The sequence below is a fragment of the Manihot esculenta genome, chromosome 4, assembly GCF_001659605.2.
Source record: "Manihot esculenta cultivar AM560-2 chromosome 4, M.esculenta_v8, whole genome shotgun sequence".
NCBI lineage: Eukaryota > Viridiplantae > Streptophyta > Magnoliopsida > Malpighiales > Euphorbiaceae > Manihot > Manihot esculenta.
In genome coordinates this window covers 10,723,735-10,795,823 of record NC_035164.2, presented here as the reverse complement: position 1 = coordinate 10,795,823, position 72,089 = coordinate 10,723,735, and the positions used below count along the sequence as shown (strand labels likewise).

At 42.7% G+C, this 72,089-nt stretch overlaps 1 protein-coding gene and 1 long non-coding RNA gene across 2 annotated transcripts; one reads left to right on the top strand and one right to left on the bottom strand.

Moving 5' to 3' along the window:
• Positions 1-46,492: 46,492 nt before the first annotated feature.
• On the bottom strand, positions 46,493-49,624 carry LOC110612860. Its single transcript, XM_021753694.2, has 4 exons — positions 49,419-49,624; positions 49,141-49,327; positions 47,867-48,194; positions 46,493-46,853 (listed from the first exon to the last, which is right to left on the bottom strand). Exons 2-4 carry the CDS (start codon positions 49,289-49,291, stop codon positions 46,631-46,633), a joined length of 702 nt encoding a protein of 233 aa, XP_021609386.1. The 5' UTR covers positions 49,292-49,327; positions 49,419-49,624; the 3' UTR covers positions 46,493-46,630.
• A 16,532-nt stretch (positions 49,625-66,156) lies between these two features.
• Positions 66,157-67,515, top strand: LOC110613227. The gene is made up of 2 exons (XR_006350408.1): positions 66,157-66,628; positions 67,155-67,515. It is a non-coding gene; the product is annotated as an uncharacterized LOC110613227 (long non-coding RNA).
• The last annotated feature ends 4,574 nt before the right edge of the window (positions 67,516-72,089 follow it).

Genomic DNA, 72,089 nt, shown 5'->3' with positions numbered 1-72,089 from the left:
GAGGTTTTGGGAGGCAAGGAGTTCATGTGAACCAAGTTTCTGCCCTTCTGGCAGAAACCAGGTTCGGCCGCCGAAGGGAGTTTCGGCCGCCGAACCCCCTTGTGGAGGCAGCATTCGGCTGCCGAAACTTGCCCCCGAAAGAAGACTTTAGGATCTGTCTGGGAGGTTCGGCCGCCGAAGGTGCCGCCGAACCTGCCTGACTTTCGGCTCTGGAGGGACTTTCGGCCGCCGAACCTGCCGCCGAAAGTACTCTGTTCAGCCATTTCTTGCATGTTTTTATGTGATGTTTTCATGATGTTTTAGGGGGTTTTTGGGGAGTATTTTAGAGTTATGTTCAATTATGTTTGGTCCCTCATTTGAGTCCACCTGTGTAGGTTCGGACCCGAAGAACCGAGGACCCCAGCAGTGAGGTCAGCTGCTTCGGTGTTGTCAGAGTTAGCCAGAGGTGAGTGGAACTAAACTTAATCTTTTAAATTAAATGTTTTATCATGTTTCATGCATCATGATCATGCAATAGGGTGATTGCATTAGTTTCACGAATATGCCGCCTTGCATCATGTGTTGTTGATGTGGGTGAATGTTGGATGACCCAATTAGTCCATGACAGGAAGACCAGGACCCCATTCTACGGCCTGGCACGGAAATGAAAGACCAGGACCCCATTCTACGGCCTGGCACGATTGTGGACTCGAAGACCAGGAGCCCAGAGGAGGCCCTGGAATAATGGTAAGTAATGTATGTATGACAGGAAGACCAGGACCCCATGCTACGGCCTGGCACCATGTTAGCTTGGACTAATTGGTGACAAGTTCACCCAACCCTTATGTGAATTGTCTGTGTTATGATGCATTTCATTAAAGCATAGTGTTAAAATGTTTTATAGTTCAGCTCACTGGGCTTTTAGCTCACCCCTCTCCCTTTACCCCCAAGCTTGCAGGTACAGTATAGTGCGGGAGTCCGGATAGAGTAAAGAAGTTATGCTTATGTAATAGCTAGCAATGGACATGATCAAATTGTAATGTAAAAGTACAGTATAGTTATGTAATGAGGTTTATGGATGTTAGTGTGTGCTTGACCATAGATTGTGCTATCCCTTTAACACATGATCTTAGAGATTTTTACGATGTTTATGTAAACCAACTCAACGTATGTTATGTCACCCCTTGGGGGCACTGATGAGATCCCACAGAGGGATCAATGCTATGTTAATGTTTATGCACAGGTTGAGTTTGGTTGATGTTCATGTAAAGAAAAGTTTTAATTTTTATGTATGTTGTGGATCATGTATGGGATTATACAGGTTTACAGGTTATATGCCAGGCTTGCTACGGGTCCCGGCGGCCTTAAGCCGATCTGGATCCTAGCGCCGGTAGCGGTCATATTTTCGGGTCGTTACATGATCGGGCTCCCCAAGCGCCCTCGGAACCACAAAATCAGCTGCGACGATGAAGCGACAGTAAGGCCAAAGTGCCTGAATCTAGCGCAAGACCTCAGTGAGATAGGTGATCGGGCTCTCCAAATGCCCCCGGCACCACAATCCCGAGCTGAGATACACAGATTGGAGCTCGGAAGAATCAAGCGAGAGAATAATCAAGGCTCGGGGAAGGCAAATGGCAGAGTAGGGGTTACAAATCCTCTCTGACCCAGGCAAAATAAATTGAAGGCACAAAGCAGCGAGTAAAACCATAGCCTCAGTTCCACTCAACGTAGGACGAAGAACAAAACATGGGAGTTGGGCTCAACATGCTAAGAAGGTACATGATTTGACTTGCTTTAATTGCATGTAAGTTATACACACGTGCTCACAATTATTCACAAGATTGTCTTAATCGGATTGAAGAAATTCACGAAACAGAAGTATAGTCGGCCACTAAAATTCCAGCCCAGATGGGTCCACGGGGAGAAAGGATAGTGATAGAGTTGACCAGTCCAGTATAACTTAACCCTTTAAAAGGTTATTGAATAAGCATATTATTGGAAGGTTTCTTGAGGATAAGCCAGCTCGGATAATATTTACAAATAGAGAAAATAGATTAAGTCTTGGATGGATTAGATGGCTCAATTTAATAAAAAAGATAAAGAAAAGCGAAAATAATTCAAAGCATAAACACAAATGAAAGTTATATTTCATTAATTGAAAAGAAAGGAAGTTACAATTTCACCTAATCATCTAATACTATGGGGGGAAAAATTGTCCGTAAAGGACTTACATTCCTAGGAGCTTCATTATTTACATCATCATCTACACTACTAGTCTTAAGAGGGCCAGTATTCTGCTGTTCTGACCCCCCATCACCCACAAAGGGCATGATTTCTCTCCCGGAGGGTCCGGCGTCCTCAGGAGATTTGGCACCTTCTTCTTGAGGCCTGGCATCACTCTTTTCCTGCTCATCCCCCTCCTCAAGCTCGGTGCCCTCTCCAAGAGACCCAGTTGCAGTGTGAGGAACTCCTTTGGGCAAGGGTCTATCATCCTCCCCGTAATGCACCTCCTCGCCATCAGAGTTTACCTCGAGAGCTCGGAGTTCAGCAAGCGGGATGGAAGGGGCATGCCTGGCTTTCCTCAAGCCCCGATTGAAACTGGAGACGAACATGCGGAAGCCCTTGTTCCATATTGCATTCTTCATCTCGTTAGAGGCTTTGTATTCCGCAAGTCGCGCCTCGCAGGCCTCGGCTATCGTTGCCTTTAACTCAGAAGAGTCCTTGTAACTTTGAAGACGAGCTTCACAGGCCTGCTCGATCTCTTTTTTCAGCTATGCTGACTCCTTGTACTCCCTCAGGCGCTCCTCACACTCCAACTGGACCTTATCTTCCGCGAGCTTAGAGTCCTCAAGTAGGGCTGAGCATCTCTTCTCCAAAGCGCTAACTTCTTGGCAGAGTTGTTGATTCTGAAATTTAGATTCCTCTGCCGCCAAGGTCAGGTCTTTGATATTATCAGCACGCTTGCTCAGCTCTTGCTCAAGAACCACTACCCGAGCCAAGGCTTCCTCCCTTTGGGTCATCACAGCGTCATAATGAGTCTGGGCTGCCTCAGATTCTACCTTTAAGGCCTCGTATTGGTGCCAGGCCTCGTTCTTTTGGCTCACAGCCTCGTCCCTCTCCCACCGGACCTCTTCCAGGGAAGACAGTTGTTTCAAAGCTTCGTCACAATGAATTTCTGCCGCAGCTGCCTTCTCATCAGCTCTATTGAGAGCGTCCAGGGTATACGGCAGCTCTACCTGTAAGGACTTCGAATGCTCGTGGGCCGCCGCAAGATTGCCCCTGGCATCACTGGTGGCAGACAAGTTCTCCTTTAGGCATGCCTCCTCAATCCGGCGATCTACAGACTCTCGGAGAGAGTGGTCACGAGCATCCACCTTCATGAAGAGGCCCATCACCTAGTACAAAGAAAAAACCGTTAAGACGGAGAAACAAAGAGAACCAAAATAAAAGCAAAAATTAGAAGGGACGACTTACCATCAGAAGCATCTCCCTGATTGTATCTCCAAGCTCCCCCCGAGTTCGAGACCGGAACGCTACTTGCTCTCGAGTAGAGCTGGCCAAAAGGCTAGTGAGAGCAAGTAAGTAAGGGTTTGAAGCCTCGGTCACCCCGCCAAACATTCGCTCCCGGAGAATTTCCACGACCACGCTCGCCGGAGACTGATGGGTGATGTCCTCTGCATTCAGGATGTCGTTATCAGGGGCAGAAAGCAGAGGCACCACCGGAGTTTTTTCCTTCTCGAGCGAAGGCAAAGCGGGGGCCGAACGCTTGGAGGCCCGGGACCTCTTGGGAGCTGGGACAAGATAGATCTGAGATTCGGGTACCACCTGTTGAAGGTTAGAGAAAGGATCAGAGTAGCGCAGTGGAAGCGTGTTGAGTTTCAGGAGGAGGTTGGAGTATTGCTAAGGTGTCTCCTATGTAGGGAGTGATTCGTTATGGGAGAAGGGTAAAATAGCTCCAAGATACATCGAACCCTTCGAAGTCCTGCAAAGGATTGGGGATATATCTTATAAGCTAGATTTACCTGCTTCGATGGAGAAAATCCATTCGGATTTTCATGTTTCTGTGTTATAGAAGTTTGTGTCAGATCCAAGTAAGGTTCTTAAAGAACCGGAGGTAGAGATTTCAGGAAGTCTCACCTATGTTGTGCAGCCAGTGCGGATCATAGACACACAAGTCAGGAAGCTAAGGAACAAGAAATTCTGATGGTGATAGTTCTTTGGAATCACCACGATATGGGCAAGTGCACCTGAGAGACCCGGGAGTCCATACTCCAGCAGTACCCGTATCTCTTATAAGAGAGGTTTTTAGGCTTTGCTTACTTGCTTGCTTGTTTGTTTGTTGTTTGAACATTTGGGGACGAATGTTCTTAAGGGAGGGAGATTGTAATACCCAGCTAGATCCCGGCATCGGAATCCCTACCTTCCTGCGGAATCTCCGTTGGAATTTGGAATTCCAAGATACCGGAGCCTTCTAGAGTGGTAAAAGTATGTTTTTTCAAAAATGTTTTCACATGATTTCATGGTTCTAATAAGAAAGAAATTTGAGTTTTGAAAGAAAAGGCCTTGGAGGAGGAACCTAGGTTCGGCTGCCGAACACGAGGGTGTTTCGGGAGCTAGTTTGGCTTCCGAAGGTGTTCTGCTCAGCCACCTATAAAAGGCCTTCAGACCGAAAATGGGCAAGTTTTCTCCCCATTCTCGAGCTAAGGTGAGTTCATGCCCTCCTTTGGTTGATTTCATGTTTTTCCTTCAACCTCCCAAGGTTTTTATGAGTTTTATCATCGTTTTGAAGAGTTTTAAGCTTAGATTAAGGTTTTGGAACTTGGAGACCTTCGGAGCTCTTGTCCTCCACATCTCCACGTTCGGGTCGCACCAACCCTCGATCTTCAAGAGATAAGTGTAGATTCTTGCCTTCCTTTATGTTTTAATGAAGTTTTAAGAAGTTTTGATGCTTGTGTGTGGATAGATGTGCATGTTAGGGTTTATATGGGTTTTATGCCCAATGTATGTTTATGTGATGTTTGTGTTGGGGTTTAAGCTAGTTTATGCCCCTATATGCATGTGGGAGTGTGTATGCATGTTTGGGAGAGAGCATGCGAGGTTTTGGGTTGTTTTGGGGTTGGTTTTGCTTGTGACAGATTCGGACCTGCCGTTCGGAAGGAACCAGGTTCGGCCGCCGAAGGCATGTTCGGCCGCCGAACCTGCACGGGAGGCAGCCTTTGGCCGCCTAACGTGCCCCCAAAGGCCAGGACTTTCGGATCTGTGAGAGGCTTCGGCCGCCGAACCTGCCACCGAAGGTGCCTGACTTTCGGCTCTGGAAGGACTTTCGGCCGCCGAAAGTGCCCTCGAAGATGCATGGCTTTCGGGTCTGGAAGGGACTTTCGGTCGCCGAAGGTGCCGCCGAAAGTACCCTGTCCAGCGCTTTCTTGATTGTTTCTTATGCATACTTTGGTGATATTTTAGGGGGTTTTTGGGGAGTTGTTTAGAGTCTTGTTAGAGTGTGTTTGGTCCCTCATTTGAGTCCACCTGTGTAGGATCGGACTCGAGGAACCGAGGAGGCCAGCAGTGTTAACCGTTGCAGAGTCAGTCCAGCGTCTGTCTGAGGTGAGTAGAACTAACTCAAATGTTTTAAGCATGTTCACGCATCATGAATACCATGTATATGTAATAGGTTGTTGCATTAGACTTCACGAAGATGTTGCATTGCATAATTTGCTGTTAATGTGGATGGACCGAGGCGACCCACTAGCTCTAGTTATGATATGTTACAGAAGTCCTGAGGAGCTCCTTCAAGGGCCGGGCACAGAGCAGAGGGAGTTTTGGGTCATGTCCATCGGTGATGTGAATTGTTTGTCCTGTGACGCATTCCATAAAAGCATATTTTATTATAATATTTATTATTCTGCTCACTGGGTTTTTTAGCTCACCTCTCTCTGTAACCCCCCAGGTTTGCAGGTCTGAGGTAGTGCGGGAAGTCGGCAAGGGTTAATGTTATGTTTTGTAATAGATTAGCATGTTAGCGTGAACATGTAATGTAAATTGATATAATGTATTTTAAGATAATATAATTGTAACAGCCCGGAAATCGGACCGCTACCGGCGCTAGGATCCAGATCGGCTTAAGGCCGCCGGGACCCGTAGCAAGCCTAATATACATCCTGTGAACCTGTTTAATCCCATACATGATCAACAACATACATAAAAATTAAAACTTTTCTTTTCATTCATGCACCAAACTCATCCTGTGCATGCATTAACATAGACATTAACATTAACCCCACCATGGAGTCCTCATCAATGCTCCAATGGGGTGCCATAACCATGCATTAAGTTTGGTAAAACATATACATCAATAAAAGATCATGCATTCATAAAGGGATTACACAGCTAGGGTCAAGCATACTTCTAAACCTCAATACCGTCATTACATTACATAACCCATCATTACATTACAACATCCATCATGTCCACTACTAGCTATTACATAACCAAAACTTTACTATATCCGATCTCCTGCTCTATCCTGTACCTGCAGACCTGGGGGTTAAGGGAACGGGGTGAGCTAAAAAGCCCAGTGAGCAGAACCATAAAATATTTTAATTATTCATGCTTTCATGGAATGCATCATAGCACAAACATTTCACATCAAGGATGGACTAGTCACCAATAACTCTCATTTCCTTAAACAATCATGCATTTTCCCGGACGCGTGGCATGGGCAGCCCGGGACTTCATAACATGGTGTCAGGACGCGTGGCATGGGCAGCCCTGGACTTTATATGTTACATACTGAGAGCTAGTGGGTCATCCAACATCCATCCACATCAACAATAAAAATGCAATGCATCATATTCGTGATTACTAATGCAATACAACCTACGTAAACATAACATTTATGATGCATGGATCATGCTAAACATTTTATTAAAATTTAAAGCATAGTTCTGTTCCACTCACCTCTAGCTGATGCTCTAAGGACTCTGAAGCAGCTAGCACTACTGACCTCCTCAGTTCCTCGGGTCCGAACCTACACAGGTGGACTCAGATGAGGGACCAAACATACATAAACATTACTCTAAAACATCCCCCAAAAACCCCCTAAAACACCTCAAAACGATCATAGAAAACATGCAAGAAATGGCTGGACAGGGCACTTTCGGGGGCAGGTTCGGCGGCCGAAAGTCCCTCCAGAGCCGAAAGTCAGGCAGGTTCGGCGGCACCTTCGGCGGCCGAAACTCCCAGACAGAGACGAAACTCATGCATGTTCGGCGGCAGTTTCGGCGGCCGAAACTGCCCTCCAGAGACGAAAGTCCTCTTTCGGGGACAGGCTTCGGCAGCCGAAGGTTGCCTCCACAAGCGGGTTCGGCGGCCGAAAGTCCATTCAGCTGCCGAACCTGAGTTTCTCCAAAGTGGCAGAAACTCAACTCCAACATGCACAAACGCCTCCCAAACCTTTCAAACATGCATAAACGTGATCTACAACATGCATACTCAAGCAAACAAGCTCCTAGTGTAACGACCCGAAAATTGGACCGTTACCGACGCTAGGATCCAGGTCGGCTTAAGGCCGCCGGGACCCGTAGCAAGCCTTACATGCAACCTGTAAACCTGTTTAATCCCATACATGATCAACAACATACATAAAAATTAAAACTTTTCTTTCATTCAAACACCAAACTCAACCTGTGCATGCACTGAACATAAACATAACCATAACCTTGACCCCTCTGTGGGATCTCATCAATGCCCCGAATGGGTGGCATAACATGTGTTGAGTTGGTTTACATCTACATCATCAAACATCTAAGATCATGTAATAAAAGGGATAACAACATCCATAGGGTCAAGCACAACTTCTAATCCTCAATATCATTATACATAACATGACTATTCAAACTTTACATCATTTTACAATTTATCATGTCCACTTTCTATCTATTACAAGCATGACTTTACTCTTCTTGACTTCTCTGTCTAGCCCGTACCTGCAATCCTGGGGGGATTAGGGAAAAGGGGTGAGCTACAAGAACCCAGTGAGCAGAATAAAAAAACATTTAAACATATGATAACATGAAATGCATCACATCACAACTAATCATATCAAGGATGAACTTGTCACCATTTAGCCCTCTACATATTCCAATCATGCCAGGGGCGTAGTGCAGGCCACACCTGGTCTTTCTCTTATACATAACATAACATACATAATCCATGGTGCCGGGGGCGTAGTGCAGGCCACGTCCGGTCTTTCTCTTACATAATGCCAGGGGCGTAGTGCAGGCCACACCTGGACTTCCATATCATATCATCATGTCATAACATATGAGGGCTAATGGATCATTCAACATTCACCCGCATCAACAACATTTTATGCAATGCAACATATTCGTGTAACTAATGCAATCAACCTATTACATATAAACATGATGCATGAATATGCTTTAAGCATTTGATTTCGTAAGATAAAAAGTTTAATTTAGTTCTACTCACCTCTGGCTAGCTCTGACACTGACAGAAGCAGCTGACTCACTGCTGAGGTCCTCGGTTCCTTGGGTTTGAACCTACACAGGTGGACTCAAATGAGGGACCAACGTACTATAACATGACTCTGAAAACATCCCCCAAAAACCCCCTAAAACACCTTAAAATAATCATACAAAACATGCAAAGGAAGGCTGAACAGGGCAGGTTCGGCGGCACCTTCGGCGGCCGAAAGTCCCAGATAGAGACGAAAGTCTCTTTTCGGGGGCAACTTGGGCAGCCGAAAGGCCTGCCTCCCAGGCAGGTTCGGCGGCCGAAAGTCCTTCGGCTGCCGAACCTGGTTTCTGCCAAAGGGCAGAAACTTGGTTCCCTTTGCACAAAACCTCTCCTTCCCCTTCCAACATGCATATAACTCATTCAACTCATGCAAATATACATACATTGGCTCCTAGGGGCTTCAAACTAACTTAAACCCCAACTACAACACACAACAACAACACATTGCTCAAAAACACAACATAAGCTCATAAACCTAACCATAAGCTAAACATGCATTCTACCTCATAGATCTTACATAAAACTTACTTTAAACATGCAATGAGTTTAAGATCGGCTCTTACCTCTTGAAGATCGAGAGAGAGACATCCTAAACTCGGAGATGGGAGAGATTTGAGTTCTTGAACCTCAAAACTCCAAAACTTGCTCAAAACTTGAAACTCTTCAAACCAAGATGAAAACTTGTGAAAATCGTGAAAGATTTGAAGGAAAAGCTCAAAGATTGGTGAGGAATGGCGGAGAGCTCACCTTGGCCGAAAATGGGGAGAAAAGCTCGCCCATTTCGGCTAAGGGACCCTTTTATAGTGGCTGGCCAGGCCACGTTCGGGGGCCGAACGTGCCTCCGCATGCATGCCATGTTCGGCGGCCGAACTTGAGGTTCGGCGACCGAACCTGGACTTTCCTCACTTATGCCTTCGGGGGCCTAAAGCACACCCGAAATGCATGTATGTTCGGCGGCCAAACTTGAGATTCGGCGGCCGAACCTGGGTTTTCCTCCAAGGTTGTTTTCATGCAAAAACTCATTTCCTTTTTACTTAAAACCATGGAATACATTAAAACATTTTATGAAAACATGTTTCTACCCTACTAGAGGCTTCTGACATCCGAGATTCCACCGGACGGTAGGAATTCCGATACCGGAGTCTAGCCGGGTATTACATTCTCTCCCCCTTAAGAACATTCGTCCCCGAATGTTCCTCAACTAGCACATGCAAGGCATACAACATATAATACACATAAAACACATGAAACATATAAGGAACTAACCTTAGAAAAGATAAGGGTATTGCTGGAGCATGGACTCCCGTGTCTCCCAAGTGCATTCTTCCAAATTGTGGTGGTTCCACAGGACTTTCACCATCGGGATTTCCTTGCGGACCTCCTGGTCTACACTGTACCTGCATACCTGGGGTTAAGGGGAAAGGGGTGAGCTACAAGAGCCCAGTGAGCAGAATAGTAAAGCATTTAAAACACATGCTATCATGAAATGCATCACATCACAACTAATCATATCAAGGATGAACTTTTCACCATTTAGCCCTCTACATAATCCAATCATGCCAGGGGCGTAGTGCAGGCCACACCTGGTCTTTCCCTTATACATAACATAACATACATAATCCATGGTGCCGGGGGCGTAGTGCAGGCCACGTCCGGTCTTTCCCCCTTACATAGTGCCAGGGGCGTAGTGCAGGCCACACCTGGACTTCCATATCATATCATCATGTCATAACATATGAGGGCTAATGGATCATTCAACATTCATCCACATCAACAACATATTATGCAATGCAACATATTCGTGATTTCTAATGCAAACAACCTAAAATATCACATGGCATCTGTGATGCATGAACATGCTCAAAACTGGTTTATTTACTTGAAACATAAAGAGTTATTCTACTCACCTCTGGCTAGCTCTGACACTGACAGAAGCAGCTGACTCACTGCTGAGGTCCTCGGTTCCTCGGGTCCGAACCTACACAGGTGGACTCAAATGAGGGACCAAACAACTAGAACATAACTCTAAAAACATCCCCCAAAAACCCCCCTAAAACATCATGAAACAACCATAGAAGAACATGCAAAGGAGGCCTGGACAGGGCATTTTCGGCGGCAGGTTCGGCGGCCGAAAGTCCCTCCAGAGCCGAAAGTCAGGCAGGTTCGGCAGCACCTTCGGCGGCCGAAACTCCCAAACAGAGACGAAACTCATGCATGTTCGGCGGCACTTTCGGCGGTCGAAACTCCCAGACAGAGACGAAAGTCTCCTTTCGGGGGCAAGCTTCGGCAGCCGAAGGCTGCCTCCACAAGAGGGTTCGGCGGGCGAAAGTCCCTTGGGCTGCCGAACCTGGTTTCTCCCAAAGGGCAGAAACTTGGTTCAAACATGCACAAATGCCTCCAAACTCAAACCATCAAGCATTTAGCTCAACCAAAACATGCATAGAAGCTCCTAGGGGTCTCAAACTACCTTAAACCCCAACTACAACAATCAAACATACATTTACCAGCCACATTGCTCAAAAACTCATCAAAAACCCATAAACTCAACATAAGCTTACTCATGCATTTTCTACCCCATGAACTTGCATAAAACTTGTTTAAAACATAATGTAAGCTAGAGATCGACTCTTACCTCTTGAAGATCGAGAGTAGAGGCGATCTAACTTGGAGTTGGGAGAGATTTAGCTCCTTGGGTCTCCAAGTTCAAAACTTGCTCAAAACTTGAAAATCTTCAAAAGAAAGTAGAAACTTATGAAAATCGTGAAAGATTTGAAGGAAAAGCTCAAAGATTGGTGAGGAACGGCGGAGAGCTCACCTCGGCCGACAATGGGGAGAAAAACTCGCCCGTTTTCGACTAAAGGACCCTTTTATAGTGGCTGGCCAGGCCACATTCGGGGGCCTAAGGCACACCCGAAATGCCTGCATGTTCGGCGGCCGAACTTGAGGTTCGGCGGCCGAACCTGGATTTTCCTCCAAAGTTGTTTTCATGCACCAACTCATTTCCTCTTTACTTAAAATCATGAAAAACATTAAAACATTTCATGAAAACATGTTTCTACCCTACTAGAGGCTTCTGACATCCGAGATTCCACCGGACGGTAGGAATTCCGATACTGGAGTCTAGCCGGGTATTACATTCTCCCCCCCTTAAGAACATTCGTCCCCGAATGTTCCGCAACTAGCACATAGCATGGCATACAACATAGCATACACATAAAACACATGAAACATATAAGGAACTAACCTTAGAAAAGATAAGGGTATTGCTGGAGCATGGACTCCCGTGTCTCCCAAGTGCATTCTTCCATATTGTGGTGGTTCCAAAGGACTTTCACCATCGGGATTTCCTTGTTTCTCAGCTTCCTGATCTGGGTGTCTATGATCCGTACTGGCTGTTCAACATAGGTAAGATCTTCTTGGATCTCCACATCAGGCTCACTAAGAACCTTGCTCGGATCTGACACGAACTTCCTCAACATTGAAACATGGAAAACCGGATGGATTCTTTTCATTGAAGCAGGTAAATCCAGCTTGTACGACACATTCCTAATCTTTTGCAAGACTTCAAAGGGTCCGATGTATCGTGGAGCTAGTTTACCTTTCTTTCCGAACCGAACCACTCCTTTCATTGGAGACACCTTGAGCAATACCAGATCCCCCTCCTGAAACTCTACCTGCCTTCTGTGGATGTCTACATAACTCTTCTGTCTGCTTGCAGCAGTCTTGATTCTCTCTCTGATTATGGGTACTACCCTGCTGGTAATCTCTACTAGCTCAGGCCCTGCCAAGGCCTTTTCTCCAACTTTTTCCCAGCAAACAGGTGATCTGCACTTCCTCCCATACAAAACTTCATATGGAGCCATCCCGATGCTAGCATGATGGCTGTTATTGTAGGCAAACTCCACCAAAGGTAGATGCTGCCTCCAAGAACCGCCAAAGTCCAGCACACACATTCTAAGCATATCCTCTATGGTCTGGATGGTCCTTTCTGATTGTCCGTCCGTCTGTGGATGGAAAACAGTGCTAAAATCCAACCTGGTACCCATGGCATTCTGCAGACTCCGCCAAAACCTGGAGGTGAACTGGGGCCCTCTATCCTACACTATCAAAACAGGAACCCCATGCAGCCTGACGATCTCATCAACATAGACCTGCGCCAACTTGTCCACAGAATAGCCACTCCTGATAGGGATGAAGTGAGCAGATTTGGTGAGTCTGTCCACAATCACCCATATGGAGTCCAATCTGTTGGACGTCGCCGGTAACCCCACTATGAAGTCCATAGCTATATTTTCCCATTTCCACTCTGGAATAGGTAGCGGGTTAAGCATTCCAGCCGACTTCTGATGTTCCAGCTTCACCCTCTGACACACTTCACAGGCTGACACAAACTGTGCCACTTCTTTCTTCATCGCTGGCCACCAATAAACTTTCTTCAAATCTTGATACATCTTGGTGGCTCCGGGGTGAACGCTGTATCTTGCGTTATGAGCCTCCCTCATAATGTCTCCTTTTAGCCCTATGTCATCTGGTACACATAGTCTGCTCCCATAACGGAGGATCCCTTTGCTGTCAAATCTGAACTCACTGTCTTTGCCTGACTGAACAGTCCTGGCAATCTTCACTAACTCTGGGTCCTCATGCTGTTTCTGAGCCACTTGCTCCAGAAATACAGGTGTCACTCTCATCTGGGCCACTAAAGCACCGGTACCAGAAAACTCCAACTGTAGACCTTCATCAATGAGCTTGTAGAACTCCTTCACCACTGGTCTCCTCTTTGTCGTGATGTGGGATAGACTGCCTAGTGACTTCCGGCTTAGGGCGTCTGCCACGACATTCGCCTTACCCGGATGATACTGAATCTTGCAATCATAGTCACTCAGCAACTCTACCCATCTCCTCTGTCTCAAATTCAAATCTCTTTGACTCAGGATGTACTGCAGGCTCTTATGATCTGTAAAGATCTCACATTTTACCCCATAGAGGTAGTGCCTCCACATCTTGAGTGCAAAGATTACTGCTGCCATCTCTAGGTCATGCGTGGGGTAATTTAACTCGTGCTTCTTCAGCTGTCTAGAAGCATAAGCAATCACCCTCTCATTCTGCAGTAGTACACAACCCAGTCCCACACGGGACGCATCACAAAAGACTGTAAAGTCTTCATCACTAGATGGCAGAGCTAACACTGGTGCTGAAGTCAACCTCTTCTTAAGCTCTTCAAAACTCTCTTCGCACTGGTCAGTCCACACAAACTTTTGATTCTTCCTGGTTAGTCTGGTCAGAGGGGCTGCAATCTTTGAGAAGTCCTGAACGAACCTCCTATAGTAACCTGCCAAACCCAAGAAACTTCTAATCTCTGTCACTGAAGTGGGTCTAGGCCAGTTAGCCACAGTTTCTGTCTTTTTGGGGTCCACCTCTATTCCATTTTCTGACACGACATGCCCCAAGAATGAAATGCTCCTCAGCCAGAACTCACACTTAGAGAACTTGGCATACAAGCCATGTTCCCTCAGGGTCTGCAGAACCAACCTCAGATGATGGGTATGCTCCTCTGCATTCCTGGAATACACAAAGATATCATCTATGAAGACAATAACGAAGTGATCCAGGTACTGGCTAAACACTCTGTTCATAAGATCCATGAATGCTGCAGGGGCGTTGGTTAACCCGAACGGCATTACAAGGAACTCAAAATGCCCATATCTGGTCCTGAAAGCCGTCTTTGGCACATCCTCATCTCTGATCCTCAGCTGATGGTACCCCGATCTCATATCTATTTTGGAGAAACAACCCGCTCCTGCTAGCTGGTCAAATAGATCGTCGATCCACGACAATGGGTACTTATTTTTGGTAGTGACTTTGTTCAACTGCCTGTAGTCGATACAAAGTCTAAGGGATCCATCCTTCTTTCTGACAAACAAGACTGGTGCACCCCTAGGTGAGGTGCTCGGTCGGATGAAGCCCTTTTCTACCACCTCTTGCAACTGTTCTTTCAACTCTTTCAACTCAGCTGGAGCCATCCTGTAGGGAGGGATAGAGATCGGTCGGGTTCCAGGCATCAGTTCTATCTCGAACTCTATCTCCCTAGCAGGCGGTAAACCTGGTAGCTCGTCTGGGAAGACGTCTAGAAACTCTCTAACCACTGGCACCGAGGCGAGTTCTCTAACCTGACTGCTAAGCTCTCTCACATGAGCCAAATACCCCTGACATCCCTTCCTAAACAACCTACGAGCCTGAAGAGCTGATATCAGACCTCTAGGTGTACCCCTCCTGTCTCCCCTGAAGACAACCTCTGACCCATCCTGACCTCTGAACCTGACTACCTTGTCCCTGCAGTCCAAGGTAGCACCATGGGTAGATAACCAGTCCATCCCTAGAATGACGACAAAATCTGTCAAGTCTAGAACCACAAGGTCGGCGGACAAGAATCTTCCCTCAACAAACACAAGACTACACTGGCAGACTGACTCTGCCACTGATGGATCACACTTGGGTCCAATGACCCAGAGAGGACACTCTAACTCAGAGATCATCAACCCTAACCTCTGGACGGCTCTCGGTGCAATAAAAGAATGAGATGCACCAGGGTCCATCAAGGCATACACATCTGAACAACCAATGACTAAGTTACCTGCCACCACGGTGTTCGATGCATCTGCCTCCTGCTGTGACATTGTGAAGATCCGAGCTGGAGCTGATGGACCTTCACCTCTGAAACCCGCTGAAGAAGAGGCTGCCCCTCTCCCTCTACCTCTGCCACTGGCCTGAGTCGTGGCTGGAGCTGCTGGCTGCGCTACACTACCTGAAGCTGTTTGCTGGGACTGTGCCATTGGGGCTGCTCTTGGACATTCTCGAGACATATGCCCCTCCTAACCACATCTGTAACAGGCTGCCGTCCCAAACCGACATACTCCCCTGTGTGGCTTACCACACCTTGCACAAACTGCATTATCCGCACCAGAGCTTGAGCCACTCCCTAGTCCCAGACTGGACTTAACCTTGTTCCAGAACTTGTTCTTCTTAGACTTCCTGGGACCTCTGTCCCACTTCTTGCTACCTGAAGTTGCTGCACTCATTGAGGAAGAGCCTGGGTCTTAGAACCAGAAGGCTGTGCCACTGACTGTTTAACTGTCCCCTGAACGATGGCACTAGCCTCTATTTTCCGGGCCATATCCACTATGGCATGGAAGCTCTCCCTATCTGCTGACTGTATCAAGGAGGAATATCTGGAGTGGAGTTTCATGATATACCTCCTTGACCTTTTCTGGTCTGAGTCAAGGTTTTGCCCTGCAAATGGCAACAGCTCCAAGAATCTGTCTGTGAACTCCTCTACACCCATCTCATCAGTCTGCCTCAACTGCTTAAACTCTATCATCTTCAGCTCCCTTGAACTATATGGGAAAGCCCATCCTGCAAACTCGTTTGCAAACTCCTCCCAAGACATGCTATCCACTTTCGGGATCACATAATTCTTGAACCACTCTCGTGCCTTCTTGCACTTAAGTGTGAACCCAGCCATCTGAATGGCTCTACTATCATCAGCCCCAATCTCATCTGTGATTACCTTAACCCTTTCAAGATACACAAACGGGTCATCCCCTTTTTCATACTGGGGAGCACCCAACTTCATGTAGTCGGTCATCTTGACCTTGCTCCCACTGGCTGAGCTAGGTCTAGAAGGTTGAGCAACTGGGGCTGCTGGTTCTGTAGGTGGTGGAGGTGGTGCAACATTTTCTGAGGTAGGGTTTGCTGGATTTGGATACTAAGGTGGGGGTGGATACATTGGATACTGTGGGTATGGTGGATAATAAGGTGGGTATGGCATCTGTGTGGGATAAGGGCTAAAGCTATGGTAATCCGATGTGCCTCCCATCGAATACCCAGGGTTTTGTGAGAAGGGTGGGTAGTAAGGTGGCTGAACAAATCCCGAGGCCTGAGTGCCTCCTTGGGATTCTCCCATTCCTTCTTCTGACATGCTAACTCCCAGACTGCCATCCCTCCTCTGCTCTACATCCATATTGTAATACCCGGCTAGAGTCCGGCACCGGAATTCTTGTCGTCCGGTGGACTCCGGGATGTCGGAATCCGCTAGAGGGTAGGAGATATGCGTTTCTCACGAATGTTGTGTGGTTTCGTGTGTTACAGGTAAATGGAACCACGTTTTGAGTTGAAATGAACCAAGGCAGAGGAGCCAAGTTCGGCCGCCGAAGATAAGTTCGGCCGCCGAAAGTGCCCAATATTCGGCTTCCGAATTCAGGTTCGGCCCCCGAATGTTGCATGGTTTTGCATGCGATTCGGCAGCCGAAGCTGAGTTGCGTAGCCAGCAGGTTTGTATCCCTTAGTCAGCATTTGGACAGGTGTTGGTTCCAACCCCTGTCCAGAAGATTGGCCACGTCTCCCATGACTTATCTGCACCTCTTTACCAGCTCATGCAACGTTTTGGTGTGTGGTTAAGGTGTTTGAAGGTTTTGAAGTTCCAAAGTTCAAGTTTGTGAAAGTTTGAGAGTTTGAGGAGAGTTGGTCCATTTTCCTTAGTTCAGAGTGTTCAGCTTCTTGTTACAGGAGGTAAGTAATGCTCTTGAACCTGTTTATGTGTTTTCTGAAGGTTTTATGGAAGTTAAGGGAGAGAGATGCATGTTTAAGGGAAAAGTAGTGGTTTTGATGATTTATGCCTGTATACATGTTTCAGTGTTATGTTTGATTTGTTGTTTGGGGTTATTAGATAGTTTTGGACCCCTGTGATCATATACTTGAGTATATGTATGTTGAGGAGTTGGCGTATATATGTTTTGAGTGGTTGAAGGGAAGGAGAAGATGGTTTGCCGTTGAAGCTGAGTTCTGGATGAACTCAGGTTCGGCAGCCGAAGGTTCATTCGGCCGCCGAACCTCCTGCATGGTGGCTTGGTTGCCACAGCTTGCCCCTGAGTGTTTTTGTATGTTCGGCTCTGTTTGGGGGATTCGGCCGCCGAAGGTGCCGCCGAAGGTGCTTGAGTTTCGTCTCTAGAGAGGACTTTCGGCCGCCGAACCTGCCGCCGAAAGTGTCCTGTCCAGCTTTCTTTTGCATGCTTTGCATGGATAGTTGAGTGAGTTTAGGGGGATTCTTGGGAACGTGTAAGAGAGTTATTTCTACGCTTGTTTGGTCCCTCATTGAGTCCATCTGTATAGGTACAGACCAGAGGAACCAGAGAGAGCAGCCGTGAGTACTGCTCCAGAGGTTCAGAGCCTGCAGAGTCAGTCAGTCCAGATAGCCAGAGGTGAGTGGAACTAAACATATGACTTTGTAATTGAACCATAAACTGCTTTTAGCATATCTCATGCATCATGTTTATGCCATAGGTTGATTGCATTAGTATTCACGAATATGTTGCATTGCATCGTTATTTGGTGATGTGAGTGAATGCTGAATGATCCAATAGTCTCAGACAGGAAGTCCAGGAGCCTTTGACTACGCCCTGGCAAGTATAGCAAAGTCCAGGAGCCTTTGACTACGCCCTGGCAGGTATAGCAAAGTCCAGGAGCCTTTGACTACGCCCTGGCAATGGTAAGTACAGAGGTATTATATACACATAGACATATATGACAGGAAGACCAGGTGCTCGATTCTACGCCCTGGCACAGAGTTACTGGGACTATGTGGTGACAGGTTTACTCTTGATGTGGCTTGTCTGTGATATGGTGCATTCCATGAGATCATATTTTACTGAGATGTTTTACTGTCTACTCACTGGGCTATAGAGCTCATCCCACTCCCTTAACCCCAGTTTTGCAGGTTCAGTGTACAGTGTACAGGGACAGTCAGCAGAGTACAGGAAAAGTAAAGAGATCTGTAATAGCTTAGAGTGGACATGTAATATGAAAGAGATGTAATAGTTGTTGCTTAACCTAGTGATGTATGTGTTGTACATGATCTGTATATGTATATATGTTTTCTTGTATGTGAAAACCAGGCTTAACAGGTATGAGTTAACCCATCTAGAGCAAGCTCTAGTCAGGGATACAGAGTACAGAGTACATGAGTACAGAGTACAGAGATAGTGCATGCACAGGTTAAGCCTTGGTTCAGAAAAGAGTTTTATTTTCACAGAAAATGTATGATCATGTATGAGGTTTACAGGTACACAGAGAGTATAGCAGGCTTGCTACGGGTTCTGGCGGCCTTAAGCCGACCTGAATCCTAGCGCCGGTAACGGTCCATTTTGGGGTCGTTACAGATTGGTATCAGAGCCCTAGGTTCACATGATCGGACCTATAGAGACAGTGTTGGGCTCAGACAGGTTAGAAGTGGTCAAGCACAATAGGAAATCATGTCCACTAGGATAGGGTCTTGAGTCCTATCTGCTATGCTATGCCATGAGTGTTGCATGTGTATGCTTGATATGTGATGTTTATGTGGTAACGTAGTTATATGTTGTGTTTCCAGAACGTAAAGATGCGAGGAACTCGTCGATCAGCTCGATTGACTGGAGTCCCACCAGAGAATGAGAGACCAGCTGCTCGTCCTCCTGCATTGCCAAGGGCAAGGTCTCAGAGATCTAGCAGGGAAGGTACGTCAATAGACCCTAGAAGGTCTGTCGACGAGAGCAGAAGAGGAACAGCTAGGGGAGGAAGATCAGAGGAAAGGAGGGAAGCTATGGAGATTGATCAGTCTAGAGATGACAGCATGGGTATAGGCAGTTTTGAGGAAGGTATGGGAGAGTCGCAGGGAGGTGCTCAGACCTCAGGTTTTGGCTATCCAGCGTATCCGATGGGAGGTATGTCGGAGTACTCGAGTTTTGTGCCATATCCTCCTTATATGCCTTATATGCCTTATCCTTACTATCCACCATATCCTATGTATCCCTCTTCCCCTACCCATCCAAGTGCAGCACACCTAGAGCCAAATGAACCAGTACTACCACCAGAACCAGTAGCCCCTGTTGTTGACAGACATGAACCTAGCTCATCTGGAGGTAAAGTCCAAATGACGGAGTACTTGAAATTGGATGCTCCTAAATACAACACGGGAGATGATCCATTTGATTACCTCAGAGCAGTTAGGATGATAACCAGTGAATTGGGAGCAGATGATAGGAGAGCCATTGAGATGGCAGGTTTCACATTAAAATGCAAGAAAGCCAGAGAATGGTTTAAGAATTATGTGGAGCCTAGAATGGACAGCATGTCATGGGGAGAGTTCGCCAATGAGTTTGCAGGGTGGGCTTTTCCTGACAGTTCGAGGGAGATGAAAGTAATTGAATTTGAACAGTTGAGACAGACAGATGAGATGAGTGTTGAGGAATTCACAGATAAGTTCCTGGATCTGCTTCAGTACGTGGGTCAAGCCTATGATACTGATCAGAAGAAAGCAAGGAGATATACTATGAGATTGCATCCCAGGTATGCTTCCTTGATTCTTCCAGCAGAAAAGGAGAGTTTCCATACCATAGTAGACGCAGCCAGGAAAATGGAAGCTAGTGCCAATATTCAGAAACAGTCAAAGGCATAGGCTTCGGGTTCTAAAGCCCCCACACCAAGCAGTAAAAGGTGGGATAGAGCAAAAGGAACAAAGAGTAAGTTCTGGAGTAAAGTCAAGTCAGGTCTGGGAATAGGTAGTGGCTCAAGCTCTGGCACAGCTCCAGTCTGCAGACGATGCGGAAAACCACATGGAGGAGTTTGTCGGTTGGGATCTACAGCTTGTTTTCGATGTGGAAAGGAAGGGCATATTGCTCGGGATTGTCCGCAGATGACTTTTGCACCATCCCAGCAGATGAGTTCAGGCAGTGTGGTACAGCCAGTTGTACGGCCAGCAGCTCCAGTCATGCCTCAGACTAGTGGCAGAGGTAGAGGGAGAGGGGCAGCCTCTACTTCAGCAGCAGGTTCCCGAGGTGGAAATTCGGTAGCCCCAGCACGGATTTTCACAGTGACACAGGAGGAGGCTAACACGTCGAACACAGTGGTGTCAGGTAATCTCATCATTGGGTGTTCAGATGTGTATGCTTTGATGGACCCCGGTGCTTCTCATTCCTTTATTGCTTCGAGAGCCATAGAGAGATTGGGTTTGATCAGTTCTGAGTTAGAGTATCCTCTCTGGGTCAGTGGACCTAGATGTGACCCATCAGTGGCAGTGTCAGTCTGTCGTTTCAGTCCAGTGTTTATCGAGGGTAGATACCTTCCAGCTGACCTTGTGGTTCTAGATTTGACAGATTTTGATGTCATTCTAGGGATGGATTGGTTATCTACATATAGTGCTACGTTGGACTGTCGAGAGAAGCTAGTGAGTCTCAGAGACCAGGATGGGTCAGAGTGTGTCTTCAGAGGAGACAGGACAGGTACACCCAGAGGTATGATTTCAGCCCTTCAGGCTCGTCGTTTGCTTAGGAGGGGTTGTCAGGGGTTTCTAGCTCATGTGAGAGAGCTAGACAGTCAGGTGAGGGAACCAGCCACAGTACCAGTAGTCTGAGAGTTTCTCGATGTGTTCCCAGACGATTTGCCAGGACTACCACCTGATAGGGAGATAGGGTTTGAAATTGAATTACTGCCAGGTACTAGACCTATCTCTATTCCTCCCTACAGGATGGCGCCAGCTGAGTTAACAGAGTTGAAAGAACAGTTGCAGGACTTGGTAGATAAGGGTTTCATCCGCCCTAGTACCTCACCTTGGGGTGCTCCAGTGCTCTTTGTCAGAAAGAAGGATGGATCCCTCAGACTTTGTATCGACTACAGACAGTTGAACAAGGTCACTATCAAGAATAGGTATCCCTTACCTCGGATTGATGATCTATTTGACCAGCTAGCTGGAGCAGGTTGTTTCACGAAAATAGATCTGAGATCTGGGTATCATCAGCTGAGAGTCAGAGAGGCAGATGTGCCTAAGACAGCTTTCCGGACCAGATATGGGCATTATGAGTTCTTAGTGATGCCGTTCGGGTTGACTAACGCCCCTGCAGCATTTATGGATCTCATGAATAGGGTATTCAGTGAGTTTCTGGATCACTTTGTCATTGTGTTTATCGATGATATCTTAGTGTATTCCAGAGATGCAGAGGAGCATGCCCAGCATCTGAGGATCGTTTTGCAGACACTGAGAGAGCATGGTTTGTATGCCAAGTTCTCGAAGTGTGAGTTTTGGTTACGGAGCATTGCCTTCTTGGGACATGTGGTATCAGCAGAGGGTATTGAGGTAGACCCCAAGAAGATAGAGGCTGTAGCTAACTGGCCCAGACCCACGACAGTGACTGAGATTAAAAGCTTTCTGGGACTGGCAGGTTACTACAGGAGGTTCGTTCAGAACTTCTCAAAGATAGCAGCTCCTATGACCAAATTGACTCAGAAGAACCAGAAGTTTATCTGGTCAGACCAGTGTGAAGCGAGCTTTGAAGAGCTCAAGAGGAGATTGACCACAGCACCGGTGTTAGCTCTGCCTGTGAGTCATGAGGATTTCACAGTGTTCTGTGATGCATCTCGGGTGGGATTGGGTTGTGTATTGATGCAGAGTGATAGAGTAATAGCTTATGCTTCTAGACAGTTGAAGAAGCACGAGTTGAATTACCCTACCCATGACCTAGAGATGGCAGCAGTTATCTTTGCACTTAAGATGTGGCGGCATTACCTCTACGGGGTTAAATGCGAGATCTTCACCGATCACAAGAGTTTACAGTACATCTTAAGTCAGAGAGAGCTGAATTTGCGGCAGAGAAGGTGGGTCGAATTGCTCAGTGATTATGATTGTAAAATCCAGTATCATCCGGGTAAGGCGAATGTTGTCGCAGACGCCCTAAGCTGGAAGTCACTAGGCAGTTTATCCCATATAGCAGCAGAGCGGAGACCAGTTGTGATGGAGCTTTATACGCTCTTTGACGAGGGATTACAGCTAGAGTTGTCTGGTACAGGTGCGTTGATAGCACAGATGAGAGTGACACCTGTGTTTCTGGAGCAGATAGCTCAGAGACAGCATGAGGATCCTGAGTTGATGAAAATTGCCAGGACTGTTCAGTCAGGCAATAGTGTAGAGTTCAGATTTGACAGCAAAGGGATCCTTCGCTATGGGAGTCGACTTTGTGTACCAGATAGGGGCAATGTGAAGGAAGACATTATGAGGGAAGCTCATAATGCGAGGTATAGTGTTCACCCAGGAGCCACCAAGATGTATCAGGATCTGAAAAGGGTCTATTGGTGGCCAGCCATGAAGAAAGAAGTGGCGCAGTTCGTGACAGCCTGTGAGGTTTGTCAGAGGGTGAAATTAGAGCATCAGAAACCAGCCGGAATGCTTAACCCATTACCGATTCCAGAGTGGAAATGGGAGAACATAGCCATGGATTTTGTAGTAGGTTTACCAGTAGCGTCCAACAGGATAGACTCAATATGGGTGATTGTGGACAGACTCACGAAATCTGCTCATTTTCTTCCAGTACGGAGTAACTATTCTGTGGATAAGTTGGCACAGGTCTATCTGGATGAGATAGTGAGATTACATGGAGTTCCAGTGTCTATAATTTCAGACAGAGGACCTCAGTTTACCTCCCGCTTTTGGCGGAGTCTGCAAAGTGCGATGGGCACGAGATTAGATTTTAGTACTGCTTTCCACCCACAGACTGATGGACAGTCAGAAAGGACCATCCAGACCATAGAGGATATGCTTCGACTATGTGTGTTAGACTTTGGCGGTTCTTGGAGGCAGCATCTACCTTTGGTGGAGTTTGCCTACAATAACAGCCATCATGCGAGCATCGGGATGGCTCCTTATGAAGCTTTGTATGGGAGGAAGTGCAGATCCCCTGTTTGCTGGGAAGAGGTAGGAGAGAAGGCTCTTGCAGGGCCAGAATTAGTAGAACTTACCAGTAGAATGGTGCCCATGATCAGAGAGAGAATCAGAACAGCTCAGAGTAGACAGAAAAGTTATGCAGACGTTCGCAGAAAGCAGTTAGAGTTTCAAGAGGGTAATTGGGTATTGCTGAAAGTGTCTCCAATGAAAGGAGTGGTTCGTTTTGGAAAGAAAGGTAAATTGGCTCCACGGTACATTGGACCCTTTGAGGTGTTGCAGAGGATCGGAAATGTGTCGTATAAGCTGGATTTACCTGCTTCTATGGAGAGAATTCACCCGGTCTTTCATGTTTCTATGCTACGACAGTTTGTGTCAGATCCGAATCAGGGTCTGAGTGAGCCTGAGGTGGAGATTCATACAGATCTCACCTATATAGAGCAGCCAGTGCGGATTTTGGACACGCAGATCAGACAGCTAAGGAACAAGGAGATTTCGATGGTGAAAGTTCTATGGAACCACCATAATCTAGAAGAGTGCACCTGGGAGACGCGGGAGTCTATGCTCCAGCAGTATCCATATTTGTTTTGAGGTTAGTTTTCTCCGTTTCATGTGTTCATTGTGTGTTTTTGGAACCTTCGAGGACGAATGTTCTTAAGGGGGGAAGAATGTAATACCCGGCTAGAGTCCGGCACCGGAATTCTTGTCGTCCGGTGGACTCCGGGATGTCGGAATCCGCTAGAGGGTAGGAGATATGCGTTTCTCACGAATGTTGTGTGGTTTCGTGTGTTACAGGTAAATGGAACCACGTTTTGAGTTGAAATGAACCAAGGCAGAGGAGCCAAGTTCGGCCGCCGAAGATAAGTTCGGCCGCCGAAAGTGCCCAATATTCGGCTTCCGAATTCAGGTTCGGCCCCCGAATGTTGCATGGTTTTGCATGCGATTCGGCAGCCGAAGCTGAGTTGCGTAGCCAGCAGGTTTGTATCCCTTAGTCAGCATTTGGACAGGTGTTGGTTCCAACCCCTGTCCAGAAGATTGGCCACGTCTCCCATGACTTATCTGCACCTCTTTACCAGCTCATGCAACGTTTTGGTGTGTGGTTAAGGTGTTTGAAGGTTTTGAAGTTCCAAAGTTCAAGTTTGTGAAAGTTTGAGAGTTTGAGGAGAGTTGGTCCGTTTTCCTTAGTTCAGAGTGTTCAGCTTCTTGTTACAGGAGGTAAGTAATGCTCTTGAACCTGTTTATGTGTTTTCTGAAGGTTTTATGGAAGTTAAGGGAGAGAGATGCATGTTTAAGGGAAAAGTAGTGGTTTTGATGATTTATGCCTGTATACATGTTTCAGTGTTATGTTTGATTTGTTGTTTGGGGTTATTAGATAGTTTTGGACCCCTGTGATCATATACTTGAGTATATGTATGTTGAGGAGTTGGCGTATATATGTTTTGAGTGGTTGAAGGGAAGGAGAAGATGGTTTGCCGTTGAAGCTGAGTTCTGGATGAACTCAGGTTCGGCAGCCGAAGGTTCATTCGGCCGCCGAACCTCCTGCATGGTGGCTTGGTTGCCACAGCTTGCCCCTGAGTGTTTTTGTATGTTCGGCTCTGTTTGGGGGATTCGGCCGCCGAAGGTGCCGCCGAAGGTGCTTGAGTTTCGTCTCTGGAGAGGACTTTCGGCCGCCGAACCTGCCGCCGAAAGTGTCCTGTCCAGCTTTCTTTTGCATGCTTTGCATGGATAGTTGAGTGAGTTTAGGGGGATTCTTGGGAACGTGTAAGAGAGTTATTTCTACGCTTGTTTGGTCCCTCATTGAGTCCATCTGTATAGGTACAGACCAGAGGAACCAGAAAGAGCAGCCGTGAGTACTGCTCCAGAGGTTCAGAGCCTGCAGAGTCAGTCAGTCCAGATAGCCAGAGGTGAGTGGAACTAAACATATGACTTTGTAATTGAACCATAAACTGCTTTTAGCATATCTCATGCATCATGTTTATGCCATAGGTTGATTGCATTAGTATTCACAAATATGTTGCATTGCATCGTTATTTGGTGATGTGAGTGAATGCTGAATGATCCAATAGTCTCAGACAGGAAGTCCAGGAGCCTTTGACTACGCCCTGGCAAGTATAGCAAAGTCCAGGAGCCTTTGACTACGCCCTGGCAGGTATAGCAAAGTCCAGGAGCCTTTGACTACGCCCTGGAAATGGTAAGTACAGAGGTATTATATACACATAGACATATATGACAGGAAGACCAGGTGCTCGATTCTACGCCCTGGCACAGAGTTACTGGGACTATGTGGTGACAGGTTTACTCTTGATGTGGCTTGTCTGTGATATGGTGCATTCCATGAGATCATATTTTACTGAGATGTTTTACTGTCTACTCACTGGGCTATAGAGCTCATCCCACTCCCTTAACCCCAGTTTTGCAGGTTCAGTGTACAGTGTACAGGGACAGTCAGCAGAGTACAGGAAAAGTAAAGAGATCTGTAATAGCTTAGAGTGGACATGTAATATGAAAGAGATGTAATAGTTGTTGCTTAACCTAGTGATGTATGTGTTGTACATGATCTGTATATGTATATATGTTTTCTTGTATGTGAAAACCAGGCTTAACAGGTATGAGTTAACCCATCTAGAGCAAGCTCTAGTCAGGGATACAGAGTACAGAGTACATGAGTACAGAGTACAGAGATAGTGCATGCACAGGTTAAGCCTTGGTTCAGAAAAGAGTTTTATTTTCACAGAAAATGTATGATCATGTATGAGGTTTACAGGTACACAGAGAGTATAGCAGGCTTGCTACGGGTTCTGACGGCCTTAAGCCGACCTGAATCCTAGCGCCGGTAACGGTCCATTTTGGGGTCGTTACACATATCATCCCCCATGTCCTCTGACGCTCCTCCCTGAACTATTCCTCTGACTGATCTGCTTCTACCCAGATCCAAAGACCTTCTATGGTCTCTTACTGCTCTTTCCCTGTTAGACCTACTAGACATTGCCCTAGGCAATGCTGGAGGACGGGCGCTCGTGCCCTCATCCTCAGGTGGTACTCCAGTCAATCTTGCCGATCGACGAGTTCCTCTCATCCTGTTTTCTGAAAAACAGTACACATCACATAAACATTAGCATCCTATGGTTCATGTGGGCACACATGAACCCGCATCACATACATATCATTCATATCATAGCATTAATGCACATGTATATAATCATGGCATTTCACATCATCATACAAGACAGGACTCTACATCCTATCCTAGTGGACATGACCTTCCTATTGTGCTTGACCTTCTATAACATCTATGAGCCCGACACTCTAGGTTCGACCATATGAACCTAGGGCTCTGATACCATTCTGTAACGACCCGAAAATCGGACCGCTACCGGCGCTAGGATCCAGATCGGCTTAAGGCCGCCGAGACCCGTAGCAAGCTTGACATGTAACCTGTAAACCTGTTTAATCCCATACATGATCAACAACATACATAAAAATTAAAACTTTTCTTTCATTCAAACACCAAACTCAACCTGTGCATGCAACATCGACCCCTCTGTGGGATCTCAACAATGCCCCAATTGGGCAAATACAACATGTGTTGAGTTGGTTTACATAAACATCATAAAAGATCTAGGATCATGCATTAAAAGGGATACAATACACATAGGTCAAGCACAACCTCTAATCCTCATTATCATTACATTACATAACTATTCATCACTTTACATTTTATCATGTCCACATTCTATCTATTACATAAAAACGACTTCAATACTCTTGCGGACCTCCTGGTCTACCCTGTACCTGCATACCTGGGGTTAAGGGGAAAGGGGTGAGCTACAAGAGCCCAGTGAGCAGAATAGTAAAGCATTTAAAACACATGCTATCATGAAATGCATCACATCACAACTAATCATATCAAGGATGAACTTGTCACCATTTAGCCCTCTACATAATCCAATCATGCCAGGGGCGTAGTGCAGGCCACACCTGGTCTTTCCCTTATACATAACATAACATACATAATCCATAGTGCCGGGGGCGTAGTGCAGGCCACGTCCGGTCTTTCCCTTACATAGTGCCAGGGGCGTAGTGCAGGCTACACCTGGACTTCCATATCATATCATCATGTCATAACATATGAGGGCTAATGGATCATTCAACATTCATCCACATCAACAACATATTATGCAATGCAACATATTCGTGATTTCTAATGTAAACAACCTAAAATATCACATGGCATCCGTGATGCATGAACATGCTCAAAACTGGTTTATTTACTTGAAACATAAAGAGTTATTCTACTCACCTCTGGCTAGCTCTGACACTGACAGAAGTAGCTGACTCACTGCTGAGGTCCTCGGTTCCTCGGGTCCGAACCTACACAGGTGGACTCAAATGAGGGACCAAACAACTAGAACATAACTCTAAAAACATCCCCCAAAAACCCCCCTAAAACATCATGAAACAAGCATAGAAGAACATGCAAAGGAGGCCTGGACAGGGCACTTTCGGCGGCAGGTTCGACGGCCGAAAGTCCCTCCAGAGCCAAAAGTCAGGCAGGTTCGGCAGCACCTTCGGCGGCCGAAACTCCCAGACAGAGACGAAACTCATGCATGTTCGGCGGCACTTTCGGCGGCCGAAACTCCCAGACAGAGACGAAAGTCTCCTTTCGGGGGCAAGTTTCGGCAGCCGAAGGCTGCCTCCACAAGAGGGTTCGGCGGCCGAAAGTCCCTTCGGCTGCCGAACCTGGTTTCTCCCAAAGGGCAGAAACTTGGTTCAAACATGCACAAATGCCTCCAAACTCAAACCATCAAGCATTTAGCTCAACCAAAACATGCATACAAGCTCCTAGGGGTCTCAAACTACCTTAAACCCCAACTACAACAATCAAACATACATTTACCAGCCACATTGCTCAAAAACTCATCAAAAACCCATAAACTCAACATAAGCTTACTCATGCATTTTCTACCCCATGAACTTGCATAAAACTTGTTTCAAACATAATGTAAGCTAGAGATCGACTCTTACCTCTTGAAGATCGAGAGTAGAGGCGATCTAACTTGGAGTTGGGAGAGATTTAGCTCCTTGGGTCTCCAAGTTCAAAACTTGCTCAAAACTTGAAAATCTTCAAAAGAAAGTAGAAACTTGTGAAAATCGTGAAAGATTTGAAGGAAAAGCTCAAAGATTGGTGAGGAACGGCAGAGAGCTCACCTCGTCCGACAATAGGGAGAAAAACTCGCCCATTTTCGGCTAAGGGACCCTTTTATAGTGGCTGGCCAGGCCACGTTCGGGGGACGAACGTGCCTCTGCATGCATGCCATGTTCGGCGGCCGAACTTGAGATTCGGCGGCCGAACCTGGACTTTCCTCACTTATGCCTTTGGGGGCCTAAGGCACACCCGAAATGCCTGCATGTTCGGCGGCCGAACTTGAGGTTCGGCGGCCGAACCTGGGTTTTCCTCCAAAGTTGTTTTCATGCACAAACTCATTTCCTCTTTACTTAAAATCATGAAAAACATTAAAACATTTTATGAAAACATGTTTCTACCCTACTAGAGGCTTCCAACATCCGAGATTCCACCGGACGGTAGGAATTCCGATACCGGAGTCTAGCCGGGTATTACACCACCTCTATTCCATTTTCTGACACTACATGCCCCAAGAATGAAATGCTCCTCAGCCAGATCTCACACTTAGAGAACTTGGCATACAAGCCATGTTCCCTCAAGGTCTACAGAACCAACCTCAGATGATGGGCATGCTCCTCTGCATTCCTGGAATACACCAAGATATCATCTATGAAGACAATAACAAAGTGATCCAGGTATTGACTAAACACTCTGTTAATGAGATCCATGAATGCTGCAGGGGCGTTGGTTAACCCGAACGGCATTACAAGAAACTCAAAATGCCCATATCTGGTCCTGAAATCTGTCTTTGGCACATCTTCTTCTCTGATCCTCGGCGGACAAGCATCTTCCCTCAACAAACACAGGACTACACTGGCAGACTGACTCTGCCACTGATGGATCACACTTGGGTCCACTGACCCAGAGAGGACACTCTAACCCAGAGATCATCAACCCCAACCTCTCAACGGCTCTCGGAGCAATAAAAGAATGAGATGCACTAGGGTCCATCAAGGCATACACATCTGAACAACCAATGACTAAGTTACCTGCCACCACGGTGTTAGATGCATCTACCTCCTGCTGTGTCATCGTGAAGATCCGTGCTGGAGCTGATGGACCTTCACCTCTGAAACCCGCTGAAGAAGAGGTTGCCCCTCTCCCTCTACCTCTGCCACTGGCCTGAGTCGTGGCTGGAGTTGCTGGCTGCGCTACACTACCTGAAGCTGTCTGCTGGGACTGTGCCATCGGGGCTGCTCTTGGACATTCTCGAGACATATGCCCCTCCTGACCACATCTATAACAGGCTGTCGTCCCAAACCGACATACTCCCCTGTGTGGCTTACCACACCTTGCACAAACTGCATTATCCTCACCAGAGCTTGAGTCACCTCCAAATCCCAGATTGGACTTAATCTTGTTCTAGAACTTGTTCTTCTTCGACTTCCTAGGGCCTCTGTCCCACTTTTTACTACCTAAAGCTGCTGCACTTAGAGAAGAAGAGCCTGGGGTCTTAGAACCAGAAGGCTATGCCACCGATTGCTTGACTTTCCCCTCGATGATAGCACTAGCCTCCATCCTCCTAGCCATATCCACAATGGCATGGAAGCTCTCCCTATCTGCGGATTGGATCAAGGAGGAATACCTGGAGTGAAGTTTCATGATATACCTCCTTGACTTCTTCTGGTCTGTGTCAAGAGTTTGCCCTGCAAACGGCAACAGCTCCAAGAATCTGTCGGTGTACTCCTCTACACTCATTTCCTCTGTCTGCCTTAACTGTTCAAACTCAATCATCTTCAATTCTCTTGAACTGTCAGGAAAAGCCCATCCTGCAAATTCATTTGCAAACTCCTCCCACGATAGGCTGTCCAACCTCGGGCTCACATAGTTCTTAAACCACTCACGGGCCTTTTTGCATTTAAGTGTGAACCCAGCCATCTGAATGGCTCTACTGTCATCCGCCCCTATCTCATCTGTAATTGTTTTGACCCTTTCAAGGTACACAAACGGGTCATCACCGGTTTCAAACTGGGGAGCACCCAGCTTCATGTAGTCGGTCATCTTGACCTTGCTCCCACCAGATGAGCTAGGCTTAGGCATATGGGTTGCTGGTACTGTGGGTTCTGCTGATGGTGGAGGAGGTGCAACATTTTCTGAGGTAGGGTTTGCTAGATTTGGATAGTAAGGTGGGGGTGGATACATTGGGTATTGTGAATATGGTGGGTAGTAGGGTGGGTATGGCATCTGTGTGGGATAAGGGGTGAAGCTAGGGTAATCCGACGTACCTCCCATCGAATACCCGGGATTTTGTGAGAAGTGTGGGTAGTGGGGTGGCTGAACAAATCCCGAGGCCTGAGTGCCTCCTTGGGACTCTCCCATTCCCTCTTCTGACATGCTAACTCCCAGACTGCCATCCCTCCTCTGCTCTACATCCATATCATCCCCCATGTCCTCTGACATTCCTCCCTAAACTGTTCCCCTCACTGATCTGCTTCTACCCAGATCCAGAGACCTTCTAGGGTCTCTTACTGCTCTTTCTCTGTTAGACCTACTAGACATTGCCCTAGGCAATGTAGGAGGACGGGCGCTCATGCCCTCATCCTCAGGTGGCACTCCAGTCAATCGTGCAGATCGACGAGTTCTTCTCATCCTGTTTTCTTAAAAACAGCACAAAGCACATAAACATCAGCATCAAATGGTTCATGTGTCAACACATGAACCCGCATCACATACATCACATAACAATCATAACATTAATGCACATGCATATTATCATGGCATTTCACATCATTATACAAGACAGGACTCCACATCCTATCCTAGTGGACATGATCTTTCCTATTGTGCTTGACCTTCTATAACATCTATGAGCCCGACACTCTAGGTCCGACCATATGAACCTAGGGCTCTGATACCATTTTGTAACGACCCGAAAATCGGACCGTTACCGGCGCTAGGATCCAGGTCGGCTTAAGGTCGCCGGGACCCATAGCAAGCCTGACATGCAACCTGTAAACCTGTTTAATCCCATACATGATCAACAACATACATAAAAATTAAAACTTTTCTTTCATTCAAACACCAAACTCAACCTGTGCATGCACTGAACATAAACATAACCATAACCTTGACCCCTCTGTGGGATCTCATCAATGCCCCCAATGGGTGGCATAACATGTGTTGAGTTGGTTTACATCTACATCATCAAACATCTAAGATCATGTAATAAAAGGGATAACAACATCCATAGGGTCAAGCACAACTTCTAATCCTCAATATCATTATACATAACATGACTATTCAAACTTTACATCATTTTACAATTTATCATGTCCACTTTTTATCTATTACAAGCATGACTTTACTCTTCTTGACTTCTCTGTCTAGCCCGTACCTGCAATCCTGGGGGATTAGGGAAAAGGGGTGAGCTACAAGAGTCCAGTGAGCAGAATAATAAAACATTTAAACATATGATAACATGAAATGCATCACATCACAACTAATCATATCAAGGATGAACTTGTCACCATTTAGCCCTCTACATATTCCAATCATGCCAGGGGCGTAGTGCAGGCCACACCTGGTCTTTCTCTTATACATAACATAACATACATAATCCATGGTGTCGGGGGCGTAGTGCAGGCCACGCCCGGTCTTTCTCTTACATAATGCCAGGGGCGTAGTGCAGGCCACACCTGGACTTCCATATCATATCATCATGTCATAACATATGAGGGCTAACGGATCATTCAACATTCATCCGCATCAACAACATTTTATGCAATGCAACATATTCGTGTAACTAATGCAATCAACCTATTACATATAAACATGATGCATGAATATGCTTTAATCATTTGATTTCGTAAGATAAAAAGTTTAATTTAGTTCTACTCACCTCTAGCTAGCTCTGACACTGACAGAAGCAGCTGACTCACTGCTGAGGTCCTCGGTTCCTCGGGTCCAAACCTACACAGGTGGACTCAAATGAGGGACCAACATACTATAACATGACTCTGAAAACATCCCCCAAAAACCCCCTAAAACACCTTAAAATAATCATGCAAAACATGCAAAGGAAGGCTGAACAGGGCAGGTTCGACGGCACCTTCAGCGGCCGAAAGTCCCTCCAGAGCCGAAACCCAGGCAGGTTCGGCGGCACCTTCGGCGGCCGAAAGTCCCAGACAGAGACAAAAGTCTCTTTTCGGGGGCAACTTCGGTAGCCGAAAGGCCTGCCTCCCAGGCAGGTTCGGCGGCCGAAAGTCCTTCGGCTGCCGAACCTGGTTTTTGCCAAAGGGCAGAAACTTGGTTCCCTTTGCACAAAACCTCTCCTTCCCCTTCCAACATGCATATAACTCATTCAACTCATGCAAATATACATACATTGGCTCCTAGGGGCTTCAAACTAACTTAAACCCCAACTACAACACACAACAACAACACATTGCTCAAAAACACAACATAAGCTCATAAACCTAACCATAAGCTAAACATGCATTCTACCTCATAGATCTTACATAAAACTTACTTTAAACATGCAATGAGTTTAAGATCGGCTCTTACCTCTTGAAGATCGAGAGAGGGACGACCTAAACTCGGAGATGGGAGAGATTTGAGTTCTTGAACCTCAAAGCTCCAAAACTTGCTCAAAACTTGAAAATCTTCAAAACAAGATGAAAACTTGTGAAAATCGTGAAAGATTTGGAGGAAAAGCTCAAAGATTGGTGAGGAACGGTGGAGAGCTCACCTTGGCCGAAAATGGGGAGAAAAGCTCGCCAATTTCGGCTAAGGGACCCTTTTATAGTGGCTGGCCAGGCCACGTTCGGGGGCCGAACGTGCCTCCGCATGCATGCCATGTTCGGCGGCCGAACCTAGACTTTCCTCAATTATGCCTTCGGGGGCCTAAAGCACACCCGAAATGCATGCATGTTCGGTGGCCGAACTTGAGATTCGGCGGCCGAACCTGGGTTTTCCTCCAAGGTTGTTTTCATGCAAAAACTCATTTCCTTTTTACTTAAAACCATGGAATACATTAAAACATTTTATGAAAACATGTTTCTACCCTACTAGAAGCTTCCGACATCCGAGATTCCACCGGACGGTAGGAATTCCGATACCGGAGTCTAGCCGGGTATTACACCTAGGGGCTTCAAACTATCTTAAACCCCAACTACAACACATCAAGCAACCACAAACATCATACATTGCTCAAAACTTAACATAACCCATAAAATCAACCAAAACCTAAACATGCATTTCTACCCCATAGATCAACTTAAAACTTGTTTAAAACATACAGTGAGCTCAAGATCGGCCCTTACCTCTTGAAGATCGAGAGGAAAACGACCCAAGCTCGGAGATGGGAGAGATTGAGTTTCTTGAACTTCAAAAGCTCCAAAACTTGCTTTATACTCGAAAATCTTCAAAACAAAGTGAAAACTTGTGAAAATCGTGAAAGGTTTGAAGGAAGAAACTCAAGATCGGTGAGGGATGGCGGAGAGCTCACCTTGGCCGAAAAATGGAGAGAAAAGCTCGCCCGTTTTCGGCTAAGGGACCCCTTTATAGGTGGCTGGCCAGGCCACATTCGGGAGCCGAACGTGCCCCCGCATGCATGCCATGTTCGGCTGCCGATCATAAGGTTCAGCGGCCGAACCTGGACTTCCCTCACTCATGGTTTCGGGGGCCTAAGGCACACCCGAAGCGCATGCATGTTCGGCGGCCGAACCTGGGTCTTCCTCCAAGATTATTTTCATGCAAAAACTCATTTCTTACTTGATTAAAACCATAAAATACATTAAAACATTTTATGAAAATATGACTTTACCCTTCTAGAGGTTTCCGACATCCGAGATCCCACCGGACGGTAGGGATTCCGATACCGGAGTCTAGCCGGGTATTACATTCTCCCCCCCTTAAGAATATTCGTCCCCGAATGTTCACCAATAAACATGGCATGGCATAAAACATAAACATACATAGCATACAACATACACATTAACATAAAACACATAACACTTACTTCAAAAGAGATGAGGATATTGCTGGAGCATGGACTCCCGTGTCTCCCAGGTACACTCCTCAATGTTGTGGTGATTCCAAAGGACTTTCACCAACGGGATTTCCTTGTTTCTCAACTTTCTGATCTGGGTGTCTAAGATCCGTACTGGCTGTTCAACATAGGTGAGATCTTCTTGGATCTCCACATCAGGCTCACTAAGAACCTTGCTCGGATCTGACACGAACTTTCTCAACATCGAAACATGGAAAACCGGATGGATTCTCTCCATTGAAGCAGGCAAGTCCAGCTTGTACGATACATTCCCAATCTTTTGCAAGACTTCAAAGGGTCCAATGTACCGTGGAGCCAGCTTACCTTTCTTCCCGAACCGAATCACCCCTTTCATTGGAGATACCTTAAGCAATACCAAATCCCCCTCCTGAAACTCTACTTGTCTTCTGCGGACATCTGCATAACTCTTCTGTCTGCTCGAAGCAGTCTTGATCCTTTCTCTGATTATGGGTACCACCCTGCTGGTGATCTCTACTAGCTTAGGCCCTGCCAAGGCTTTTTCCCCAACTTCTTTCCAGCATACAGGTGACCTGCACTTCCTTCCATACAAAGCTTCATATGGGGCCATCCCTATGCTAGCATGATGGCTGTTATTGTAGGCAAACTCCACCAAGGGTAGATGCTACCTCCAAGAACCGCCAAAGTCTAGCACACACATTCTGAGCATATCCTCTATTGTCTGGATGGTCCTCTCTGACTGTCCGTCCGTTTGTGGATGGAAAGCAGTGCTAAAATCCAACCTGGTACCCATAGCGTTCTGCAGACTCCGCCAAAACCTGGAGGTGAACTGGGGCCCTCTATCAGATACTATAGAAACAGGGAACCCATGCAGCCTGACGATCTCATCAACATACACCTGCGCCAACTTGTCCACAGAATAGCCACTCCTGACAGGGATGAAGTGAGCAGATTTGGTGAGTCTGTCCACAATCACCCATATGGAGTCCAATCTATTGGACGTCGCCGGTAACCCCACTACGAAGTCCATAGCTATATTCTCCTATTTCCACTCTGGAATAGGTAGCGGGTTAAGCATTCCAGCCGGCTTCTGATGTTCCAGCTTCACCCTTTGACACACTTCGCAGGCTGACACGAACTGTGCCACTTCTCTCTTCATAGCTGGCCACCAATAGACCTTCTTCAGATCTTGATACATCTTGGTGGCTCCAGGGTGAACGTTGTATCTGGCATTATGAGCTTCTCTCATAATGTCTCCTTTTAGCCCTACGTCATCTGGTACACATAGTCGGCTCCCATAGCGGAGGATCCCCATGCTGTCGAATCTGTACTCACTATCTTTGCCTGACTGAACAGTCCTGGCAATCTTCACTAACTTTAGTTCCTCATGCTATTTCTGAGCCACCTGCTCCAGAAACACGGGTGCCACTCTCATCTGAGCAATCAAAGCACCTGTACCAGACAACTCCAACTGCAAACCTTCATTCATGAGCTCGAAGAACTCCCTCACTACTGGCCTCCTCTCTGCTGAAATATGGGACAAACTGCCAAGTGATTTCCGTCTTAAGGCGTCCGCCACAACATTCGCCTTACCCGGATGGTACTGAATCTTGCAATCGTAATCACTGAGCAGTTCTACCCATCTTCTCTGCCTCAAATTCAAATCTCTCTAACTCAGGATGTACTGCAGGCTCTTATGATCTGTAAAGATCTCGCATTTAACCCCATAGAGGTAGTGCTTCCACATCTTGAGTGCAAAGATTACTGCTGCCATCTCTAGGTCATGCGTAGGGTAATTCAACTCGTGCTTCTTTAGCTGCCTAGAAGCATAAGCGATCACCCTTTCATTCTGCATTAGCACACAACCCAGTCCCACGCGAGACGCATCACAGTAAACCGAGAAGTCTTCATTACTAGATGGCAGAGCTAACACTGGTGCTGAAGTCAACCTCTTCTTGAGCTCCTCAAAGCTCTCTTCGCACTGGTCGGTCCACACAAACCTCTGGTTCTTCTTAGTTAGTCTGGTCATGGGAGCTGCAATTTTAGAGAAGTCTTGAACGAACCTCCTGTAGTAACCTGCTAAACCCAAGAAGCTCTTGATCTCTGTCACTGTAGTGGGTCTAGGCCAGTTTGCTACAGCTTCCACTTTCTTGGGGTCTATCTCGATTCCATTTTCTGACACCACATGCCCCAAGAATGAAATGCTCCTCAGCCAGAACTCACATTTGGAGAACTTGTCATACAAGCCATGTTCCCTCAAGGTCTGCAAAACCAACCTCAGATGATGGGCATGCTCTTCTACATTCCTGGAATACACTAAGATATCATCTATGAAGACAATAACAAAGTGATCCAGGTACTGGCTAAACACTCTGTTCATGAGATCCATGAATGCTGCAGGGGCGTTGGTCAACCCGAACGGCATTACAAGGAACTCATAATGCCCATATATGGTCCTGAAGGCTGTCTTCGGCACATCCTCTTCCCTTATCCTCAACTGATGGTACCCTGATCTCATATCTATCTTGGAGAAACAACCCGCTCCTGCTAGCTGGTCGAATAGATCGTCGATCCTTGGCAATGGGTACTTATTCTTGGTAGTGACCTTGTTCAACTGCCTGTAGTCGATACAAAGTCTGAGGGATCCATCCTTCTTTTTCACAAATAGCACTGGAGCACCCTAAGGTGAGGTACTCGGTCGGATGAAGCCTCTATCTACCAACTCTTGCAACTGCTCCTTAAGCTCTTTCAATTCCGCTGGTGCCATCCTGTAGGGAGGGATAGAGATCGGTCTAGTTCCAGGCATCAACTTAATTTCAAACTCTATCTCCCTAGCAGGTGGTAAACCTGGCAGCTCGTCTGGGAAGACATCTAAGAATTCTCTGACTACTGGCACTGAGGCGGGCTCCCTGACCTGACTATCGATCTCTCTCACATGTGCTAGAAAACCCTGACAACCCCTCCTGAGTAGCCTACGAGCCTGTAGGGCTGATATCAAACCTCTAGGTGTACTCCCCCTGTCTCCTCTGAAGACAACCTCTGACCCATCCTGACATCTGAACTTGACTACCTTGTCTCTGCAGTCCAAGGTAGCACCATGGGTAGATAGCCAATCCATCCCTAGAATGACGTCAAAATCTGTCAAATCTAGAACCACAAGGTCGGCTGAAAGGCATCTTCCCTCTATGAAAACTAGACTAAACTGGCAGACTGACTCTGCCACTGACGGGTCACACTTGGGTCCACTGACCCAGAGGGGACACTCTAACCCAGAGACCATCAAATCCAACCTCTCTACTGCTCTCGGAGCCACAAAAGAATGAGATGCTCCAGGGTCCATTAATGCATACACATCAGAACAGCCAATGATGAGATTACCTGCCACCACGGTGTTAGATGTGTTCGCCTCCTGCTGTGTCATGGTGAAGATCCGTGCTGGAGCTGATGGACCTTCACCCCGGGAACCTGAAGAAGATGTTGCTCCTCTCCCTCTGCCTCTGCCACTTGCCTGAGTCATGGCTGGAGCTACTGGTTGGGCTGCACTACCAAAACCCGTCTGCTGAGACTGTACCCCTGAAACTGCTCTAGGACACTCCCGAGCCATGTGTCCCTCTTGTCCACATCTGAAACATGTGTTCGTCCTAGCCCGGCAGATTCCTTTGTGTGGTCTACCACACTTCATACAGACATGACCGCCCGAACCAGAACTTGAGCCACCTCCCATTCCCAGACTAGATTTTATCTTGTTCCAGAACTTGCTCTTTTTGGACTTGGATCTGTCCCACTTTGCACTGCTCGGTGTCTTAGAAGCTGAAGACTGATCCACTGACTGTTTAACCCTTCCCTCTATGATTGCGCTAGCCTCCATTTTCTGGGCCATATCCACTATGGCATGGAAGCTCTCCCTTTCTGCTGACTGAATTAAGGAGGAATACCTGGAGTCAAGCTTCATGATATACCTCCTTGCCTTCTTCTGATCTATGTCTAAGGTTTGCCCTGCAAACGGAAGCAGCTCCAAAAACTTGTCTGTGAGTTCCTCCACACTCATCCCATTGGTTTGCCTCAACTGTTCAAACTCAATCATTTTCAATTTCCTGGAGCTATCAAGGAAAGCCCATCCAGCAAACTCGTTTGCAAACTCCTCCCAGGTCATGCTGTCCACCCTCGGGTTCACATAATTTTTGAACCACTCACGAGCCTTCTTGCATTTGAGTGTGAACCCAGCCATCTGAATGGCTCTGCTATCGTCCGTTCCTATCTCATCTGTAATCATTTTGACCCTTCCAAGGCACTCAAACGGGTCATCCCCTTTGTCATACTGAGGAGCACCAAGCTTCATGTAGTCGGTCATCTTCACCTTGCTCCCTCCAGATGAGCTAGGTTTAGGTATGTGGGTTTCTGGAACTGTGGGCTCTGCTGGGGGTGGAGGAGGTACAGCATTCCCTGAGGTAGGGTCTGCTGGATTTGGATGGTAGGGAGGGGGTGGATACATAGGGTACTGTGAGTATGGTGGGTAGTAAGGTGGGTATGGCATCTGAGAGTGATAAGGGTTATAGCTGGGGTAATCCAATGTACCTCCCATCGAATACCCGGGGTTTTGAGAAAAGGGTGGGTAGTAAGGTGGCTGAACAAATCCCGAGGCCTGAGTGCCTCCTTGGGACTCTCCCATTCCCTCTTCCGACATACTTACTCAGAGACTGCCATCCCTCCTCTGGTCCACATCCATCTGATCCTCCATATCCTTTGACATCCCACCTTAAACTGATCCCCTCACTGATCTACTTCTGCTCATATCCAAAGACCTTCTAGGGTCTCTTACTGCTCTTTCCCTGCTAGACCTGCTAGACATTGCCCTTGGCAATGCAGGGGGACGGGCACTCATGCCCTCATCCTCAGGTGGTACTCCAGTCAATCGTTCAGATCGACGAGTTCCCCTCATCCTGTTTTCTGAAAAACAGTACACATCACATAAACATTAGCATCATATAGTTCATGTGAGAACACATGAACCCGCATCACATACATAGCATACATAACATATCATTAATGCTCATGCATATAATCATGGCATTTCACATCATCATCAAAAGACAGGACTACTCATCCTATCCTAGTGGACATGATCTTTCCTATTGTGCTTGACCTTCTATAACCTCTATGAGCCTGACACTCTAGGTCTGACCATATGAACCTAGGGCTCTGATACCAATCTGTAACAGCCCGGAAATCGGACCGCTACCGGCGCTAGGATCCAGATCGGCTTAAGGCCGCCGGGACCCGTAGCAAGCCTAACATACATCCTGTGAACTTGTTTAATCTCATACATGATCAACAACATACATAAAAATTAAAACTTTTCTTTTCATTCATGAACCAAACTCAACCTGTGCATGCATTAACATAGACATTAACATTAACCCCACCATGGAGTCCTCATCAATGCTCCAATGGGGTGCCATAACCATGCATTAAGTTTGGTAAAACATATACATCAATAAAAGATCATGCATTCATAAAGGGATTACACAGCTAGGGTCAAGCATACTTCTAAACCTCAATACCGTCATTACATTACATAACTCATCATTACATTACAACATCCATCATGTCCACTACTAGCTATTACATAACCAAAACTTTACTCTATCTGATCTCCTGCTCTATCCTGTACCTGCAGACCTGGGGGTTAAGGGAACGGGGTGAGCTAAAAAGCCCAGTGAGCAGAACCATAAAACATTTTAATTATTCATGCTTTCATGGAATGCATCATAGCACAGACATTTCACATCAAGGACAGACTAGTCACCAATAACTCTCATTTCCTTAAATAATCATGCATTTGCCCGGACGCGTGGCATGGGCAGCCCGGGACTTCATAACATGGTGCCAGGACGCGTGGCATGGCAGCCCTGGACTTTATATGTTACATACTGAGAGCTAGTGGGTCATCCAACATCCATCCACATCAACAATAAAAATGCAATGCATCATATTCGTGATTACTAATGCAATACAACCTACGTAAACATAGCATTTATGATGCATGGATCATGCTAAACATTTTATTAAAATTTAAAGCATAGTTCTGTTCCACTCACCTCTGGCTGATGCTCTAAGGACTCTGAAGCAGCTAGCACTGCTGACCTCCTCGGTTCCTCAGGTCTGAACCTACACAGGTGGACTCAGATGAGGGACCAAACATACATAAACATAACTCTAAAACATCCCCCAAAAACCCCCTAAAACACCTCAAAACAATCATAGAAAACATGCAAGAAATGGCTGGACAGGGCACTTTCGGCGGCAGGTTCGGCGGTCGAAAGTCCCTCCAGAGCCGAAAGTCAGGCAGGTTCAGCGGCATCTTCGGCGGCCGAAACTCCCAGACAGAGACGAAACTCATGCACGTTCGGCGGCACTTTCGGCGGCCGAAACTGCCCTCCAGAGACGAAAGTCCTCTTTCGGGGACAGGCTTCGGCAGCCGAAGGTTGCCTCCACAAGCGGGTTCGGCGGCCGAAAGTCCATTCGGCGGCCGAACCTGAGTTTCTCCAAAGTGGCAGAAACTCAACTCCAACATGCACAAACGCCTCCCAAACCTTTCAAACATGCATAAACGTGATCTACAACATGCATACTCAAGCAAACAAGCTCCTAGGGGCTTCAAACTATCTTAAACCCCAACTACAACACATCAAGCAACCACAAACATCATACATTGCTCAAAACTTAACATAACCCATAAAATCAACCAAAACCTAAACATGTATTTCTACCCCATAGATCAACTTAAAACTTGTTTAAAACATATAGTGAGCTCAAAATCGGCCCTTACCTCTTGAAGATCGAGAGGAAAATGACCCAAGCTCGGAGATGGGAGAGATTGAGTTTCTTGAACTTCAAAAGCTCCAAAACTTGCTTTATACTCGAAAATCTTCAAAACAAAGTGAAAACTTGTGAAAATCGTGAAAGGTTTGAAGGAAGAAACTCAAGATCGGTGAGGGACGGCGGAGAGCTCACCTTGGCCGAAAAATGGGGAGAAAAGCTCGCCCGTTTTCAGCTAAGGGACCCCTTTATAGGTGGCTGGCCAGGCCACATTCGGGAGATGAACGTGCCTCCGCATGCATTCCATGTTCGGCAGCCGATCATAAGGTTCGGCGGCCGAACCTGGACTTCCCTCACTCATGGTTTCGGGGGCCTAAGGCACACCCGAAGCGCATGCACGTTCGGTGGCCGAACCTGGGTCTTCCTCCAAGATTATTTTCATGCAAAAACTCATTTCTTACTTGATTAAAACCATAAAATACATTAAAACATTTTATGAAAACATGACTTTACCCTTCTAGAGGTTTCTGACATCCGAGATCCCACCGAACGGTAGGGATTCTGATACCGGAGTCTAGCCGGGTATTACAGTAATGTAATGTAGCGTAAAGTAGAGTTATGTTTATGGATTAGTATTGTACTTGGCCCTAAGGTCTGGTTAATCCCTTTTTGTACATGATGTATGTATTGTTTTTACTGTTGATTTGTGAACCAAGCTTGATGTATGTAATGTTGACCCAGCTAGAGCATTTGATGAGGGCTCTAGCATGGGGTTTGTATGTTTAATGTTATGTGGCATGCAGGTCAAGCTTGGTATATGGAAAGTTTTTTAAAATTATTTATGATATTGTTTGATCATGTATGGAATTTTACCAGGTGATAGGATATATGTTAGGCTTGCTACGGGTCCCGGCGACCTTATGTCGATCTGGATCCTAGCGCCGGTAGCAGTCCGGTTTCCGGGTCGTTACAGTTGCGAAATTGGGTGGGGGAGAATTATCAAGTCCCACATTTTCCATTTATGAAAAAATGAAATTGTATATGATAGCTAGCACGAAACTACTAAATAACTTGGGTTAACCATTTTGGACTAAGTAGAAAGTAGGTCCAAAAGTTATTTGGGTCAGTTTAGGTCGGGTTGTTACAATAGAAATACTGCAAAACTTTCCAGTAAAGGATGACCAACCCGATAAAACATTTAGCATAAAAGTTGACCTAAGTCTGGAGCAAAAGGAGACGATCATGGCATTAATTTGCAACCACTATAGTAGCTTTGCATGAAAGCCTGCAAATATGCTTGGAGTCAGCCTCACAAGCTAAATGTATTCCCAAATGCTAGCCAATCAAATAGAAGAAGCGGGTATTTGGATTGGAGGAATAAGAGGCGATGAGGTTTGAAGTAGACAAGCTGGTAGAGGTTAGGTTTGTTAGGGAAGTAGATTATCCTATGTGGTTAGCAAACCCAATGCTTGTAAAGAAATCAACTGTAAATACCGTATGTATATATATTTTATCAACCTCAATCAAGATTGTCCCAAAGATTGTTATCTCTTTTCTAATATTAATAAATTAGTCAAAGTTATGGTTGGCTTTGAGTATTTATCATCTTTGGATACAATGTCTGGTTATCACCAAATTCCAATGGATAGGGATAACAAAGAAAAAATCTCTTTCATTATAGAATACGTAACATACTACTATCAAGCCATGCCCTTTGGGTTGAAAAATGTCTGGGCAACTTACCAACAAATAATGAACAAAATATTTAAGGACTAAATAGGCATAAATGTAAAATTTTATGTGGATGGTATGATTGTGAAAAGTAAGTCCTTTAAACAGCATGTAAGTGACCTACGAGAGATTTTCTCTATGCTTGACCACTATCAAATGAAGCTCAATCTAGCCAAGCGTGCTTTCTTCATCAAGGAAGGAAAGTTCCTAAGGTATATGATTAGTAGTAGGGGAATAAGGCCAAATCCCAAGAAGGTACAAGCCATCCTTGATATGCTATAGCCGACTTGCATTTGAGATGTGCAAAGATTGACCAAAAGGGTGATAGTCCTGAATCAATTTATGTCTAAGTTTACAAAGAAGTGCCAACCATTTGTCAAAAAGCTAAGGAAGGCACTAAATTTTGAATAGACGGAGGAATGCTAGAAGGCCTCTGAAGAATTGAAAGAGAATGTTGATTCCCTAAGATTCTCAGTAGATCAATGCTCGAGAAAGATCTATTTATTTACTTGGCAATTTTTTATCAAAAGGTTAGTGTAGTGTTAGTATGGGAGGAAGAAGGTGTCCAAAAATTGATATTCTATGTAAGTAAGGTGTTGAAAGGGGCAAAATTGAGATATATAGACATAGAGAAGGCAGCCCTAGTGCTTTTCTTGGTCTTCCGAAAGTTTGAGGTGCACCTGAAAAATTACCAAAGGATTATGGTAACAAATCAGCCTCTGAGGCATATATTGTAGTGACCAAAGATGTCCAGGCAAATGTTAGCATGATCGGTGAAAATGAGACCGTATTGTTTGCAGTATCGACTACGGATAGCGATCAAAGCTCAAGCTCTAACATAATTCGTAGTTGAATACTCATTTAAAAAAGAAAAGAAATTAGGCACTACACCTTGGAGAAGTGAGAGAGCAAAAAGCAGTCAAGAAGGGGCATTCCAACACAATCACCAATGTAAATGGAGCTAATATGTAGACTCGATAGTTGGCCTAGGATGAAGTAGGGTCAAGGCAATTCTCAAATGACTTGACAATTTAGTAATATATTATGCATTTGAGTTTTAACTTCCCTATTTCCAATAACATGACGGAGTACGAAGTTGACACGTCCCACATCGTCCGTTTACGAAAAAATGGAATTGTATATAATAGCTAGCACGAAATTATTAAATAACTTGGATTAACCATTTTAGACCAAGTGAAAAATAGGTCCAAAAGTTATTTGGGTCAGTTTGGGCCGAACTGTTACAATTGGTGTCAGAGTCACCTTGGGTCAAAAAAATTGTGCGAAGCTAGTGGGCCTGCGAGGAAAGGGATACCCGTTCGAGACGAGGTGGAGCCGCCCAAGACACTAGCAAACCACAATACCTGAGAGTTTGGTCCTGCCTTAGCAATTGTATCCGATTAAGCTGCGATGAGGATGTCGCAAAAATTTAGCGGGGGAAAGTGAAACGTCCCACATCATCCCTTTACAGAAAAATGAAATTTTATATAATAGCTAGCACGAAACTACTAAATAACTTGGGTTAACCATTTTGGGTTAAGTGAAAAATGGGTCCAAAAATTTTTTGGATCAGTTCAGGCCAAATTGTTACAAAAGCTCTAGTCAATAGGATGTAACTAGCATTAGAGATAGGAGTAGACAACCTCAAGATACTTTGTGACTCACAACTAGTGGTCAACCAAGTCAGGGGAATTTAGGAGGCTCGAGATGAAATCATGAAACAATATTTGTCTCAAGTTACTGCAATTCAAGAAGAGTTCATATGGGCATTTTACTTTAGATAGATCTCATTTCTTGGACCCAAAATGAAGAAGCAGACATGATGAGCAATCTCACGAATGAATAATTAAAACAATTGCCTCAGGAAGTGCTAATAGAGACCATCTCATAGCCCAGCTTTGAGAAACTTGCACCTGATTATGCAACTACATACCGACCCCTACTAGATGGATCCATACATCAAATACCTAGACCAGGGAGAACTTCTAGAGGATAAAAATGAAGCCAAGAACATAGCTTTCCGGGCCGAGAATTACCATTATAAAAATGGAGTGCTCTTCAAAAAAGGCAAGTCAACTCCATGGCTTTGATGTATGGGACCAAAAATGTTAAGGAGTTAGAGTTCCATCAATTTTTTCTCATCTATTAAGATTTTAACATTTTGATATTTCATTTTTCATTTAAAAGAACACTTAAGTTCCCATTAACTTTTATACAGTTTATCTTATTCAACTAATTTTTAACATCTTTTATTTTAAAATTTCCATCCATTAAAATATTTTAATACTTGATAACTTCAAAACTTTATAACTTCAGTCAGGTAACTTTAAGTAGGTTGTAAGCTTTTACAAAAAGTATTTAGGAATAACTAGTACTTTCAGAAGTTTGACCACCCATTAGTTTTGGACTAATTTCTATAATAGATGGAAAAACTGTAATTTTAGACGGATTGAAAATGGAGAGATTTAAAAATTCAGTTTAAAAATATAAAACGTGATCCTTTAATTATATTAAAATTCAGAGATTAAAATATAGTTCACGCAATATAAAATGTTTCACCTATATTGATAAGGGTTTAACTGTTCTTGAGAATATTTTAAATATTTAAAATATTTATTCTCCGGTTAACCGATTAACTAACAGAATTTTAAATGAAAAGATATTCAATTTAGATATTTTAATTATAGAGAAATTTAAGTGTTTGATTTCAAAAATACAAAAATTAATCTATTAATTATGTTAGGACACAAAAATTAAAATATAAATTTATCTTAAAATTAAATTAAATTAAATTAATTATTACAAGAACATTTAAATAATTTTGGGTATTTCCCTATCCCTTCACACATTTATATATAGATTATAGATTGATTACCTTAAAATTATATGAAAATTGAAATTCTACCTATTAGTATTACTCGCATTATTTTGTTTGTTCATCCAACCCAAAAGTAAAATCCAACCTCCAATACTTTATACAAAGATATTAACAAGAATGCAGATAAACTGCATCAAATTGAAGAGTTCAAATTTTATTTATCAAAACTTTTTCAGAGTTTGAATTAGACTTGAATTAGACTTTTTCTGAAATTAAATCGAATAAAAATAAATTTAAATTTAATTCATCAGACTAGCACTTCTATTGAGCCGAATATCAGGTTAAAAGCAACGCAACTCCTAGTGAATTTAAGTTTACAAGCTTTATCGAATTGAATATCAACAACCTGGAGTTTGGCTCATTTATTAAAAGTAGGCTCATGTTTAGTTGGTTTAGAAATAAATTGAACCAAACTTGACTATTACCAGGCTGATCCTCCAATAATTCACAAACAGCTTGAAATATTTATAGCCCTACTTTTGAAATATGGCAAAAATTGGAAACTAACAACTGTACAATAAAAGCATGAGGCGATAAAGAAACCCAGGAAGCTCAGAGTGCAGAGGATAATATTTCCATAGCCCCCTAAAACCATTTGGAAGGGAACACCATGCACTGGCATCTGAAACAAATTAAAGGACTATCTGGAAAGAAAGAAGATCAACAAAACATAACTAATACTCATTTAGGAGCAATCAACATTCAACAGTCACTTGCAGCCAATGCCTTTTTGAGCCAGTAAGAGGTATTCTACAGACTTATATACCAAAATTACACACTAGAAGATAATAAGAGCACTCAAGGAATGACGAGTTTTCTGTGCAAATGTTGTCCTAAGAGACCTCCATCTCCATTGTGATTGTGGTCATGATCATGATCATGAAAAATTAGGGTCAAGATTCCTACCAAGCATAAAACTGTACCCACGAGAAGTTTGTCATACCGCTCCACCCAGTGAAACTTGAGCTGGCTGGCACCGTAGAATGATAGAGCCACCAGTGAGGTCATCACAGTAATAGTACTGCAAATCAAGTAAAACTTCATGTCAAAAAAATAAATTGGTAAAATTACATCTTGACATCTGTTTAAGATTAGAGAGGAGTAAATTTCAGAAAAAGGAATTAATAAATCTATGCAGCATATGTTGTTGCTTAAGATGACAAATTTCATGCACTGAACAGACAATTTTAGTAACCATAGAAGCAATCAAGCATAGAACTGTCAAAATGGGGAGCCCCACAACTTTTCAAGTAATGAGTGTAACCAGCATCTTCTAACCAGCGACAAGAGAAAATCACCAACTGAAATCTAGAATAACTGGTTTTAGGAAGGGATGACATTGACAAGCCACTTTGATATCATAATAAAGGTACTGGGCTGATTTTTATGTTACCCTCAAAATCAAGAAAAAGAAAAGCTGCAACTTGAAAAATCCTGAACAAGACTAACACTAAAATACCCAAAGCTGCTTTTACGAGAGAGATGTAATCATGAGGAGCCACTTGGAAACAGGCTGGAAAAATTTTAGATTTGAAGTTCAACCAAGAAAAGTGAAAGTAGCAAAGTGGAGAACAGTGACTTCGTACATGTAGATTCTTCATGCCTTGCTCTAGAGAGGGTCAGATGCATGCCTTCCATTTTATTACAAAAGGTAATTTCCATATTAAAAAATAATAACAAAAAAAACAAAGATAGAACATTTTGTTTTGCACTAAGGCCCACCATCAAAAAGTAACAAATTGGACAAAAAGCTTAAATAATAACAATAAAAGAGAACTAATGGTCTGTCTACATTAAAACATTTAAGGACAATTCTACAGTGGTTAATCAGACATATTTCAACCAGCAAAACTACCTGATAGCATGCAAACATAAATAACAGGTCAATAGTTAATGATAGATTTTCAATGGCCTACAAGATGGGCCATGTAGGAGGCTGAGGCATCCACAATTAAATGAAGAGTGGCTCTGCTTCCAAATGCAAAGTTTGAAAAAACAAGAACAAATGAATATGATAAAAGGCTTTATTGATACCTAAATAGCAGCACTATGATAGCAAGCACCATCATGGAGGATGAATTCCCAACAGCAAGAAAAACTGGAAGCGTAGTTGCACAAGGGGATAATGCAGGTACAAGCACGAGTCCTGCAACAGCCATTTTCTCCATGGGTTGGTTGTGAGAATGACTATGTCCACCTTTTCCAGAGAGAAACAGTAACACATAACTACCACCTAGAATTACAAGCAAAAGTGAAGCAAGTTTGTGCACAGTTTCTTCTCCAGCAATTGTGTTTGCCATGGTTATTGCCGTTATACCAAGAAGTGAAGTGGATATTACATGCAAAACTGCCCCAAATGCCGCTGCATAAAGGAAAGAAAGAAAGGCAGATGGATATGCTCATTACCCTTTAAGTACAAATATTTGAGAGATAAAAATGCAAATTGAATTCATCTTCCTGTTCTAGTTCACCTGTGTGAACTAATCCATCAACAAGCATGAACATAAGGTGTGACTTCAACACACTATTAGGTCAAATTAGTGTCAATTCAATCAGAACAGAATGAACTCAAAGCATACAGCATCTGCCTATTGGCACATCTCAAAGCATGATTTGAATTTAGATATTAGGAATCACGCCATTCAATAAACAAAGCAAAATTAAACATGACTCATTAACTCCATTCTCATAAATGAGTTCATATTCCATGCACCAGCTACATATATACAATACATCCGCCTAGAGCCACGTTGATCAAATACTCTATCATGCCAGATTGTGTAAGAAAACTAGACTATACATATCCCAGATTCGGAGTAGGGATGTTCTCTTTCAAGAATAAGAAATGAAGAAAATGCTATGAATTTACACATTAAATTAAGTTTCTTGACCATTAACAATCCATCACTGAGATATCCAAATCTAAACCATAATCTAAGACCACTATTCAGATACAGATAACATAAACTCGCCAAAATCCACGCATATCAAATTCTCTTCCCATGGTTACATCTGAATTCTAAGCTGTAATACTGATAGTACTCCACTTGCCACAAGTAATCCCTAAAATGAAAGCTTTAGTACCCATCGAATTCAAAACCTAGCAAAGCAAGTGAAGATAAATTTCCCACTGTTACGTGCAAACTACTACAATCTTTAAGCACAAACATACTAAAGAAAAGAAGCTTTAAATTCCTCTTAACTATTAAATTCTACAAAACCCAGAACCGATGCTCTTTGAAGCCAGATCTGCAGTGGCATGTATACAATTACAAACACAAAAACAGAAAGAGAATGTGGGAACATACTGACGAGGAGGGTTCTGGAGAGATTCCATTTCTGGGCGCGGCCAACAATGGAGAAGGGAAGCCAATGCGTTGGAATGAATGAATGAAGAAGTGAAACGGTAGCGATGCCTCCGATAGTAGACAGATCTTCGGCGCTGAAACCCTTGTCCATTATGCTTTCAACACTCAATACATCTAACTATATAGCCTACAGTAAACCAAAAAGAAAGCAGAAAATTTCAGATCGATTTTGCAGAGTTCATTGATAGCAAAAGCAAAACTGGGGTTGAGAGTCTTACATCAAAAACGAAGTTACAGCATTCGCACAGATGGGTGGAGAAATTGCCAAATTTGAATTGCTTAGGTAGTCTGGAAAATCAGAAATATTGGATGAATCAAGTGTTGGGCTTTGTGATTGAAGCTTTTACCAGATGCGGATGCGCAATGAGTTGCCGGTTGGTGCTGTGTTTATTTCCTTTCTTCTTCTTTTTTTTTTTTAAATTTTTAATTTACTATTTAATGTTTTGATATAAAAGAAACTTAGTTGATGGTAAAAAAATTTTAAATCCTCTTCGTTGAATTAATCAATAAATATTATTATAAATTTAATAAACTAACTAATCAACACTTCAATACTTAGTCTGTTGGAAAGTACATCCTATAACCTTGAAAGGTCTAAGGTTCGACTCTCCAACTCCTATTTCAAAAAATATAAATTAACTAATCAGTTATTTTATATAAAAAAAATTAATTAATAATTTTTTAAAATATCAAGAAAACTATAATATATTTTTTAAAATTAATAAGTTAATTAATAAATTTTTTCACATTTAAAAAAAAAATTGTTTTTTTTCAACCGTCTCCATGAGCTCTTAGGAGGGCAAATCCTCAAAAGGAGAGGGGCGAGGATCAATCTCGGAAACTGATGATCGAAACTATGCCTCTTCGCTGTTAAGTTAGAGGGCCTAAGCATGCTCTGAATCGTGCGTTAAATAACTAGCATTCGTGCTACCCAATTTACACAATTTAATTTTCCTTCCTTAAATTTGGTGAATTACTGTTAAGTTCTTAAATTTTAAAAAATTAACGAGTTTATTTTTATTATTTTAAAAAATTAAGTTTATTTGAAAATCACTCAAATAATTATTTTTATTTTATAAACTTAAACTATTTAGTTATTCTATAAAAAAGTCGTTAATAAATTTATTTTAACTTTGTTAAAAAAGCTAAATAATATGAATATTTAAAATTACAAACTTAAATAGTATATATATTTAAAATTAAATAGATTAAATAGCATAAATATTTAAAATTATTAAATTAAATAATATATTTATTATAAAATTTTAGAGATTAAACAATATAAATAATAGAGACTCCTAACAATTTCATAAAAATTAAAGGATTTGATTGATTTTATAAAATATAAGAATATTTTAATTAAATAATTATGAAATAAGAATAAATTAGTAAATTTTTTAAAAATTTAAGGATTTAACGATAATATTTTTCAAAAAAAAATTTTTTAAAAAAATCTCACATTTACCCTTAAACTTTCACCAAAAGCTCAATTTTGGTCAAAATCAAGTTTTCAGCTCAATTAATACCCAGTCTTTGACATGTGTTATACATGAGATGTATTAGTCTAATTTTTTATGCATTAATAAATCAAGTGGTGAGAGCGGTAAGTTTAATCCTTAACTCAATGTCAAATACATACATCTATTTAGAAAAGGGTTGACATTGATATTGTTTTTTTAAGTTTTTATTTTTGGGTTTAGTTAAGATGTAATTGGGTTTGAGTTATGATATGTTTGAAAAATAGTTGGGAAGTTCAGTTTTTTACATCTGATTCTTAATGTTGAGTTATGAGTTAATTTTTTATTGATTTCATGTTATTTTGATATGAATTTTTATTTATTTGTTGAATTCATTGTGAAATGTAATAATATACTTTCAATTTTTGTTCACAATTCCTGTGAATATTCTAAAGGGATGTTTGTTAAGGACCGTAAATTGAAAAATATTAACAGAAAGCTTGATGATTTGAACGTAAGTAACTTGGATAAGCTCAATTAAGAGAATTAGGAGAATGATGTCATAATGAACCAACCCTCTAATACGCAAAACCAGCTTATGCTTTAGAGAATGAACTGAGAATTATCTATTATTGACAATAGTAAGTGATTGGGGAAGGGTGTACTGAAGTGCATTTATGAATGGTATAGAATAATGAGAACAATATAGGATGCAGTTTTTTCTATGCACTCAAGTAAGGCTCCTGATCCTCTTGGTATGAATTCTGCCTTCTTTAACACTTTTCGCACATAATTGGTATGAATGCTTTTCTTTTCCTTTTTTTTTTTTTTTTTCTTGCTTATTTGCGTATTTTGAATTCTGGCTTGTTGCATAAAGATTTGCATTGTATTAATATAGTTTTGATACCTAAGATGGTAGATATTCAGCCCATTTGACATTCCCAAGTACTATATAAGATGGCCTCTAAGATTTTAGTTAATTGACTAAAAAATTTCTTATTTTTATTATTTCTACAAAATAGAATGTTTTTCTTTCAGAAAAACTAATTACTTACAATATTATTATATTGTTTGATGATTTTCATTTTTTAATGGATAAAAAGTAGGATAAAAGGATGATTTTGTGGCATCGAAAATTGATATGAGTAAGGTTTATGATAGGGTTAAAAAGGAGTTTTTTAAAAGCATGAAATTTTGCATATCTTCTAATTAATTTTTGGTTGATCATATTATGATGTGTATTTCTTTTATAAAATATTGTTTTTTACATTTAGAGTGTTTATATGGACTCTCTTATACTTAATATAGAATTAAGACAGGACAATCCGATATTATCGTATTTATATCTTATTTATGTTGAAAATTTTTTTATACTATTTAAAAATCGTGAATGGTAGAAATTAATTTATAGATATTCTCTATCATAGCTTTTGATAGAAATATTTATTTTATAACTAGTAGCATCGTAGTTCTCTACTCGTTGCCAACTCTAATTGATAAGAATAAAAAATAAGAGGTATTTAGATATGTTTGTAATAAAATGTAGAGAAAGCTACACCGTTAGAAGAGATGTATATCATCCAAAGCTGTTAAGGGAGTTCCATTGAAGTTGTTAGTTCAAGTTATCCCAACTTATGTTATGATTATTTTTCTATTGCCTCTTGATCTTTGTGCTGAATTGGAACAAACTATGAATTCATTTTAGTGGGATTGGGGGTAATGTTGGTAGTTCTGTAATTCAATGGAAAAGGTAGGCTAAAATGTCATAGCAAGACGATTGGAGGTCTTTAATATCTGTCCCATTTAGGAGTTTAATTTAATGATCTTATAATACTTTATAATATTATCTATAATATCTAATAAAGATAACTCAAATATATGAAACTAATTATAAAGAAACTACCAATCTGCTTTCAAAAAAAAAAAAAAAGAAACTACCAATCAAATTTTATAATATTATATATAATATCTATAATCTATACTATATATATATATATATATATATATATATATATATATATATATAATAGTAGAATCCCTGATAATATTCTTAAGTCTTTTACAATAGATTTTGATATTTTGTAGTTATTAATTTTATTATTTAAAATAGATAATAATTTTATTATTTAAATTATTTTTAGAATTATTTAAAAAACCTTAAAAGATAAAAAAATACAATAAAATTATAATGTTTAAAATAGAGATATATTTAAACTAAATAAAAACCTAAAATTAAATTACAAAATAAATATTATGTTATAATAATTGATGTTCTGAAATATCAATAAGAAGAGATAGATACAAAGTCTATTTTGGTAAATTTGATTTTGTTTACTTCCCTTATTTCTTTTATTCATTTTTTTTTTATTCTTTAGTAACATGTAACTGTCGTTCTGCGTCTATACTTTTTGTTATAGTCACGCTTGCCCATGCATATGGACGTACTGCATCCTTTTCCATCATCAGACAGCTATTTAATTACATCCGGCGCCATGCGAATATGATTCCGAATATTAAGGGGTCTGTTGTCCCACGAGTCCAATAGGTTAATTGAGTTAGGCCTCCCCAATGTAGGTCTGAGCTCTATCCGGTCCGTCCGAGCGAATCCTGGACGTATATGTGAAGCAAACCTATGTATTGGGTCTTAATAGGATTGAGGCCTGACCTTTCTAGTATGGACTCAACCACAGTCGAGGTATGCAAGATCCGGTTATCATCAAGTGCCCCTTTACTAGCTCATTAATTATTGCATGATTAATGAGGGGATAAATCCCGAACCTCCAATCATTACTGCATGGCTCTAGGAGAGTTCTCGTCAAAACATCTCCTCTTCGCCTTTACCCATTTCAAACTTGCGCTTTTGATTTCACTTGCTACTTTGCCTTTTACGCTGCTTCTGCTATCTTGCCCTTTTTCTTCTCTGTAACTCCTGCCTTTCTAATCTGAGGTACGTCCTACTCTTCTTATGGCTTCTGCTAGAATTTTCAATATAGTGGGTCTGGTATCCTCTATCATCCCTTCCTCTCTTTCTCATTACTTTTCTAGCGATTATTCTGACACCATCATCTATAGGATTAGGGCACCCCTACCTAATGAGAGGATTGTTCTCCCCTACCTACTTCCAACGGATCTAATAGACGCCCAGCAAGGGCGCAACCTGGTCTTTTTTGTGAAACAGCGCGATTTTGGGCAGACCTTCCCTTTTACCCCTTCATTGAGGTCTTCCGTCATTTTAGGGTGACTCCTTCGATGTTGTCCCCTAATTCTATCTTATTCATGTGTTGCTTCGAGTCTGTTTGCTTGTTATAGGGTTTTGCCCCTTCTATTGAGTTATTTTGCACCTTTTTCCGTCTTGTTTGGTCTACTCATGAGTTCTATTACTTTGGTCCCTGGACTGGATTGTCCATATTTGCTAGTTATAAGGACTCAATAAAAGGTTGGGTCGAGGCTTTCATCGTTGTCGAGCTAAAGGAGAGCTCGGGGATTGATTGGGATGTCGATCTCCCCCCTGTTCTGTAACGTCTTTTCTAGGTTAAGTCTAGTGGACTAAGTTTTCCTTCTTTGACTAACCTCTATAAAGAAGAAGTATGATGTCGAGAAATGCATGTTTATGTCCAACTTGCGGGACTGCTGGAAGTTGGTATTCTTTTCTAGTTTTCTTTCTTTTTATATTTTCCTTTTATTGTTTTGGGTTTTAACTGAATCAATGTTTTCTTTTCAGCTTCTGCTGTATCCATGGATACCATCAAAGCTTCCTAAAAATTTCACCTCGTCCTGGGAGAGCATGAAGGGGACTCTGGCCGCTTTCAAGGCCAACAAAATTGTAGCTGATGTGACCTGGGAGGCCTTCCAGGCTGCGAACCCTGCATCTGCAACTCGTCGCTCTGCCTCTGCCTCTGCACCTTCTCTGGCTTTGGTGCTCATGACAGGGGGCTTTAGCTCCACGGCTTCAAGGACATTGGTCCTTGCTAAAGCACCGGCTCCTACCAAGACTCCTCTTGCTCCTAAGGAAACTTCTAAGGATTCCATCACGCTCAGCGAGTCAGCCGAGAGCAGTTCATAAGAGGGCACCGAAACTGCTCCCCTAGATGTCCCACCTATCCAGGCCGTAGGAGCTATCGTGATTAGAGGTGGGGCTGCCAAGCGGGCCCGGACTTCGAAACCTACGATTGAGGGCATGGCTACTAAGTGTGCCCGTACCTTGGAACCTATAAGGGCAGCCCCTTCCCCTCCAATTGATAAAGGAAAGAAGGCAGTGGAGCACCTATCATTTGCCCCGAACACCGAGCTGCTGAATGTCGCCGAGCTACTGCTGAGTCTACTTCGGCTTTTGTGGCCGAGATGCTATGCAAGAAGATGTTTGAAGGGGTCTTAGATGTTTTTGATCCCCATTTTCTTGCTCTCGTCAGCCATCTAGCCTGCTCCACTAGATAGCAGGCGATCTTCAGTTTGCAGTCCCGAGAGGATCTAGGGGACAGTATGAGAGAGATGCTCCTCATAGTGAGTTGTATGTCCTCCTCAAGAGTATTTCTATTCTTCTGGCTTTCTTTAACTTTATTTTTCTTTTCTGTGGCAGGCTTTGGGTGTGTTCATGGAAATTAATGCCCGAGACCAGTCTCTGCAGAGCTTAATGGATCAGTGCATCACTAAGGCGTGCCGAGAGAAGAATGTAATTGCTACCAGTGAGGCCCACGGGCACATTATCGAGTTCTAAAAATCAAATTGAGGACCTCACTAAGCAGCTGGGGGAGATGAGGGAGGAAGTCATTAGGCTTCTGCAGCAGAGTCTCAGCGAGACAAAGCCTTAGCATAGCTGTCCACTTTGGAGGAGTCCTGCCGCCAATGCAATGAGGTCAAGGCCCAGCGCGACAAGGCTTTAGCTCATGCTACCGTCCTCCAATAAGAGCTCAATAAATACATCAAGGACCTAAAAGGTATGACTTCAGTGGCAGAGGAGTCCCGAGTTCAGCAGCAACAACTCCGTCCAAAGGTCTCTATCCTGGAGGAGAGGTGTACTTTGTTGTTAAGGGATGCTCGGGTTGTAGAGGACAGAGTCCAGTAGGCCTGTGAGGAGCGGTTGCAAGAGTACAAGGACTATGCGGAGTTGAAGGAGAAAATCTAGCAGGCTTGTGAAGTGCAAATGGAGGAGTATAAGGTCTCTACAGAGTTAAAAGAAAAAATATACAAAGAGGCCTTCTGCATGTTCACTTCAAGCTTCAACCAGGGCCTTAAAGTAGCTAGGGATGTCCCCTCCGCTCTGTTAACTGACCTCGAGCCCTTGAAGTGGACTTTGACGATGAGGAGGTCTGCTACGGAGAGGATGACAACCCTTTGCTCAAGAAATCTCCTCCTTTGCCTTTTGGACTGTAGGGGAAAATTTTGTAAATAATAATCCTATAAATGACTTAGTCAACTCTGCTCCCCCTTCCCCTGCTGCCTCTGTAACCCATTCCAATGGTTAATAAAATTTTAAATTTTTTTGTTGTTTTTCATACTGTCCGCTTTTATTTTTCTTGTCTATGTAAATTTTATTGTATTCTCATACTTAGACTGTTTTTATGTACGTTGCCGCGAGCTGTGCTGGGCTGGCTACTCGTTTGCTTATTCTGCTCGTAAAGCGTTTGACTTATTGTATTTTGTACTTTGTTTATTGAATGCCTTAGTGTTTCTTGCCTTCTGTTCTTTATTATTTTCTCTAGTTTTCATACAGCCCTTTGCCTCAATTCATATTGCCCCCAAGTTATACTTTTTATTTACTCGTATTTTGTCATTCACATATTCATTTCTAGAGTTAGTAACATGCTTTAATTTTATTTTGATTTTTTTCTTTGCTTTACTTCTCTTTGAGCCTTAGGGGCGCTAAGCTCTTTGTCGAGGACAGCATTATGCCTTAGCTTTATTTTTCTACGGGCCGAGCTCTTTTGTAAGGTTGGCATTAAGCCTTAGATTAGGTTTTCTACGAGCTGAGCTCTTTCGTGAGGTCGGCATCAAGCCTTAGATTAGGTTTTCTACGAGTTGAGCTCTTTTATGAGGTCGCAATCTGGCCTTTGCCTTGTTTTCCTGTGAACCGAGCTCTTTTATAAGGTCAAAACCAGGTCTTTGCCTTGTTTTTCTATGAACCGATCTCTTTTGTGAGGTTGAAACCAGGTCTTTACCTTGTTTTCCTCTGAACTGAGCTCTTTTCTAAGGTTAAAACCAGGTCTTTGCCTTGTTTCTTAAGTCTTGTGTATACCAAGGTCCTTTCTTGAAGTCGGCACCATATCTCTTGGTTCATTTTCTCTTAGGCTTATAGCCTTGCTAGTGTGGGCCTTCATTACTGGTCTTTATCCCCTCAACTGGTTTTATGGTACCGGTGGTCTTATTTCCGAAGCTGGCCACCTAACTCATTGAGGGCTTCGTATTCCCAACCGATTTTGTAGTACCTGCGATCTATTTCTGAGACTGGTCATCCACCTCATTAGAGTCTTCATCTCCTCAACTGTTTTATTTCTAAGACGGATCACTTACCTCATTTAGAGTTTCATCTTCCCAACCAATTTTGTGCTGCCCGCGGTCTTATTTCTGAGACCTGTCACCTACCTCATTGGGTCTTCATCTCTTCATCTCCTTAACCGATTTTATGGTGCTGACAGTCTTATTTCTGAGACCGATCACCTATCTCATTGAAGGCTTCATCTTCTCAACTGATTTTATGGTATCGATAGTCTTATTTCCAAAATCGGTCACCTACCTCATCGAGAGTTTCGTCTTTCCAACCGATTTTGTGGTGCCATCGGTCTATTTCTGAGATCGGTCACCTACCTCATTGAGGTCTTCATCTCATCAACTATTTTTGTGATACCGACGGTCTTATTTTTAAGACTGGTCACCCATCTCATTGAGGTCTTCGTCTTCCCAACCGGTTTTTTAGTGCCAGCGGTCTATTTTCGAAACTGACCACCCACCTCATTGGGGTCTTCATCATCTACTTAGAAGTGCTTTGAGAGTAGAAAAGATAATCATTTCATTTATATTTTTGCTATAATAGTTACATTGTACATCTTTATATAAAATACCTCTTTAGGTACTAAATGTTCCAGGCGTGAGGTTCTGGGTTTCCATGTAGATCTTCCATTTGGTATACGCCGGGTCTGGTGACTTTGGCGATTATGAATTGTCCTTCCTAGGTTGGTGCTAATTTTCCAACAGCAGCTCTCTTTTCTGTGGCTTCTAATCTTCTCAAGGCTAGATTCCCAACGTTCAAGTTCCTTTCATGGACTTTCTGGTTATAATACTGAGTTGCCTTTTGCTGATAAGCAGCTGTTCGCACTTGTGCCTCATCTCTGATCTCTTCTAGGGCATCTAGGTTGCTTCTCAATTTCTCACCATTACTGCTTTTTTCGTTGAATTGGATCTGATGAGTAGGGATCTGTAGCTCTATGGGGACTACAGCTTCTGTCCCAAATAGGGCTGTGCAATCGGTCGATTCAGTTTCAAATTGAACCGAACCTAAAAAGCTGAAAATCAAATTTTAAAAATATTAGAAACGGAACCAATTTGATTATTAAGATATAACCGAACCGAATCAAACTGATAAAAATCGATTCAGTTCAGTTCGGTAATATCAAAATCGAAGTTTGTAAACTTAACACATTTAGGCTTGGGCTGGATTGAGTAAGGGAGGGGGGAAAGAGGTTGGGCTTGGGCTACTGGTTGGGTTGGGTAAGGGTTAGTCTAATAGTATATTGTAAAATCGATTAATTCAGTTAGTCAGTTATTTAATATATTTAAATCGAACCGAATCAAAAATCGAATAATCTGAAAAATACTAATCGAATCAAACTGAATATTTTGACTAAAAAAACCACTGAATCAAAATCGATCGGTTCGATTTCTCAGTTTGAACGAGATATGCTCTCCCCTAATCCCAAATGCTAGTGCAAATAGTGTCTCTCCTATTGGTGTCTGAGGTATAGCCTGGAATGCCCACAAGATGCTGTGCAACTTCGCTGTCCAATTCTTTTTAGCACCATCTAACCATTTCTTCAGCCCTTGGAGGACAGCTCAGTTCGTCACCTCGATTTGGCCGTTCGTCTGCGGGTGAGCTACTGAGAAAAACTTGTACCATCTACCCATGTTTCTTGTGAAATCTGGAAAAGAATTGTAGTCGAACTACTTTCTGTTGTCTAATATGAGCATCCTAGGTATCCTAAATCGGCATATGATGTTGCCCCACACAAAATCTATCACTTTTCAGGCTCTGATGGTGGGTACAGCCTCTGCCTCGAGCTACTTAGAGAAATACTCTATGGACACAATTATAAACCTCTTCTGCATCACAGTCTTAGAGAATGGGCCTAGAAAGTCTATCCTCCACTGTGAGAACAACCATGAGCTCGATATACTTGACTATGGTGTAGCCGGGCTGTTGATAGCATCGACGAACCTTTGACAAATATCACACCTCTTCACAAATTCCCTGACTTCTTTCTTTATTATAGGCCAGTAATATTCCTACTGAAAAATCTTGTTCACCAATGTGGTTGCTCCATCATGAACTTCACAGATCCCCTGGTGTATCTCCTGGATTACCCTGGATGCCCCTTCCAGGCCTACGCATCTCAACCATGGACTGGACTTCCCTCTTCAATATAGTGTTCCTCTTACTGCTTGATAATTGGCAGCCTTAGTTGCAATTTAACGAGCTTCTGCTTTGTCTTCGGGTAATTTTTTTAATTTTGAGGTACTCTAGGTATGGGGTCATCCAGCTTCTTTCTTCATTAATTTGCATGATGGAGGCTAAATTTTCGAAGGAGGGGATGCCGATTTGCTGCACATACACTTCGTCTGGGAGCTGTTCTAGTTCTTCCATAGATAATTTACTGAGTAAATCTGCCTCTTCATTCTCTTGTCGGGATATCCTTGGGTATTTGACAATGATTCCTTACTCACCGAACTTGGCTTCTAGAGCTTGTACTTTAGCTAAGTATCTCTGCATGACGGGATCCTTTGCTTGCTACACTCATGTTACTTGATTCACTACTAGTTGAGAATCATTATTTATTCTGAGGTCAGTTGCCCCCACTCTTGAGGCTATCTACATTCCATTTAGAAGAGCTTCATATTCTTCCATGTTGTTAGACGCCGGGAACCCAAAACACAAGGCATAGCATACTTTGAACTCATTAGGCCCTTTCATAAGAATTCCTACTCCACTACCTATGAAGCTTGATGCCCCATCTATGAACAGATTCCACCTGAATTCATGCTGGTGTTGATTCCCATCCCCTCCTTCCACTGAACTCAATAATGCATCATTCTGCTCTTTCTTATCCGAGCTAAAGGATCATTCAACTATAAATTCGGCTAAGGCTTGAGCTTCAATTATTGTCTAAGATTTATAAATGAGGCAGTATGGCCTGATTTCTACTGACCATACTAGCATCCGTCCTGAAGTTTTAGGCCTGTGTAAGATCTTTTTTAAGGGCTGATCAGTTATCACTACTCCCTGGTGGCCTTTCAGATACAACCTGAATTTCCTCACTTCCAATAACAAGCAAATGCCAGTTTCTCAATATTCATATACCTGACCTCGGCGTCTTTAAGTACCTTGCTAACATAGAAGACAGGCTTCTAGATCCCTGCCTCTTCTCTTACCAGTACGATGCTCACTGCTTGTTCGAATGCAGCCAAGTAAATCAATAGCTCTTCTCCCGCCAGGGGACTGCTAAGCATGTGTGGAGAACTGAGATACTCCTTAAGGCTTTTGAAGGTCTTCTGGCAATCTTCCAACCATTCAAAGTTTGGGACTTTCCTTAGCTTCTTAAAGAAAGGTAGACATCTCTCTGCTGACATGGACATGAACCTGTTGAGTGCTACTACTCTTCCTATGAGCCTCTATACATCCCTTACACAAGTCAGTTCAGGCATAGTAAATACGACTTCTAGCTTTTCTGGGTTCGGCTCTATGCCTTTCCTACTGACCATGTAGCCCAAAAATTTCCCTCTTCTAATGAAAAAAGCACATTTTGCTAGGTTCAACCTCATGCTGTATCCTGCAGTACACGGAAGACTCTTCTAGGTTAGTTAGGTATTGCTGGAAAGTCTGGCTTTTAATTACCATGTTATTGACATATACCTCCACATTTCTCCTTATTTGGTATTTAAAGATTTTATTCATCAGCTGCTGGTATGTTGCCCCGGCGTTTTTCAACCCAAAGGCATAGCCTTATAGCAATATGTCTCATCTTCAGTTATGAAGGAGGTTTTCTCTTCATCCAACCTGTCCATAGGGATCGACATAACATCTAAAGACAATAAGTAGTCAAAGTCGGCCGTAGAGTCGACTATTTTATTAATATCTGGGAGGGGATAACAATGTTTTGGACAGGCCTGGTTTAAATCAGTGAAGTCTACACATTCTATATTTTCCATTGGCTTTTTTCACTAACACAAGTTTAGCTAACCACTATGAGTACATTACTTCCCTAATAAACCTGGCCTCCTCTAATTTCTGCACTTCTTCTCTCGTGGCCTGTTGTTTCTCCTTCCTAAAAATCTTCTTCTTCTGCTTTATCGGCTTGGCCCCAGGGAGGATGTTCGGGCTTCCAAGCAAAGGTTAAGGCATGCTCCCAGATTAAAGCCATTGCAGCTTCCTTTTGGCTCTCTTTTAGGCTTTGAATTGATGCTGAAGACCTTGTCACTTTCTTCCTTGGATAATGGGAAGGTCTTCAGCTTGTCTATAGGTTCAGTCCTGACCTCCTTCTTTTCATCTCAAACCTCCATAACTTTGGGGTTTATTTCTTCCAGCTGGACGCATCGTTCCTCTACTATGGTCAGGTATACAACTCTGGCCTCCTCCTATCTTCTCTAGGGGTGTGCATCGGTCGGTTCGGTTCGGTACCGAATCGAACCGCCCAAAATTGATTTAACCGAATTGTTTCAAAATGTAAATGAACCTAACCAAATAAGACAGAAAATTGAATTGAATCGAACCGAACTGGTTCGATTCGATTCGGTTCGAAATTGATTTTTGAGCTTTTTTTTCTAATTTCATTGAATTATATTATAATTTGGGCCTAATAAGAATTGATTTAAACCTAATATATTTAATTAATCATAAAATCCAATCAATTAATCATAAAATCCAAATTAATCAACAACTTCTAACTTAATATACTTAATCAATGAGTTGGTACTGAGCTTCTCCAGCTTCTTTCATGGAGCCATTGGCTATTGCATTGCTTATTTTCACCTGTTCAGAGAAGAGAACATGCACCACAACTCTAAGTGGCAGAATGTGAATCACCAGCTTCTTTCATCGGATCCTAGGTGTTGTGAATCACCTTCTGTGAATCGGATGCATGATAGGTACGAGATAACGATTCAAGTTTTATTCTACAGCCTGTGAGAGAGACGGCTATGAAACACTAAAACTTACAAGCTAAACTTACAAGCTAAGTTCATGAAACTTACAGTGAAAAGAGTCTCGCGAGCGACGGCTATGAGAGAGAGACGCGAGCGATGGCTGTGAGAGAGAGACGCGAAGGATGGAGAGAAGAGACTCTGGCTTTGGTGAGTGGGTGGCAGGGTGGGTGGCTGTGGGACTGGAGATTGGGTGGGTGGGTAGCCGTGGCTGCGGGACTGAAGCGGCAAAGGATGAAGAGAAGAGACTGGCTTTAGCGAGTGGGTGGCAGGGTGGGTGGCCGATGGGTAGCTGTGCGACTGGCGACTGGGATGGGTGGTTGTGGCTGTGGGACTGAAAACGCGAAGGATGGATATTAGGGATTTGGTCTGAGAGAGATGAAGGTATGGGCCGAGTGAAGAAGGACGTGGGATGGGAAGTGAATTGATATAACCCTATAATAAAACGCTGCGTTTAAGATTAAATTCGGTTGGTTAGGTTCGATCGAACTATTTTGACTCCAAAATCGAATCGAACCGACCAATCTGAAATTTTTAAAAATTAAAACCGAACCGAACGGATTTTATTTTAAAACTGAACCAAATTATTAAATTAAATCGGTTCGGTCAGTTATTTCGGTTCTAACCGAACAGTGCTCACCCCTAATCTTCTCCGGATAATACCGACCCTTGCCTCCTTTGGAAACTTCATAGTCAAATACCAAATGCTAGTCATTGCTTCAAAGTCATAGAGCATCGGTCTTCCTAGGATGGCATTGTAGCTCAAGGGCAACTTCACCACTAGAAATATCGTGTAGTGAGTCCGTGACAAAGGCGGCTTCCTTAGGGTGAGGGCTACCTTTACTTTTCCTTCCACTGCTACTAGGGTTCCCCATATCCCCTTGAACATAGCTTGATCCCTGACCAGCTGTTCTTCAGGTATCGTCATCTACCAGAAGACCCTGTAAGGCAGTAGATTCACTTTGCTGTCGTCGTCTACCAGCACTTTTTGAACTCGAAAGTTATGGATGATGGCCTCGATGACCAAGGCATTATCATGAGGCATCTACACTCCTTGCACATCCTCCAAGGAAAAAAAGATGGTTATTGGAGAATGTTCAGTGACTTGCATCACTTCTACACTGCTTCCCTCTTTATTTCAGCTTCTTTTCTTTCCTCTCCGACTCATACGGCCTCTAGTCCCTCCTACAATCATATTGATCGTCCCACTGGAGCCATCGTTCACTGGTGCTTTAATCTGTCTCCTGGGCCTTTCCCCAGCCGTATTCTATTGTGCCTTTGGCTTTTTCACGAAATTTTAGAGGTGGCCTCTCTTAATGAGCCTCTCTATTTCGTTTATTAGTTGGTAACAATCATTTATGTCATGGCCATGAGTTCGGTGGTACTGGTAATACTTATTTAGATCTCTTCTGTTTGCTTCTGCCTTCATTGGTTTGGGCCACTATATGAAATCTTTGTCTTGGACTGCCATGAGCACTTCAGCTCTGGACACGTTTAGGGGAGTGAACTCGGTGGGAAGCTAGAGTTGATAAGGTCTCTGCTCCTTCCTCTCCCACAGGTGTTTGTTTAGTGCCTCTGGCCCTTGATCCTGTCTCCTCTTCATCCTGTCCTGTCTATTATCCTCACTAGCCCTTCCTCTATCTCTATCATTCTTGGCGAACCTGCTTGTGGTTAAAGTGTCGTCCTGCCTTATGTACTTCTTTGTTCTCTTCATTAGCTCTACTAAAGTGGTAGGTGGCTTCCTACATAATGATCTGAAGAACTCTAGGGAGGTAGTGCCCTTCTACATAGCTTCCACAGCTCTTCCTTCATCAAGCTTAGGTATCTACAAAGCCTCAGAGTTGAACCTGGCCACATACTCTCTTAAGGATTCATTCCTCCTCTGCGAACGGTCTCTTAGTAGCTTGTCTTTCTCTCTGCAAGGACCCCTGCAATTAATCTGCTAATGAACACGCTAGCCAAGTCTATGAAGCTCTTAATACTTGCTGCCTCTAAGCTGTTAAACCATGCCCAGGCTAGTCCTATTAAAGTGGTGGAAAAAACCTTACTCATTAAGACATCTGACTGATTCTGTAGTTCCATGAATGTTTTATAGTTTAAGACATGCTCCTGAGGGTTTCCTATCCCATCGTAAGCTGCCATTGTTGGCATCATGAACTTCTTGGGAATGGTTTCTTGCTGAACCCATCTCACAAATGGTGATGAGGTTGGCAACAGGGGACTGCTGTTGTCTCGTGCTCCCAACTTCGTTAGTAGTTGCTCTTTTAACCTTTCTAACTTCTGATCTACATTTACGTCCTCCCTCCTAGGCCTCTTCTCCAAATGGTAGTTTCTTTCTAGCTCTTCACTCTCCGACCTTTCTATTGGCTCAGAGGAATAACTCTCAACTCCATCATTCTCAATAAGTTCCCTCACTACCCGGCCTCTTGCTTTGACTATCGGCTCATTCCTCGGACTGGCTTCTTCATCTCCGTCATCTATCCTCATGTTCTTCTGTTGAGGGGCTTGATAGTTTAATGTGGGTTAGGGTTCAGTGACGTTGAACCCCTCGCCTACAGGTGGTACACTCAACGGGGTGCTAAGCCCTCTTTGTTGCAACATCTGGCAAAGTTAGTGGGGAATGTTTTGTAGCTGGAGAGCCATCTTTGCAACTCTTGGTCAGATAAGGTAGTTTGGGGTGTGGTTCCTGCTGAGTTTGGTGAGGGGTTAAACAATATAGGTGGTTGGTTTAATGGGGCGGTTGGGCTAGAAAATGAGAACTGTGGTCCTTCCTAAGTTAAACTCAGATCATTTGGGGTGTCTTCAGTATGATTCTTACCGTGGTTGACCATGTAGATCTCAGTGGGTGAAATGAGGATAAGAACTCCGGTGATGAAAAGATCTCCTTCGTTCCCACAGACAGCGCCAATTGATATTTTAAGATTCAGTAAGAGGTGGGCTTAAGGTGTATTTTGGTAAGTTTGATCTGGTTTGCCTCCCCTCTACTTCCTTTATTCCTTTTCCCTTTTGTCCTCTAGTGACGAGTATTCGTCGTCCTACACCTGTATCTCCTGTCATAGTCACGTTTGGCCGTATGTATGGATGTACTGCGTCCTTTTCCGTTATCAGACGACCATTTAATTCCATTCAGCACCATGTGAATACAATCCTAAATGTTAAGGGGTCTATTGCCTCACGGGTTTAGTAGATTAATTGAGTTGGGTCTTCCCAATGAAGACCCGAATCGTGTCCGGTCTGTCCAAGCGAGTTCTGAACTTATATGTGAAGCAGACTTATGTATCGGGTCTTAATAGGGTTAACCTTTCCGGCATAGGCTTAGCCACGGTTAAGGTGTCCAATACCCTTATCATCAGTAATATAACACAACTCGGTATACACAAATATTAATTTATAATAAATTATTTATTTTTTCAACTATTTATGCAAAAGTGTTAGCTGTGAACTTGAAGTTATTGGTACTAGAGAGAAAAGATATTGATAAATAATTTTCATTTGTTATCATCACTAGACTTATTCATAGAGTGATAAAATTTAGAGTCTATTAATGACGTATGAACTTTTGATGAGTGATCTAACTAAGATCGTGAACAGTTAGTCAGTCTCATATCATTGTAAAAAAAATTTTTATGTGTTTATTTATTTATAGTATCATTATAAATTTAATAATTAAAATAATTATTTATTATTTTTTTATTAGCTAAAATCTAAAATAAAAATTATTTATCTATTTAAACTCAAATTCCATATTCGAAATAAATATAATTTTATTAAAAAAAATTTAATTCAATTAATATTATAAACTAAAAAAAATCATTTTGGTTGAATAGATGAGCTTTCTATTTACTTAAAATTTAATTCTATTAATGAATACAATTATGTTGAAATTTGTCTAATTCAATTGAAAATTATGAATTGAAATTATAAGTTTGTTATTCTTTTTAGTAGCCGAAAAAATATGAATTCATATATTTACAATATATTTTTATAAAAAAAATAAGAGAGCAACTTTTTTTTAATTGATACTATATTTTAAAAATACTCCTAATTTTTTTTCTTTTAAGTTTATAATGTCCACAATGGACCGACCCTTCTCTTTCTCCGTGGATATGGAAGTTGTTTTGGATTGTTGTGTTGGAGGGCTTTGGGTTGTGGTGCTGGATGGCAGCCGATTTGTTGATTTTATTTTGACGATGCATATTGTTTCCTATTGGTGATTTCTTCTCTAGCAGTTACGCTTTCTTGTATTGTCTACTATTATCTTCTCCCAGTAAAATTGAATAGCAATATAACATGTTCGTAATCTTCAGCAGCCCATTAAATGTGTTAAGCTGGACGGGTGAACAGCAATTAACATGTTAAGGGACAACGATCGAGTACTTCGAGAAAAGAGACAAAAGAAAGGGTAACAGATTTCCTGAAAGGCTGGTGGCTTGCTCAATGCCGTCTTTTGGAATGGATTTTGGCACGAGAATCCCTGCCAAAATTATCAATATCTATCAAAATAATTACATGTTCACGTCTGAGAAGATTTAAATTCCCAGAGGTGGATTTTGACCCGGCCATTGAAGGTGAGTTTACTAGTGATAGATTAATTGAGGAATTAATATGGAATTTTCTTTTCCTCCTCCAATTTTTTGAGGAAATATGATGTTTGTGTAGCATAGTTCATCACTGAGACATAAGAAATTTCAGGTAAACTTTGATTTCCCTGAGCATTTTTTTGCGTCTTTTGTTGTGTTGATTTGAGCCGAATTTGTCTTCAGGGTTGAGGAAACTTTTTTTTCTTTTTTGGGGCTCAGGTTTTTCTTTACGTTTAATCTTTTGATTTAGTGACCAAGTTAAAGTTGTGGTTGTTGGAAGAACCTAATTGCGTAAATCCCTCTTAAGTTTTTTTATTACTTAGGTTGTTAAACTCTTTAGCTTGTTTCTGTGGCAACTGGGAGGGGCATGGATTTCCTTTTCCTTTCCTTTTATCAAACCGTATCTTTTTGAATATTTGAAATGTGGATTGGTAGAGCCAAATGGATGAGTTATACAACTGGTTGATCCGGTAGTTTATATCATTCCCTTCATTGATTATCAATCAACTAAAAGGTGGTTGCAGGTAAAATTTGAAGTTAAAGCAGGCTTACAATATATGGAAGACAGATGGAAGAGTGTATGATTTGTCCTGTTAACCATAAATGTTGCCAAATTCGCAAGCTCATCTTACTATGAAGTGGAAAAAGGTGTTATTGCGGTTTTTAGGGCAGAATAATGTATATGTAGATGCATAAATCTTAAGTATCCCTGTTAAGCCTAGATGTAATGTTACCACCAAATTAACATGATATCTTTATGATATAGCGTGCGGTAGAAAGACTAAAAGAGATCCCTTGGCAATTTCCAGCTTGAAATAACCACATTTAGACAAAATGGGATGGTCCTGCACCGGACCCACAAGATTCCTTGAGCATTTTATTTCTGTTTTTGTACTCAGTCTATACCAATTTTCACCTATGAAGTGCCTGCATGTTGTTTATGAGGAACATTTCATTGCCTGGTCTGCAGAATTTATACTTTTATTTTCAAGTTCCGTACTGTGGTTGTGAACTTCTTTGTGTTGTAAACTTAGCTTTGTTAGTTCTTTATGCTTGTGATATTAGCTGAAATAGGTTGCTGTGTTGTTGGACAACAACATTAAACATGTTGGACAGCTGGAGTTCTGCATAAGTGGTAGTACAATAATCTTGTCTCGTGGTTTTGATTGGATCAGCTTATTCCTATGCTCATGCTTGCCAAAGAAGTCTTTCATTTGGTTGCTTGTTTCCAAGATGAAATTTTTATTTCTCTTTTTGGTTCTTTCAGAGTATTCTACATTTAGATCATATAGGCATCGTTGACTGATTGCTATTCTAGTTTTAAGGAGCACTGCATCATCATAACTTTGATTAAAAAGGATGAATGCTTGTCGGTTTTATAACTATAAAACATCTTCCTTCCTTAGCGCAATAGTTATTACTAGACTTCATGTATTTGGTTTCAGATTTTTTTTTCCCGGTTCAAATTAATCTACAATATTTTATTTGGTTGCAATAGAACTTTAACCTTAATATCACATATTTGAATGTATTAAATATTAATTTATTTCTAATTGAAATGTCCATTATAGACATTATATTCTGAACTGTATGAATTCTTAGTAAAAGGAAAGAAATTTTGCAGAATCATGACAGGTGTTCGAACAGAGTGTGAATTCTTGGTCCCAGATAATCCGCAGAATCATGGACTGGTGTTCTAAATTTCCCTAAGAGAAGCAAATATGGTTAAGAACAACAAAGCTACCTTTGCCTATTATGCAAGCTTGCTAGCAATCATGATTCCTGATCTTCGGACTCAGCTAGACAACACATTAGCTGATCTCAGAATAGTGTGTTATGAAGTCAAGCTTCCCTCAGGTGCTGATGCTGTCTTGATAGACCTGAATCTTCAAACTGAATTTGATTATCCCCAGATTCTAGTGGTATTCGGCTGCTTTATACTCCTCCCGTTCAAGAACATCAACCAGATGAATTATCCCAATTATATGTCAAATCAAATTCAAGAAATGAGGGCTCTTCTTGGTGTTGACCCTCAAGCTGCAGTCCACATACCCTTTAGTATGCGAAAGGCTGAAGCAATCCAGTCGATGATGGGATCTTCTTCAGATTGAAGAAGGAAATCTCTCCTTTGTCATTAATGCGTGACTAAATACTGACCGTTGGGCACATTGGCGCAATATTTATTTAACATATTGTCTTGGTCTGGGATGAATTCCGTAACATCCAGCTGCGCCGTTTAGATTGACTTAAATAATTTTTGAACTCATTTTCCACTCGACCCAAAATGGTTAATCCAAGTTAGTTATTTAGTAGTTTTGTACTAGCTATTATATACAATTCGGAATTAGCATAATCCGCTGATGTGGGACGTATCTGACATCCAAACAACTGGATGGTACATTCTCCCTTACTAAATTTGCGATGTACTCGTCGCAACTGAATCGACAGCTCGATCCAAACTGACCAAATAATTTTTGAACTCACTTTCCACTCGGCCCAAAATTATTAAAATGGTTAATCCAAATTATTTAGTAGTTTTGTGTTAGCTATTATATATAATTCAGAATTGCCATAATCTGCTGCTGTGGGAGAATTGTCGTAATCCGCCGATGTGGGACGTCTTCCACATCCCAACAGTCGGATGTTACATTCTTCCCTGCTAAATTTGCGATGTACTCGTCGCAAATAAATCAGATACAATTGCTAAGTCAGGACCGAATCCTTAGATATAGCAGCTGGATGTTACATTCTCCCATGCTAAATTTGCGACGTTCTCGTCGCAACTGAATCGGATACAATTGCTAAGTCAGAACCGAATCCTTGGGTATAGCAGCGTCCTCGTCGCAAACCCTTAGATATAGCAGCTGGATGTTACATTCTCCCCTGCTAAATTTGCGACGTTCTCATCGCAACTAAATCGAATACAATTGCTAAGCCAGGACTGAACTCTTGGCAGCTAAATTTGCAACGTTCTCGCCGCAACTGAATCGGATACAATTGCTAAATCAAGACCGAACCCTTGGGTATTATGGTTCGCTAGTATCTCAGACGGTTCCACCTTGTCTCATATGGGTAGCCCTTTCCTCACAGATCTACTAGCTCAAGGACGTCGCAACTGAATCAGATATAATTGTTAAGTCAGGACCGAACCCTTTGGATATTGTGGTTCGCTAGTACCTCGGGCGGCTCCACCTCGTCTCATAAGGGTAGCCCTTTCCTCACAGATCTACTAGCTCAAGGACATTACAACTGAATCGAATACAATTGCTAAGTCAGGACTGAACCCTTGGGTATTGTGGTTCGCTAGTACCGCCCTCGGATACAAGTACTAAGTAGAACCGAACCCTTAGATATTGTGATTCGCTAGTACTGCCCTACCCTTGGGTATTGTAGTTCGCTAGTATTTCGGGCGGATATGCTAAGTCAGGATACAATTGCTAAGTTAGGACCGAACCCTTGGGTACTGTGGTTGGCTAGTACCGCCCTCAGATACAATTGCTAAGTCAGGACCGAACCCTTGGATATTGTGGTTCGCTAGTACCTCGGGCGGTTCTACCTCGTCTTACACGGCTAGCCCTTTCCTCACAGATCTATTAGATCAAGGACATCACAACTGAATCAGATATAATTTGTAAGTTAGGACCGAACTTTGGATATTGTGGTTCGTTAGTAACTCAGGCGGATACGTTAAGTCAGGACCGAACCCTTGAGTAGTGTGGTTCTCTAGAACCTTGGGCGGATACGCTAAGTTTCACACGGATAACCCTTTCCTCACAGATCTACTAGATCTGCATAATTTTTCTAATCTAGGATGGCTCTAATACCAATTGAAACAGTTCAGCTCAAACTGATCCAAATAATTTTTGGACTCACTTTACACTCGGTCCAAAATATTTAACCCAAATTATTTAATAGTTCTGTATTACTTATTATATATAATTCTGAATTGTCATAATCTGCCGACGTGGAAGGTCTCCCACATCCAAGTAGCTGGATGTTACAAATTCCTTCATTTCCATATATGAAACTTTGATTCTCACTACCTGTTCTCATGGACCCAAAAGTCCTACACGAGGTCAGGAATTTGAATGATGCACATCTGGCTATAAATAGGATGGAGTTTCCTTGGTTCTTTAATTAGGTATTTGTCTGATGAGTTGATATCGCAAAACTGGAAAGGAACAAGTTCGCAATTTTGATTGGTGTAGCTCAGCAATTAAGAGGACAACCTAGAGTTCAACCACTGTGAATCAGTTTGTCACAAATCTCACTCCAGAACTTCACTTGTAACCAGCCTCCTGATAACTCACGAGCGAGCAATGTCGTCGAACTGGGTTTATGCCACCAAGCAAATGTATGAATATCTGACAGCAGACCTTGAGCATTTTGATGAGTAAAATGTGCTGAGAGTTTGAGTTTCTGATATCTTGATGCTGATGTTGACTTCCCTTGCTCTCATTTTATTCTCTTTTTGGTTATGAGCAAGCTGTTTATGCTAAAATACTATCATCAATGTCAATTAGACATATGAGACTTGTCCCTTAACATTTTGTCCTTCCATCTGGATAATATATATTTATCTAAGTTATTATACCCTTTCTTCCATATCAATGCGATACGATGTATCATTGGCCAGTTTTTTAAAGGCTGTTTGCCCTCCTATTTGTTGTCTTATCTTTCTCATCTAAGCTTTCTCATCTAAGAATATGATTTCTTAAAGCAACTGGTGATCTGTTAAGCACTGTTGATAGATGGGAGGCATCCATTTCAGGCGGGGGGGGGGGGGGGAATACACCAATGTGAATTTCCAATACTGCACAGATAGTAATTATTTGATTTTATGCTTTAATTAATTATATATATATAATGGGAATTTTTTACTTGAACTCGTTTTATTACGAGTTCAAGAAATAATTAAATGAGTTTTTATTTAATTTTTTCATAGGAAATTTACTTTTTATTTTAACCGATGATAAACCGGATATTTATAACAGTAAGATATTAAAATATGAATAATAAATGATAGTTAAAGCAGAAGGCTAACTCATGAACTAGCTGTATGGCGAGCAGGCAAAATCATAAAAGCCTGTCAAGCACAAAAGGGAGATGAATGATGAATTTCTTGGGGCGAATATTGACTATGCGGTTGTTGAAACCGGTCAAAAATAATCTTTTTGGTTAACAACAATTTTACAATGGTAGATAGTGGCAAAATGATCAAATCCACAGAAAATTGATACTTACCTATTTTCCTTATCAAAATCAAGTAAACAAACTGAAAGTAAAATAAAAGGGGGGTTTTGAGATTGATGAATTAAACTAATACTGAAAGCAATAAAGTAAAGTAAATAATAAGGTAAAGAAATTCAAATAATGAGAAAAGCTCTAGTTGAAGAATTAGATCCACTTCAGTTGTTGGGATTGATCATTGATGCTTAATTTTCTTTGT

Excerpts from the sequence above, each read along its gene's own strand:
- LOC110612860 (XM_021753694.2), bottom strand. The coding sequence starts at position 49,291 with ATGGACAAGGGTTTCAGCGCCGAAGATCTGTCTACTATCGGAGGCATC. Across the intron at positions 48,195-49,140 it reads CTCCAGAACCCTCCTCGTCA|CGGCATTTGGGGCAGTTTTG; the intron begins GTATGTTCCCAC and ends TCCTTTATGCAG. Across the intron at positions 46,854-47,866 it reads ATCATAGTGCTGCTATTTAG|TACTATTACTGTGATGACCT; the intron begins GTATCAATAAAG and ends CTTGATTTGCAG.